General features: G+C 45.1%; 3 long non-coding RNA genes across 3 annotated transcripts; 1 reads left to right on the top strand and 2 right to left on the bottom strand.

The window, feature by feature from the left end:
* Window positions 1–5,140: 5,140 nt before the first annotated feature.
* Window positions 5,141–7,912, bottom strand: LOC308471261. Its single transcript, XR_013982854.1, has 2 exons — window positions 7,412–7,912; window positions 5,141–7,150 (listed from the first exon to the last, which is right to left on the bottom strand). It is a non-coding gene; the product is annotated as an uncharacterized lncRNA (long non-coding RNA).
* A 9,694-nt stretch (window positions 7,913–17,606) lies between these two features.
* LOC308471184 lies at window positions 17,607–57,731 on the bottom strand. The gene is made up of 4 exons (XR_013982763.1): window positions 57,673–57,731; window positions 43,376–43,498; window positions 21,415–21,574; window positions 17,607–18,937 (listed from the first exon to the last, which is right to left on the bottom strand). It is a non-coding gene; the product is annotated as an uncharacterized lncRNA (long non-coding RNA).
* Window positions 57,732–57,808: 77 nt separating this feature from the next.
* Window positions 57,809–69,396, top strand: LOC308471192. The gene is made up of 2 exons (XR_013982773.1): window positions 57,809–57,959; window positions 68,745–69,396. It is a non-coding gene; the product is annotated as an uncharacterized lncRNA (long non-coding RNA).
* The last annotated feature ends 2,693 nt before the right edge of the window (window positions 69,397–72,089 follow it).

Below are 72,089 nucleotides of genomic sequence, written 5' to 3'. Positions count from 1 at the left end.
GTGAGTCCCCTTTGCTGCTTCTGATCTCCCTTGATGTGAAAAGAGATATGTGCCAGGCATAAACAGGAAGTTTAGAAACAGTGAAGCGAGATTAGTAATGTGCCAAATGTTTGTCTGTTTCACTTACATATGTAAAATGGGGAGCTGAATTCCTCTCTGAGAATGCTAAATATTCACCTGTTCTGCTGCACCTGTGTGCATGCTTCCCCTGGTCATCTGCTGCTTGTTTGGGGCCCTTTTTTCTTATAACAAATCTGATCCCAACCAATCAGGAATCATGTTTTGAACCCCACACAGTCAATCAGATCTGGTTATGTGATGATGTCACAAAGCCAGCTGAGAGTGAGGGCACTTCTTTCTGCCCTCATTCTGAATGGGTGAACACATCCTTTTTCACAACACCCCTGCAATAAGTACTAGAAACAGGTGCTTATCTGGAAAAAAAGCTCCCCTCTTTGGGCTCAGTCCCTAGCTGAGAGCTTTCCCTCCCCTCTGTTTTCTCAACACCGCTGAAGATTCAGGAGGTGGCAGGTTCAGTTGATTGTGCTTCCTCCTAAAACCTCTTCCCCTTCCCCGTGCTTTCTATATGCACGGAGGTTATTATTATTATTATTATTATTATTATTATTATTATTATGTGTGGAACATTCAAACATGCAACACTCCCACCCTACAGCCTCCCAAAATCTGCTGCCTGAAATAGTATTATCTGGGGAAAGCTTTACTGCTTGATTTTGCAGATTTTATAAAGTGGCTTTTCAGTTTAAGACGGATTCAGGTATGTCTGGATCCCTTTGCTATGTGCTCTCACGGTGTCCTGCTATGCATGTTCTGATCACTAGATGGAGAGATAACAGTTTCAAAAAGAATGGAGCCACGAGCCTCAGACAAGTCCAGTCCTTTGTGTCTCCTTCCTTGCCGGCTGGAATTTTCTGCTGCTTGTTTTCCCTCTTGTTGTATTTCTTTATCGAGGCATAAATTCCATTCCCAACCCTGAACCTCCGTCAGGGAGGACATGAATTCAAAATGCTTAATTCTATTTAAGTCATCTTTTTTATACAAAGATGCATAGTCTCAAAACGGCATTGTCCTTGCTTCTTATCCATGATAGGGCATATATAGTTGGCCCGGTCGCAATCCCTTAACCGCTTTTCCCAGTGCAGAAAGCACTAAGAGGTCTTTTGAAAAGTGAGGCTAGATCAGTGGTTCCCAATCTTTTTTGGCCATGCACCACCTAAGCATCTCTAAAACCCTGGTTGCCCCCCCCCCCCCGCCGTTACATATAATTCTTATTATTCAAAAAGTGAATTCCTATTCACGTGGAGGAAGTCTGCAAGGCCATTAACTTGGTCTAACTCATTCTCGAATTGCCCCCCTTAAAATCAAATTGCCCCCCTCTGGGGTATGTGCCCCACATTGGGAACCACGGGGCTAGAGGCTAGCTGGAGAGAACTAACTTTGAATGAAATGTATATGCCAGCTTCTCCATTTGATTTGCAGTTATGGGGAATGCAAGCACTGTTTTGGGTGGTATATAGACGTTAATCAGCATTAAAGGTAAAGGTACCCCTGACCATTAGATCCAGTCGCGGACAACTCTAGGGTTGCGTGCTCATCTCGCTCTATAGGCCGAGGGAGCCGGTGTTTGTCCGCAGACAGCTTCTGGGTCATGTGGTCAGCAGGACTAAGCTGCTTCTGGCGAACCAGAGCTCTGGTTCGCCATTTACCTTCCCGCCGAGTGGTACCTATTTATCTACTTGCACTTTGTGCTTTTGAACTGCTAGGTTGGCAGGAGCAGGGACCGAGCAATGGGAGCTCACCTGTCATGGGGATTCGAACCGCCGATCTTCTGATCGGCAAGTCCTAGGCTCTGTGGTTTAGACCACAGTGCCACCCGCGTCCCTAATCAGCATTAAACATACTTTCAAAACATACTTTCAAGCCAGCAGTGCAAATGGGTTACATGGAATCGTGGCTGTTGTAGCTGCATTGGAGATGAAACATGCTAGACTGTTTTAGGTGTTCAGGTGACAGATCCCCTGCTAAGATTTTTAGTGTTCAACTAGAAACCACATGGGATGTTTCCTTCTTGGATACACCAACTGCAAGCAGTGGAGGCACAGGTACAAATCCTTTGATGTTTCCATGTTTGTTCTTGCCAACTGCATAGACCTGTGTCTGTGTGGGCTGCAGAAATTGGCTGTCCGGCCCCCAAAGAGAAGCCATCAGAATGAGGCTGGCTTTAAAGCTTAGTATTGTTTTGAGTTTGGATGGGGTGGTGGTGGCAGGCTGTATGCTGAGACCCTTCTATTTTCTGGATCCAGCAAGTCCCAAAATCTAAGCAGGGATTCAAATTCCTGGAATAGCCAGGCTAGCTTTCTGAAGAGGCAACGGCCTGAGTATGGTCACTAAGGTAACAAAGGAAGCATGATAATAAATGCTGGAAATGTAAAGAAAAAGAAGGAACCTTTTAGCACATGTGGTGGATGTGCCCCAAGGTAAAAGAATTCTGGGAAAGGATTTATAATGAACTGAAAAAAGTGTTGAAAAACACATTTATTAAAAAACCAGAAGCCTTTTTACTTGGTATAGTGGGGGGGGGGGTGAAATCCCCAAAAAGGGTGTTACTTTTTTTCTGTATGCCACAACAGCTGCAAGAATATTGCTAGGAAAGAATTGGAAGAAACAAGATTTACCAACTATAGAAGAATGGCAGATGAAGATGATGGACTATATGGAACTTGCCGAACTGACCGGGAGACTCTGAGACCAGAGAGAAGAGACGGTGGAAGAAGACTGGAAGAAGTTTAAGGAATATTTGAAAAAATATGTTAATATTTAAATCTTAGAATAGCTTTGGAAATGGATTTACGCTGTAAGGTTAGAAGTAGAAGATAGTGTATTTTAAAATAGTATTATTTGTAAGTGATAAAATGCGAAGATTTTTATGGTTTAAGTTGTTGTTGTTGTTTAGTCGTTTAGTCGTGTCCGACTCTTCGTGACCCTATGGACCAGAGCACGCCAGGCACTTCTGTCCTCCACTGCCTCCCGCAGTTTGGACAAACTCATGCTGGTAGCTTCGAGAACACTATCCAACCATCTTGTCCTCTGTTGTCCCCTTCTCCTTGTGCCCTCCATCTTTCCCAACATCAGAGTCTTTTCCAGGGAGTCTTCTCTTCTCATGAGGTGGCCAAAGTATTGGAGCCTCAGCTTCAGGATCTGTCCTTCCAGTGAGCACTCAGGGCTGATTTCCTTCAGAATGGATAGGTTTGATCTTCTTGCAGTCCATGGGACTCTCAAGAGTCTCCTCCAGCACCATAATTCAAAAGCGTCAATTCTTCGGCAATCAGCCTTCTTTATGGTCCAGCTCTCACTTCCATACATCACTACTGGGAAAACCATAGCTTTAACTATACGGACCTTTGTTGGCAAGGTGATGTCTCTACTTTTTAAGATGCTGTCTAGGTTTGTCATTGCTTTTCTCCCAAGAAGCAGGCGTCTTAATTTCGTGGCTGCTGTCACCATCTGCAGTGATCATGGAGCCCAAGAAAGTAAAATCTCTCACTGCCTCCATTTCTTCCCCTTCTAATTGCCAGGAGGTGATGGGACCAGTGACCAAGATCTTTGTTTTTTTGATGTTGAGCTTCAGACCATATTTTGCACTCTCCTCTTTCACCCTCAATAAAAGGTTCTTTAATTCCTCCTCACTTTCTGCCATCAAGGTTGTGTCATCTGCATATCTGAGGTTGTTGATATTTCTTCCGGCAATCTTAATTCCGGCTTGGAATTCATCCAGCCCAGCCTTTCGCATGATGAATTCTGCATATAAGTTAAATAAGCTTGGAGACAATATACAGCCTTGTCGTACTCCTTTCCCAATTTTGAACCAATCAGTTGTTCCATATCCAGTTCATGGTTAAAGTAAGTATGATTAAAAAATGGTTAGAAATTATGATATATGTAAACTGCTAAAGATGAGGTAAAATGAAAAGCAGATAGGGGGGACTTGGGGAAGCCCAACTAACAATGTTTAGAAAAAAATAAGGATAAGACAAGAATGTTTTGTATTGTTTGTTTTTCTGTTTGTGTTGTTTATTTGTGTCATAAAATGAATAAAAAAATCTAGGGGGGAAAGGTAACGAAGGAAGCAGGTCTGTGCCAGAGCATGCTCCCTATCCCTCAACCATCTGACAGTTGGAAAGACTCTCCCCTAACACCCTTACACTCCAAATAATGCTACTATCATAATATCATAATGATAATAACAATAATCATACTAATAATAATAGTAAACCACCATAAGTTTACATTGCAGATACAGTTACCATCAGTACAGGATTCCTAAATTAATCATATAGGTTAATATAAGCCCTTCAGATGTCCACATAGATATCCACACAACATTGATACCTATGTGAAATATGTTTGACTGTAGCCAGGGCAATGAGGTCCCAAGACCATTGCATAATAGAATGTGGGTTTTTATCCTTCCAGGCTCAGAGCAACTATAAGAGGTTGCAAAACACACTTTTTGTCATCCAGCTGTTAATCCCTAGACTACAGGAGTAGTTCAAAAGTACATGAACAGCTGCAAATATCAAGAACTTCTCCAGTATAAAATTGATGCAAGTAACAACTGCAGAGAAAAGGGAATATATCACTGGACAAAGCCACATCATATGCGTTCTCTGCCCAACGCAAAGGATGTTCCAGGTGATCAGAGATACACCATGGGCATAATGAGACCTCATGTCTCCCTTTTCTTTATACCAAATGAAGTCATGACGGGGTTAGGCTGGGTACAGGAAAGAAGCCACCATTCCTGTTAATACTGCAGCTGTATAGTACAGTCCTAAGTATGGGGACAAGTCCTAATTCCTGTGCCTCCACTGTCAGAGGTGGTGAGCCTCTGAATGTCAGTTGCTGGGAATTGTTGGTGCAAAAAAGCAAATATATAAAGGAGAATTCATGGATGCGAAGATCCAAGTACTCTCCCCAGCAGAGAGTTAAATTCACAAAATATGCAGCCATGAAAACTGTGGAAATATAGGCTATTGAGTAAAATTTGCCCTTCCAAGAGAGTTTCAAAATTTCCCTCTTCCCCTGGTATAGGGAAAGACCACATGTCTTTGGTAGGCTAAAAAATGGTTTACTTACCAACTCTCCAAAGGTCAAATTCATTGTATGATTGTGGTTGCATGTGCACAGGCAGTAAAATGTACAAAGGGGTGAAAGTTCCTAAATTATTGGTACAGGAGCACAAGAATGGTTGGAGAGAGCCAGGCAGCTGAGCTGGAGCAACCAGCTCAAATCTCCTCACACATTGAGTTTCTTGGGTGACCTGGAAGGAACAAAGGCTTAAATATTTCTTCCCAAGGTAAGGGGAAGTGACATAGCTAAGCCTGGCAGGACAGAATACTTTGTGGTTTTAACCCTTTCATGCATTAATTAGATTTAAGCGGGTTGGTTATATGAGACTTGTTATCCCACAGGAATCACGAACAGGGAGAGTGCTGTTTCATTCACATTCTGCTTTGTGGGTTTCCCATAGGCACTGTGAGAACAGGAGGCTGGTGGCTTGATCCAGCAGTCTGACTATCCTTCCATTTTTAAGTAAGTCCCATTACATTCATTACGCTCACTGCTAGTAAATGTGCTTAGAGCTGCAGTTCAAATTAAGCCACCTTGTTGTTCAACCAAGTATTATTGCAACATATTCTAAATGATCATGGGAGTGAATGTCTCTTTGGCAGGAGGGAATCCCAGTCTCTAAGTGTGGGTAGGAGTACAGCTGAAGCACTTTTGCCCCTCAACTAAGGATGTTGAATCTGTGGCCCTGGAATCCATGGCAATGGATATATAATTTTTTTAATTATATTTTCTGTTTTGCAATTTAAAATACTCATTTAACCATCCTTAAAATATCCATGACTTCCCTTGTCCTCTTTCCATGGTTCATTTTGCATATCATAAGTACCTGCATATTTTACAAAAACTAAACCATTCAGTATTCCATTATTACATCCATCCAAATTTATTTACACTGTTGAATTTATCTTAATGCCGCCAACGTTTTCAAGCGTACACAACTCCCCCCCCCCCATGTATTCAATAAACATTTTCCAATCTTCTCTAAACGTATGCTCTTCTTGTTCTCTTATTTTATATGTTAAGTCTGCAAGCTGCACGTATTCCATCAGCTTAAGTTGCCATTCTTCTTTAGTTGGGACCTCGCTAATTTTCCATTTTTGTGCCCATGGCAATGGATTCCAAGCTCCTGTGAATCCTCAGTCAGCATGGCCAATGATGGAAGCTGGAGTCCCTTAAAAAATGGATGTGCATCATTTGTCCTAGAGCCATGTCTCTCCCCCCCCCCCCCCATTTTCTATCTGCCTACAGTGGAAGACAAAATTGTCCCTAATGGAAGCAGATATGCCCACACCTTGTCAGATGTGGGGTGGAGGGGAATCAACATACGTTTCTAAAAACAAACCAAGGGAGCTTTCAAGTGCAGGATAAGTTGAAGAACGATAAAAACGAAACACCTTCTCCCCGTGTCGTTTGCAATTACACTGCCATAGCAAGCGATGGAAACTTGGACATGCCGAAATCATGGGAGGTGCCTTGTCATGTAACCTAAGCGGTTTAGGCTGCAATCCTATCTGCACTTACCTGGAAGTAAGCCCCGTGGAAATGAATGGGGCTTACGTCTGAGTAGGCACATATAGGCTTGCACTGTCAGTCTCACTACACCGCTATGAAGCCATGATGATAGTCTATTTTAGAAAGAGGGGATTTAAGATAAAGGCCATCTGGCAACTTGATCTGCTCCACCCCTCATATTCAGGGAAGCCACCAGAGAAGCTAGCCTCCTCCTCCCCAGCTTGTCTAGCCACTCGAGTGATTTTAGAAAAGTTATATTTCTTTCGCCCTGGTTTATTATTCCTGGTAAGGAAATGTCTATTTGAAACTATGGGTGGGGGAGAAAATGGATTCAGTTCACCATTAAAGGCGAACCAAGGCAATTCGCACTGCTCTGAATTTTGCAATGCAGTTCCACAACCAAGTAACATGTACAGAAATGCTTGTACTGGGTAAGGTGTGACGAAAAAGGTGTGACCCCTCTTCTGGCTTCTCTACATTGCTCTTACTTACCATATTTTTCGCTCTATAAGACTCACTAGACCACAAGACGCACCTAGTTTTTGGAGGAGGAAAACAAGAAAAAAAATATTCTGAATCTCAGAAGCCAGAACAGCAAGAGGGATCGCTGCGCAGTGAAAGCAGCAATCCCACTTGCTGTTCTGGCTTCTGGAATAGCTGCACAGCCTGCATTCGCTCCATAAGACGCACACACATTTTCCCTTACTTTTTAGGAGGGGAAAAGTGAGACTTATAGAGCAAAAAATACAGTAAGTGTGATTACTATATATACATTCTATAAATGTCTAAAATTCCTTAATAAATTTTTGTATTATACTTTAGACATACATTCCTTATTATATTACAGCATTACATCTTGTGTTCTAACCAAATGTTTGCAATAAATATTATGAGTTTTGTTTCAGTCCTGTGAGTGTCTTTATTTATGTACAGTTTTCTCTAAGTATATCATACATTTGGACCATTCTTTTTGGAATTTCTCATCGTCCTGCTGTCGGATTCTTCCAGTTAGCCTTGCTATTTCCACATACTCCAACCGCATACTTTCTGTTGCCATTCTTCAATTGTCGGAATATTCTGTTGTTTCCATCTCTGTGTGAGGAGTAGTCTTCCTGCTGTTGTGACATTGTTGTTTAGTCATTTAGTCGTGTCCGACTCTTCGTAACCCAATGGACCAGAGCACGCCAGGCACTCCTGTCTTCCATTGCCTCCCGCAGTTTGGTCAAACTCATGCTGGTAGCTTCGAGAACACTGTACAACCATCTCGTCCTCTGTCATCCCCTTCTCCTTGTGCCCTCAATCTTTCCCAACATCAGGGTGTTTCCAGGGAGTCTTCTCTTCTCATGAGGTGGCCAAAGTATTGGAGCCTCAGCTTCAGGATCTGTCCCTCCAGTGAGCACTCAGGGCTGATTTCCTTCAGAATGGATAGGTTTGATCTTCTTGCAGTCCATGGGACTCTCAAGAGTCTCCTCCAGCACCAGAATTCAAAAGCATCAATTCTTTGGCAATCATCCTTCTTTATGGTCCAGCTCTCACTTCCATACATAGAATCATAGAATCATAGAGTTGGAAGAGACCACAAGGGCCATCGAGTCCAACCCCCTGCCAAGCAGGAAACACCACCAGAGCACTCCTGACATATGGTTGTCAAGCCTCTGCTTAAAGACCTCCAAAGAAGGAGACTCCACCACACTCCTTGGCAGCAAATTCCACTGTCGAACAGCTCTTACTGTCAGGAAGTTCTTCCTAATGTTTAGGTGGAATCTTCTTTCTTGTAGTTTGGATCCATTGCTCCGTGTCCGCTTCTCTGGAGCAGCAGAAAACAACCTTTCTCCCTCCTCTATGTGACATCCTTTTATATATTTGAACATGGCTATCATATCACCCCTTAACCTCCTCTTCTCCAGGCTAAACATGCCCAGCTCCCTTAGCCGTTCCTCATAAGGCATCGTTTCCAGGCCTTTGACCATTTTGGTTGCCCTCCTCTGGACACGTTCCAGTTTGTCAGTGTCCTTCTTGAACTGTGGTGCCCAGAACTGGACACAGTACTCCAGGTGAGGTCTGACCAGAGCAGAATACAGTGGCACTATTACTTCCCTTGATCTAGATGCTATACTCCTATTGATGAGGCCCAGAATTGCATTGGCTTTTTTAGCTGCCACGTCACACTGTTGGCTCATGTCAAGTTTGTGGTCAACCAAGACTCCTAGATCCTTTTCACATGTACTGCTCTCAAGCCAGGTGTCACCCATCTTGTATTTGTGCCTCTCAATTTTTTTGCCCAAGTGCAATACTTTACATTTCTCCCTGTTAAAATCCATCTTGTTTGTTTTTGCCCTGTTCTCTAATCTGTCAAGGTCGTTTTGAAGTGTGATCCTGTCCTCTGGGGTGTTAGCCACCCCTCCCAGTTTGGTGTCATCTGCAAATTTGATCAGGATGCCCTTGAGTCCATCATCCAAGTCGTTGATAAAGATGTTGAATAAGACCGGGCCCAAGACAGAACCCTGTGGCACCCCACTAGTCACTCTTCTCCAGGATGAAGAGGAACCATTGATGAGCACCCTTTGGGTTCGGTCAGTCAGCCAGTTACAAATCCACTGAGTGGTAGCATAGTCAAGACCGCATTTTACCAGCTTCTTTACAAGAATATCATGGGGCACCTTGTCAAATGCCTTGCTGAAATCAAGGTAGGCTACATCCATTGCGTTCCCTTCATCTACCAGGCTTGTAATTCTGTCAAAAAACGAGATCAGGTTAGTCTGACATGACTTATTTTTCAGAAATCCATGCTGACTATTGGTGATCACAGGATTCCTTTCTAGGTGCTCACAGACTGTTTGCTTAATGATCTGCTCCAGAATCTTCCCTGGTATTGATGTCAGACTGACTGGGCGGTAATTATTTGGGTCCTCTCTTTTCCCCTTTTTGAAAATAGGGACAACATTTGCCCTCCTCCAGTCTGCTGGGACTTCACCTGTTCTCCAGGAATTCTCAAAGATGACTGCCAGTGGTTCTGAGATCACATCTGCCAGTTCTTTTAATACTCTTGGATGCAGTTCATCTGGCCCTGGAGACTTGAATACATCTAAACTAGCCAAGTATTCTTGTACTATCTCCTTAGTTATTCTAGGCTGTTTTTCCTCTGCTGAATCATTTGCTCCAAATTCTTCAGGTCGGGCATTGTTTTCTTTATCGGAGAAGACTGAGGCAAAGAAGGCATTGAGGAGTTCAACCCTTTCTGTGTTCCCTGTTTGCATTTCACCATCTTCTCCTCTGAGTGACCCCACTGTTTCTTTGTTCTTCCTTTTGCTACGAACATACCCATAAAAGCCTTTTTTGTTGCTTTTAACCTCTCTAGCAAGCCTGAGTTCATTCTGTGCTTTAGCTTTTCTGACTTTGTGTCTACACGTGCTGGCTATTTGTTTGAATTCCTCTTTGGTGGTTTCCCCCCTTTTCCATTTTTTGTACACATCCTTTTTTAATCTTAACTCAGTTAAAAGTTCTTTAGATAGCCACCCTGGCTTCTTTAGGCACCTTCCATGTTTCCGTCTCATTGGTATTGCCTGAAGTTGTGCTTTTACTATCTCGCTCTTAACAAACTCCCAGCCATCATGAACTCCCTTTCCTTTTAGTATTACTGTCCATGGGATCTCACTCAGCACTTCCCTAAGTTTTATGAAGTCGGCTTTCTTAAAGTCAAGAAAGTGAGTCCTAGTATGCTTGGCTGCTCCTTTCCGCTGTATAGTAAACTTCAGAAGAGCATGATCACTCGCACCTAATGATCCTTCCACTTCTACCCCACTAACCAGGTCATCAACATTGGTTAGGACCAGATCTAAAATGGCTGTTCCTCTTGTTGCTTCTCCCACTTTCTGGACAATGAAGTTGTCTGCAAGGCCAGTGAGGAATCGCTACTGGGAAAACCATAGCTTTAACTATACGGGCCTTTGTTGGCAAGGTGATGTCTCTGCATCTTTTCCAAGTAGCATTTCTCTCAGAAAACTTAAGGGGTTGAGAGGTATGCAGCTGAACACCCATGGGCCACTGGTTGGCACCCCTTCAAAATTGTGCAGCTAGGGCCACAATCTCCCTGTCCCCCATGCTATGCCCCTGGGCCCTGGCCTTCCAGCCACCATGACAGCCCAAATCAGAACTTTGCTTTCTGTCAAATGTCTGCTTGCCGACTCATCCCAGGCTGCCTCCTAAGAGCACGAGGCAAGGGATGCCTTGATTTTAAGCCCCTTTTTGAGTAAATGGTCTTTCCCCTTTGGGGAAGAGGAACTATTCACATGCTCAAAAACATGATACTCTGAAATGTCAGCATTTGCGTGTTCAGACCCAGAAACCTCCCCCCTAAATAAATTCACACATGACCTACCAATCGGGTGTTGTGGCTATCCAATCGTACCCACCCACAACACAGGGTTTGGTTGCCAGGTCTCACGGCAACACGTGCCCTCTTTAAGGGAGGACCCAATTTGTGCATTAAAAAAGAGAAGCAAACTGATATTGAAATGTGGCTAAGTGAACTTTGGAAAAATTAGACAAGGAGAAGAACCTTGGACTAGATGGCCCTTGTGGTCTCTTCCAACTCTATGATTCTATGATTCTATGAACCAAAATTGTCAAAAACCATCCATCCCTAAAACACACACACACACACACACACACACACACACAGGAGTGAAAGATTCCAGCAAATGACTTACTGTTCCCTTTCAGCCAATTTACTCTGTTTACTGCTCACTGTTGATTTCATTATGTTGCTCCCTTGCCTTTGCATCATATTAGAGAGCCTACCCATCTCAGAGGCTGAGAGTGCTCTGCTAAGGCTTGTTAGTTGCTTTTTAACGTCTGATAAGAGATTTCCTTCTCCAAGCACCATTAGGGGAACCCCACATGGTTGTTTACAAAAACCAGGTCCTCCCTTAAAGGAGACCATTAAAGGAATCCAGCGACTCGAAGGTTTGATCAACCCCTGAGAGGGTTGTGCCCATGCCTGAGTCCAGGGGGACATTTGGGTGGCAGAGATGGCCTATTCTTGGCTTTCCGCTTATCCAGGTGTTCATCCTCGGCTGACCTGCATGGCAGGGAGCTAGTCGAACCAGAGCCTATGCAACCACTCACTTTCTGTAACCAGAAAGTTGTGGCCTAAATTCTGCCAAAAACCAAACCAAAATTTGAGTCTTGTCTGAATTTATTTAAGGGGGAGGTTTAAAGGTCTGAACACGCAAATGTTCACCAGAATTAATATACAGTACCCATTTTTTGTCTGCCATGCACAAAACATCATCTTTAGTTGTTTCAGGTGTATTACTGAAGACATACCTTTTTGCCCAGGCTTTTCCTAACCATGAGAATGGACCCTGTTTTTACTGAATTCCTCTTTTCACCTGTTTTTTTACCTGTTTTTATCATGGTGTTTTGCCATTGCTATTATACTCTCTTGTCTTTTTAATGATATTTTTGTATACCGCTTGGATATATTTTTTTTTAAAAGGAAGCAGCTTAGAAACGCTCTCAAATAAAGAAATAATTTTGCCCAATATACCCACCTTTGCAAGCAGTTCCCAATATACATAATGCATTTTTGTTTTGTTTTTCACAAATATATGCATCTTTAGGCCCAATTTCCCCTAACAGATGCTTTTCTTTCTTTCTTTCTTTCTTTTTGGCAGATGCATTTTGGCTAGAGAACTGCATTGCAAAATTCAAAGAAGAGCAAACATCGAGGGTTGGTTATGTGTTTCAGTTCGTGCATTGCTTTGGGAATTGCGAATTAGGTAGGTTCCCATTAAAATGGCAACACACACACACACACACACACACACACACACACCTCTGATGCTCTTCTTCTTCCCTCCCTCATTTAACAAAGGCCTGGAAAGTTTTATGGCCAATAATACTACCTGTAGTTATGCATATGAAGATAATGCCATCCAAATTGCAGGTGCCTGGGTGTGAGCCAGCTGCCTGTAGAGATGAGAAAATGATGTTCCTTTGTGAAGAATCCAGAGCAATTGGCTCGGGCCCTATCTCTGTACATTATTGATATGTTGCTCTCTGTCTCTTTTCCTCTGGCATGAGTTACAATGAGCAATAAAAAAGGGAAAATCGGTTCGCGGCACAGTTATCAATGCCAGTCAACCTGACTAATACAAGAACCTTGCCTATTAACGGACAGAGAGAGCGGTTTTCTTTGCTCCCCATTAGAACTGGCCTCAGAGCACAACAGCTGCCCAGAAGAAGTAAATCTCTTCTCCTACAAATGTGTAGAGGTGTGGTCTAGTGGTTAGACCAGGAGGGCAGGCCACAGATTGTTCTGGTTGCATTCCCAGTTTGAGAAGGCAAGCCTTGTGGGATGTTCTGAACAAGAGGGGTCCATTTCCAGCATTGTTCTTGGGCGGCGGGGGGGGGGGAGCAAAATCTAATTTAGAAAATAAATGTGTCTGTAATTCCTGGGTCTATTTTGTGGTGAGGCTTAGTTGCTTCACATTGTATGGTTTAACCTGTGAAACCCACACATATCTGATGACAGCACATATTTTAGCCCAGGGGTCAGCAAACTTTTTCAGCAGGGGGCCGGTCCACTGTCCCTCAGACCTTGTGGGGGGCCAGAGAACGAACACGGGGGTGGGAGAACGAATGCCACAAATAACCCAGACATGCGTTTTAAATAAAAGCACACATTCTACTCATGTAAAAACATGCTGATTCCTAAACCGTCCATGGGCTGGATTTAGAAGGTGATTGGGCCGGATCTGGCCCCTGGGCCTTAGTTTGCCTACCCGTGTTTTAAACCCTTCAAGCACCCTATTTTCAAAGGATGGTGCCGGATTTATAGATTCACATCCCATTTCTTATTTGATCCCAGAATTTCCCGCTTTTCCTTAAAACGTCCCTATTTTCATTGGATAAATGTTGGATTTATCCAATTTCATCGGATAAATGGAGTTATGCAACCCTCAGGTCAAGGAGATAAACAACTGTAAAACCTTTAGAAGACAACAGAAGGCCACTCTGTATAGGGAAGTTTTTTTAATGTCAATTTTTTTAAATGTTTTTTTAAATATATGTTGGAAGCAACCCAGAGTGACTGGGGCAACCCAGTCAGATGGGTGGGGTATAAATAAAATTTTGGCCTGCCAAGGGGCAGAACTTAGAGGATCAATGTGTGAGGCCAATGAGAGGGATGGGAATTTAACCAATCCCAGTTCAAAATACCATGTTGATTCAATAAATGGCCTGGCTGATACTGAATGGTCAAGTAAAAACATTAGATTGTTGGCAACCCTCCAGCTTCAGAAAAGGCCTGAGCTCTTGTTTGCTTATGTTCTGGGAAGTGGGAAGCCATTCAGAGCTCACCCCTATTGCACATGCAAATGAACCATTGCACACATCCAGCAACACAGGCCGAAGTTTCCTGTCACCTCAAAAATACAGCGGCCTGGTCCAGGCAAGTTAATGCTTCTCTGTGGAAATGTGTGGGGCCACCAGTGGGCTTACAACTGGCTGGATCACAGCGCAGAGGGGCCGGTTGTGGGATCTGGGGCCTGTACACACAGCCATTATTATTTGACTCCTCCTACCTCCATTTCACACATCATGGTAGCCAGATGTTATGGCCCAATCTTCTTCTTCTTCTTTGGCGATCACTCGTAGCTGAGTAACACTGTTTTCCATAAACACAGTTTTAAAAGTGAGTCCATAAGTGACTGTGGAGGCCAATTCTGGATCCACACATCCTTCCACAGTGGGGACATAGGTTTCCAGGCAGGAGTTGATCATGGTGTGGATTTGCCAAGCGTGCCTTCCTCTTAGCACATTTCTCCCTTTTGTCCTGAGTCTTCAAAACCCATGACACCTTTGGTAAAGGCTGTTCTCCAACTGGAGTGCTTGCAGGCCAGTGTTTCCCAGTTGTCAGTGTTTATACTACATTTTTTTAGATTTGCCTTGAGACAGTCTTTGTACCTCTTTTGTTGGCCACCAGCATTACGCTTTCCATTTTTAAGTTCGGATTAGAGTAGTTGCTTTGGAAGACGATAATCAGGCATCCAAACAACATGACCAGTCCAACGAAGTTAATGTTGAAGAATCATTGCTTTGACACTGGTGATCTTTGCTTCTTCCAGGACACTGGCATTAGTTCGCCTGTCTTCCCAAGTGATGTGTAAAAATTTTTGGAGATACTGTTGATGGAATCTTTCGAGGAGTTGGAGATCGTGTTTGTAAGTGGTCCACGTTTCACAAGCATACAGTAAGGTTGGTAGTACAATAGCTTTGTAGGCAAACATTTTGGTTTCCCTGCGAATGTCCCAGTCCTCAAACACTCTGCACTTCAGTTGGGAGAAAGCTGCACTCACAGAGCTCAGGTGAAGCTGGATTTCGGCATCAATGTCTACCCCAATATGGTAGCACTAGCCCAGATGAACAACTTGCAACCTCATCTTGAATCACATGGATTTTCTGCACTTGTCTGGTGCTTTTCAGTAAAACCTACCTACAATTTGTCCACATGCATGTGTGAACTAATTATCTCAGGTTCTATTCCCAGCTTGGGAGCTTCACCTTCCATTCCCAATTTTGGGAGATCTGTGATGTTAGGCGTCTAACTCCCCCGTCTTCTCTTTTCAGTTATTGAGGGGCAGAAGAGATGAGAGTGCTGTGTCTAATAGCAAGAACATCATCTTCTCTGCTTCCAAAGGGCATGGCCGTTTACCTAAACTCATACCTTTCACACCGAAGCTTTCATTGCTTTTTATTTTCTGCTCTATCCATTAATCTCAATAGGATTCTCCTTCCTCCCCCCTCCCCTCTCCCCCACTCTTTGACAAGCTGAACTGCAAAGGTCTCCACCTTTTTATAGCACAATAAAACACATACAATGAATAGGATTACTGTAGATTGGCCAGACATAAAGACTGAAGGAGGCCTGTTGCTTCTTGAGTTGAGGCTGCACAGTCTGATAGCAGCAGAATATTAGGTAGGGGAGCACAGACTTCTCCCCAAAGGACACTGCAGCAGGAACCAGAGCCATCGTCCTATTTTGCAGTACTCTGAAATGGATGCATTTCCAGCTTAGTAAGCTGGGTTTCCATGTGCATACACAACATTGGAGAATCAGAAATCTGCACATCTATACATGAGTTTATTTCCAGTTTGAATATCAGAATCCTGTAAGTCGGGTCCTCCATCATGGCACGTGTTGCGGTGAGATCACCAGAAACTGCCTCCCTGTTGTGGGGCGGGACCATTTGGATGGCCACAACGCTCCATTGGTTGCCCTTCTGTTGCTGGGGCAGAAATTTGGTCAGTTGGGTTGGCTGTTGGCTGCTGAGGGGCTACTTTAGCTGCTGCATGTCGCTGGAGAGTTTCACTTTCTTGCGACGTGCAGCAGATCACCCGTCCTCCTCTCCCTATATTTAGGGTTGTTCTTACGGCCTTGCTATGCCTGTCTAGGGGTTGTCTGTTTTGGAGCAGGGCCCCGGTAGCAATTTTGCCATTTGGCTGATTGGCTGGTGCCACTTGGTTTTTGACTACCGTGTAGCAAATCGTCACAACTTTGTAAGGTTGGCGGTTAGGCATTTGGTTCAATGTTTTGGGGAGGGGAAATGGTTGGCTGTGCCTGCCCCTCCATTGCTGCTGCTAGGGAATTCCATTAAAGGAATCCAGGGGCTCGCCTTGCTTTTGTCCGAACCCTGTCAAGGGGCTAGGGCCACGCCAGAGCCCCTGGGAGCATCTGGGGTGAGTTGTGAGATCGAAGGAGTTCTTGCTCCCATAGGATGCTTTCCCTTACTGACATATGGTGGTGCCCAGTATCAGTCCTGTTCCAGCCACCGTGCAGGTTCAGGTAGTCTGGAACCAATGCCTAAGCAACCACTCACATGCTGTAATCAATAAAGTTGTGCCCAAAATTTAATGCCAAAAACCTTAAACTAAAATCTGTGTCTATTGTGTCTTCATTTGGGGGTGGTTTTGGGGGTCTTCACACGCAATTTGGAAATCACATTTAAAATAATCATTGTAGCTGTGTTTCCAACCAGGAAGAATAGCTCAAAACAGAGCACCTAGGAATCACTCCCTGATAAGTTATCTGACGCCTAAGGTCATATAAATAAACCCTGTTGCTTCCAACACCACACAGTTCTTTTTAACTGTTACCTCTCTCGGAGTCAGGACTTTGGGTAGAATCAGAGTACAGAGACAAATAACTGAGAAGCGAAGAACCAAAGACAGTAGGATAATTTTTTCTACTTCCACACTTTGGGGGAGGTGTTGTCCAAGCAGCTTTTATAATAGTATGACACAATAAAATATAAAAACAACTCACTTTGTATATATTTAAAAGATTCAATGGGAACTATCAAACGGAGTTTCTAAATTCAGTAGCCAGAAAAAAACACATCTGTCCCAATCCACCCAGAGGCAACATGCACACATAACTTGGCTTCCTTTTGTAGAGGAATCATAGACTCATAGAATTGTAGAGTGGATTTTTTACTTTGAATTTCCAAGCAATGCTGATCACGAGGCTGCTAGTTATTCTAAAATAGTTTCCTAATTGATTAAGTTGTTTATGTATGTAACAACAGCAGCTAGGACCTTCATGCACAAAAATGGAAGGAAGAAGAAGTTCCCACCAAAGAAGATTGGAAAAAGTAAAGTGGACTATGTAGAATTGGCAAAGCTAACAGTAAAAAATAAGAAAACCTAATGATGACTGCTTTGTGGAAGAGTAGAAGCCTTTTTCAGATTATTTAAAGAAATACTATAGTATGATGAATTCTCAAGCAGGATTTGAACTATGAGCAACAGAAGGAATTAAGAGATTATTGTATTGTTGTTATGATATAAAAGAAGATAAGGTGCCGCACGGGGGAGAAATAATTTAAAAAAAAACACATGGAAAATGGGGTGGGAAGTTGAAAAAAGAAGAAAAAATGATCATGTATTGGAGTGTATGCATAACAATTTTTAAAATTTAATAAAATATAAATGAAAAAAGAAGTTTCCTAAAATGTGGCATTTAGAAGAATAGCTCTTCTTGGTCTTAAGATTATAAATTGTTTGTGTGAGCATTGGCTGCTTGGCTCTCCAGCCAGAAGACAGAAAACACCATACATTGCTACCATACATTCACAGCTCCTGTACTGTAGACCACAGTGTCACCCTGACAGGTCTTCTTTTCAAAGGCCATTTTAATAGCATACGCTAGTGCTTTACCTTTTATGTACATATTAATAAGGATGGATGGATAGATAGAGAAAATAAAGAAGAAGGCTTTAAATCTTTGCAAGACACATAGCTGGGGCACCTCATTCAAATGTTGTAACAACCGTATTCATTCCTTCATAATTTGTAATTACTTTTTTACAGTGCCAGCCGTAACTCTGTCGATCACGTTCATAATAACATACACAGTGGGCCTTTCCTCAGTGTGGGAATGGAAGGGGATAAAACCTGAAAACAAACAGTTTGTCTTCTGTGATATTAGAGTGTAGTTAAAGCATCTATTTAAACACCCCCAATATCCGTCTGGATAATGAGTCCTTCTAGGCACAGATGCACAGGCCTCACTCGGTCGCTTGCTGGCTCACAGGAGGTTGGATATTGTTAGAATCTTTCAGTGCAGTTTTGTGCTCCCAGCACTGAACAGGGATGGAGAGGGAGAGTAGGAATGGCTTGACCAAAGGAAAAGCCATTTAGGTGGTCACAACTTTTATTGTGTACAGTCTACACAGAGTTTAGCACTGCACAGGGCAGGCAGGCGAGGGAGGCAACGTTCTCGGCGTGAGGACAACCTTCTCCTCCAGACACATTTTGCGGGGCTCACATGCCAGTGGCGGGCACAACTGAGAGCTCCTGTTCTTGTGTCTCCACCCTCTACATCTCCCTTGGAGAAGGCAACCAGAGAAGCATCTTGGGTGATGAATACAGGGCCTGCATTGGTTCACGTGGGGTGAGGCAGCAGTTGGGGTCCTGAGCTTCACAAGGCTTTAAGAGGTCACTACCAGCACTTTGAAATGGGCCCAGAAAGTAATTGACAGCCAATGCAGTCATGCCAGAATTGGCATGTCTGGGGCAGTCAACAGGCTGATTGCTGAATTCTGCAACAGGGTGGGCGGGGGTAAGATGTCAAGGACAATGCTGAAGTCCAGGACTAAATTTACAACCCAGAAATGGGTGAGAATGGAGAGCTTCTTTCACTGGTGCACTCCAAGACCACATCTCCTGGAGATGAAACAGCCAGTCAGTTATCACCAGCAGGAGCAGCCTGTCCAAGAAGAAGAAGAAGAAGAAGAAGAAGAAGAAGAAGAAGAAGAAGAAGAAGAAGAAGAATTTATTATTTATACCCCGCCCATCTGGCTGGGTTTCCCCAGCCACTCTGGGCAGCTACCAACAAAATATTAAAAACACGATAAAACATCAATCATTAAAAACTTCCCTAAACAGTGCTGCCTTCAGATGTCTTCTAAAACTCAGATAGTTGTTTATTTCCTTGACGTCTGATGGGAGGGTGTTCCACAGGGAGGGCGCCACTACTGAGAAGTCCCTCTGCCTGGTTCCCTGTAACCTCACTTCTCGCAATGAGGGAACTGCCAGAAAGCCCTCGGAGCTGGACCTCAGTGTCCAGGCAGAATGATGGGGGTGGAGACGCTCCTTCAGGTATACTGGGCTGAGGCCATTTAGAGCTTTAAAGGTCAGCACCAACACTTTGAATTGTGTCTGGAAACATACTGGGAGCCAATATAGGTCTTTCAGGACCGGTGTTATGTGGTCTTGGTGGCTGCTCCCAGTCACCTGAGGCAAAACAGTGCAGTGCTGCTGCCCCCTTGCTGCCTCACCACCACAGCCTTGCTTCTCAGGGTTGTGTGGCTGCTGCTGTGGCTTCTGGGTTTCAGGGACAGACCCCCATGGGAAAAGTGGTTGCAGAACTCAGAAAACTGAGTTCTGCAGCTATTTCTCTTTGTGAGGAGTGGGAGGTACCCGTGGCAGCACCGAGAAGGGAAGGGACATGGCAGCAGCGGCAGCAGCAAGTTCTCCCACAGAGCCCTGCAAGATCATGCGAGGACTCTGCAAAATCTCGTGAGCTCCCACCAGAACCTGCTTCTTCTTGTTGTTGCTGCTGCTGCTTCCCCGGTGGCAGAAGTGGGATGCCACCCCACTGGGATTCTTCCACCTTCTGTCTGCCTTATGGGCGGGCTGGTCCCGAGCTCCAGGAAAACAACCTCACCTGTGCACAGACAACCACCCATCTGCAGTATAAAACAGGATAATCTCATCCTCATGCATTAAGCACACGTGGGGTGAGGCAATAAGTAAGAGAGGGTCCTGTGATGGCTTGGGACTCGGGCTCAGACTCGGAACCAGAGGAGACTCAGTCTGCACTGGATCCTTTGCCTCAGGCATCATCTGAACCAAGTCTGGGGCCTGATCCTGAAGAGTCCCAGTCTGAACAGGTTCCTCTGCAACAAACACCAGCTGGGCCAAGTCAGGGGCCCGAGCCTGCCCTGGCTCCAGATGCGGGGATTACCTTGTTGCCTGCAGTTGGGCCATCACTTACAGCTGCTCCACTACTGGTTTGGTCAGGGGAGGCTGAGGCGGCCTCTGGGTCTAGTAACCCACCAAGTCTCCCGTGCTGCAGAGACTGAGGTTTGAGAGAAGGAGAGACCTGAGTACTCGCAGGAGGAGTGCTCGCCTTCGGGCAAAACAGGGAGGTGAGTCACCGGGGGATCAGTTCCGGCCATTACCACGATAAAGTTAAAAGGCTGTCGGACCCCGGCCCAGGTTGCGGGAGCAACATTTCTGTATGCTAGATCCTGCCTGAGATCCTGTAGCTGTCCTTGCCTGGTTTCCTGCCTTGTGTCCTGCCTTGGCCCTGTCAGACTGTCTCCCAGCGGAACCTTCGGGTTCTGGACCAGACCTGGACCGTGTTTCACGGGTTACCCCCGGGCCCAGCACAGGTCCTTTGTTTGGTGTACCCAAAGTCTGAGATGGGCTGATTTCTAGGGGCAAAACAATAAAAGGGAGGGTCCATGTGTTTTGTAAACTGCTTAGCAAGATTTGGAAAGTGAGGTAGACACGTTTTCTGAGACACCAGACTGTTCAGAGCGATTGAAACAAAGTGATTATGAAGAGTTCTAAAAAGATCTTTCCAAACTGAGTGAACAAGCAATAAAATGGCAAATGCAATTCGATGTGAAGAAGTGCAGGGCTGTAAATTGCAAACACATGAACTTGCATGGTTGTGCACTGATCTTACATTGTCATTCTAAAGGTATGAGGCTGCACTCCTTGACATACGGCATAAATACGAACTTGGAAGAAACTCAATGGGATCTGAAGGTTAAAGACTTTTTGCAGTCCAAATCTCAAGGAAGGGAGCTGGGCAGCAGAGAAAGATGGCTACCCTCACCTCCTTGAGATTGTGAGATCTGGGGGGCTCACAGTGACTATTAAAAAGTAACTTTTTTAAAGTCTGAAAAGGTTTTATAATGTTCTGTTCTCTTGGCCTAGACAAATGGAAGGCAGTTTTGTCTCTCTTGGCTGCAAACTGGAAGGTCAGAGATGAAATATTATGGGGTGTTTTTTGTGTTGTTGTTTTTTCATTTTTACTCTTTGGGAGACATGTCAAAAGGGCGGAGGAGAACAGGGAGGGCATCGCCCCTTAGAGGGATAAGCCAAAGAACATAATTCCTTGTAAAATGAGTATTTTTGCAAGGCTTCTCGGTCAATGATGTTGGAACGCACCTTTGTTTTTCCACACAGGGGATGGAATCACACCACAGAAAGCAAGTCAGATTCACTTAGCCCCCAGCCCCGCTACTGCAGGACTGAGTGCTTAGATCAGCTGGGTGAAACAAGGAATGCTCTGGATGTGAGGAGAGTTTTCATCAGGCAGCATCTGGAGCTGTTAAGAAGAGAAGAAGAAGAGTTTGGATTTGATATCCCTCTTTATCACCACCCGAAGGAGTCTCAAAGCGGCTAACATTCTCCTTTCCCTTCCTCCCCCACAACAAACACTCTGTGAGGTGAGTGAGGCTGAGAGACTTCAGAGAAGTGTGACTGGCCCAAGGTCACCCAGCAGCTGCATGTGGAGGAGCGGAGACGCGAACCCGGTTCACCAGATTACAAGTCTACTGCTCTTAACCACTACACCACACTCTGCCTCAATATCATGAGCACAATCTTCATGGCACACAGTAAAAAAAGACACCTGAAGGGACCCCTGCAAAGGAAAGAACAGGCAGGAATCTGTTAGGAACAAGAACATAATAACAAGAACATAAGAAAAGCCCATCCCTTCTAGCATCCTGCTTACCAAAGAGGCCAGCCCAGATGCTTCCAGGAAACCAACAAGCAGAGGAGGAGGACAATAGCTTCCTCTTTCTTCTGCTCCCCAATACAGTGTCTGCACCTTGCAGAATGCAGAATTTTGGACTGGGTGCAAAATTCAGCACCCCAGCATATTTATCAAATTTGGCCTATTGAAACTTAACACATCCCATTCCCCACCCCCCCAAAAGTATAGAAATGCATATATACATATGACACCCAAAGCAACACACCAATGATAACATCCATAAAATGTCATAAAATCATCATATAAAACAATCAACACTTTAAACAGAAGTCATAAAGTCAACAGTCTCCCTAGCCCAGCAACTACATAAATTAAAAGCATCTGTGCAGCAAGTGGCTCCATCGTCAGCGAATGCTTTCCTAAACAAAAACAACGGAAAAGACTCTCCCTGGTGAACGCGGAAGAAAAATTGATTAAATGGCAACGTTATAAGATGAACGCACCCATGATCATTTAAAAGGTACCCTCTAAGGGGTAAGAGAAAGTATTCCACAGTGGCTCCAGTTCTAAGTCAACATTTCCATTGAAACCTTGGATGAAGAAGTGGTGAATATGAAGGTGCTCAGTGTAATCAAAATATTTGTCTATGGGCATACATTGCCCTCTCTTGCCCCGTGACTATGTAATCACTAGGCCACATAATCTCATTTACTGTGTGGTCCCCAATTGGCTGGATCTACCCACATGACTGATTCACAAAAAAACTACCCCCTCTCTCAACTGACATTTGTTGCCATCACTGACATAATCCTGTAGTCGGATATTGTTGGCTATATGAGCATCATGTCTTCATCTCAATCACTCTGTGATCCCTAATTGGTCACAAAGATGGTCCCAATATCTGGTCCAGAAGGAAGAAGGAAGAATCAGAAAGCTGCAGAGGGGTCAGCAAACTTTTTCAGCAGGGGGCTGGTCCACTGTCCCTCAGACCTTGTGGGGGGGTGGACTATATTTCTTGGGGGGAAATGAACGAATTCCTATGCCCCACAAATAACCCAGAGATGCATTTTCAATAAAAGCACACATTCTACTCATGTAAAAACACCAGGCAGGCCCCACAAATAACCCAGAGATGCATTTTCAATAAAAGGACACATTCTACTCATGTAAAAATATGCTGATTCCCAGACTGTCCATGGGCCGGATTTAGAAGGTGATTGGGCCGGATCCGGCCCCCGGGCCTTAGTTTGCCTACCCATGTGCTAAGGCATCAACTGATAAGGGAAATAGAACTAAAAACAGATTTATATATATGACATTTTTCACAATTGAGGGGCTTTCCAGGATATATTTCTTATTCTCCATCACCCAGAAAAATCAAGAGCTCCAGCATAAGAATCGAAATAGAAGAATATTTACTGCAGCCTTAGAAGATACTCAAACTTTTGAATGGCTTTAAAAGGCTGTTGGAAGCATGCACTCACACCAGTTTGTGCATAGAAAACTACATTGAGGAAAACAGAGGAAATTTTTTTGTCTGTTCCTTAAGGACCCCCAAGAAACACTATGGGGTTGGATACAATAGTGTGGCTTGGGTGGGGGAATCAAATAGCACAAAAGTCATCTGAAATTCTCAGAGTAGAACAACTGGGCAGTAGAGCGAGTTGCCTGTCGAAGCAGTGAGATATCCTCAGAGGGCTTTTTAGAAGAGGCTGCTAAACCAACTTTTGTTGTTACAAGGCAGTTCAGGCCTGACAGAGGATGTTTAACTTGATGACCCTCAGAGCCCCACCCAGCTCTAAGCTTCTATATTTGTGGCTGGTCTGAGACACCAGGTCTTTACACGCCCATCCCACAGTAGCCGCTAAGTCTGTTGATGTCAGAATGGAAAATTCCATCAGATGAGATCATCTCAACGGGTGCCGCCTCTGGTCCTTAATATGACCCTCATAATTAGTAGACCGAGGTGGATACCTCACAAGCAGCACTGGGTAGAAAAGCTTGGGAGAAGGGATGCATTTTCTGGAGGCCCCAAACAATCGCTCTGTGTTTCTTCTCTGCCTGCATTGCCACACCAAGAGAAGCCCGTGCAAGTGGCTAAGGCAACTGAGCCTCTCTCTCTCTCTCTCTCTTGCCCACTCTCCACCCCTCCTTCAGGAGAATCCTGTGTGTTCACTACTGACAAGATCCTGCTATTGATAGCCCTCATATTTATTTGTTAGTGTGTCTCCCACCCCACTTTTCTATTCAGGCTACCAGAATCCTCCATGGCTGATCAACAAAGTGAGAAGTACTTGTTCTTAGGCCTATTTCCGAACTCAGGTTCCAACAAAATCTTAAAATACAATAGTCTATTAAACATTAAAAGCTTCCCTAAGCAGGGCTGCCTTCTGATGTCTTCTAAAAGTCTGGTAGTTGTTTTTTCCTTTGACATCTGGTGGGAGGGTGTTCCACAGGGCAGGTGCCACCACCGAGAAGGCTCTCTGCCTGGTTCCCTGTAACTTGGCTTCTTGCAGCGAGGGAACCGCCAGAAGGCCTTCAGAGCTGGACTTCAGTGTCCGAGCAGAACAATGTGTGTGGAGACGCTCCTTCAGGTATTCTAGGGCATGAATGTTCAACCCAGATGTACGAAGAGGGCTGATGTGTGCGGACATTGGGTGAGTGGCGATGGGCACATGAATGTGATTAGCAACTAGAGTCACAACAGTTTTTATGCCTTTAACATCCTTTCTGAGTTAAAGGAGATGGCTGACAAGCAGAGCTGATTGCTCTTGTTTTACCTGTGGCAGGAGTGTGTTGTTTTTGCGGGTCAGAATAACCTCCAATTTTTGGGGGGTGGTGTTCATGAATGTTAAATCAGCCACCTCCAAACTGCTGTCCTCCAGATGTTGTTGGACTACAACTCCCAACAACCTCAACCAGTGTGCCCAATCGTCATGGATAATGGGAGTTGTAGTCCAACACCATCTGGGGAGGCAGGTAAGAGAGGGCACCAGCTTAGTTTATACAGCATTTAGCACATATTGGTGAGGCCATCCAGCCATGAAGCTCACCAGGTGAGCTTAAGGCAGTCACTCTTTCTCATTTCTAACCTACTTCAGAGTTGCTGAGATGTAACACTGCTTGTGCCTTAAGGGCTGTTGTAAAGATTATTGACATAATGGATGTGAACGCTTGAAATGCCCTATCTAAATGCTAAGTATTATTAAATATTAAAGATCGAGTATTCCTGGTGCTATTGCAGAAGCCAATACGTGACTGTGGGAAGTTACAGTGTTTTGATAATCACATCAAGCTGTTCAGCTATGGACTAATAAATAATCTGATATTTGGGCGCCACACCCATGTTGCTTGACGTTTGCTCAGAACTCTTCAACCTATTACTCGTCGTCAGGACTTTGGGCAGATCAGCGGCTCGCCATCCAGGGCTAACATAGCACATTAAGCTACTCTGATGTTTAAGTATCCATGTGGTATGTCTGGAAGGGGGAGGTTGTATGGATATACCCATACATTATCCTGGGAAAATGTCCCAGTAGTTTGCACTCAGGAAAGATCTAGGGGACACTTTGGGATGTGACCCAGGATTCCACCAAATTATGTGGGTTACAGATCAGTAAATGGTTGGGCAGCATGTGCTTGGCAGATTAGTGGTGCTGAACCTATAAACCACACTTTTCTTTTCTTTTCTTTTTAAAAAAGATAACATCACAAATATTGGGAATTATCTCTGAATGCTAAGAATGAGCACAACGAAATTCAGCAAATTTCTAAACAAATGATTTGCCCTGTTGTCACTCCCTTCCTGGACTGTACTATGGGGACAAATGGTAGATTGCATGACTGAAAGCTCCCCTGTGACTAAGTATTCATTCACACACACTTGGAAAAGGAGAATGTCAGGGAGAAAACTAGACAAAAAAATCCCTTCTCTTCTATACAGTGGCACCTTGGGTTACAGATGCTTCAGGTTACAGACACTTCAGGTTATAGACTCCGCTAACCCAGAAATAGTACCTCTGGTTAAGAACTTTGCTTCAGGATGAGAACACAAATTGTGCTCCGGTGGTGCGGCAGCAGCAGGAGGCCCCATTAGCTAAAGTGGTGCTTCAGGTTGAGAACAGTTTCAGGTTAAGAACGGACCTCTGGAACGAATTAAGTACTTAACCCGAGGTACCACTGTACCTAGTTCTCTATGTACAACCCCATACACATTATATCAGGAGCATTCAGCCATCCCTAGCATCTATTCTGCAGTGGTACAGTCCATGAGCTGTTTTGCCTAGGGAACCCAGTAAAAAAACATTAGGGGTTATATCCAAATGCTACTGCTACACAGAGCAGAACGACTGAAATCCAGGAACCTTTAGTTGTGCTTATTAATTCAAATGAGTCTATCTTTTCCATTGCATCTCTTCCTAACAATTGTTTAATCTCGTTTCTCTCTGAGGAATCGTTGAAATCACTGCTTCTTGGCATCTTCCAGGGAAAAGAATGACCCAATCCTTAAAAACAAAACACCCTCCTTATAACGACAAATAAGTAGCACATCCTATTGTATTTTACCATTTCTGATACAGACAGGCACCTTTTCCCTTTGTGACATTTCCCTATACTAAAAGACATTTCATTGTTATTCTAAATAATCAGATTATAAAAGTGATTTTTCTGGCGCAACCAGACAAAAACAAGACAACTGTTAAATCCTCTCATCTTCTAGCAACGGTTACACCATCAGTTTGGGAACAGGCTTGTTTCTCGTAGAGATGCGTTGCCAAACCCCCAGTCTAAATCGAGCCGTGTTAAGTAAGGTGAATTCCCATCCAGACCCTTTCAACTGCTACTTATAACGGCGGCTGCTTTTAATAGAGCTGGGCTGTCGCCTGCATTGGGATAGGGTGGGGTGAATGTTTGCACCCTCTTGGAAAGGGGTGGATTTAGCAGCCTTCAGAAGTGTGCAACTTGTCTGAAGGGATCCACATGTTCGTAATACAATGCAGATGTTCCACAGCTGGTTTCCCGCCTGTTGTTGCTTCTCTTCTTCCCCCTCCACCCGCCCAGCCACTTTTTATTTCATTTTCTCTCTCCCTCACGTCCTTGAAACGATCTTTCAAATACGACAAAAAAAAAACTTCCAAGATTCTACACCAGAGCAATATCCAGCTTTTATAGTTCTCTTGTCTCATCCGCTGCCCAAGCCTGCATGTTCTCCCGACAAGGAAGATGCAATTTCCATGCATCGCCAGCTGAAACTGTGGAAGGAAACATGTGCAGCAACAGTTGCCCCAGGCAGATGGCCCAGGGGACAATGGAAAGGCAAGGGGTTCGAGCCAGAGGCTTTGGACTCCCGGACCAATTCCCAGCTTTGCAACACACACCTCTCCATTCTCTCAGGTGGAACCCCTCATCTGCACAGCAGCAGTAAGAAATCCCAAAACAGAAAGGATAAATGGTCTACATTTGAGAGATGGGATACATTCTGTGTGGGGCAGAGGAAACCAACATGGTGCCCTCCAGATATTACAGACTACAGTTCCCATCATTGTCCACTGCCCATGCTGGCTCAGGCTGATGGGAATTTGAGTCCAAAAACATCTGGAGTGAATCACATTGGCTACCCTAGGCATAGGACTTGGGCTGAATTATCTCAGAATTTTCCAGTGTAGATCAAAAGCCTGTTCTTCCCCTGTTCTTTGGAGCCTTTAAAGCATCCTTGGATCTCTCTAGGAACACCACACTTCTCTGAGCTGAATGGCTCTTCCCACATCTATTCATCATGTCATATTCAAGGTTGTGTATATTCTAGGCAATACGTTTCAAAGCCGGGAAACAGCCATACACCATTAAATCTTTCAATGCATCAGGGGACAAGGCAGTCACAGATTCCATTGCCTGTTGCTTCCCAGTTGCTACACACACACACAAACATAGCTCCCCCAACTTGATGTATGGCACACCTGAAGACCCCATCAGTTATTGCAGGCTGCAGAGGAGGGTAAATGACAGGGCTGGGGAGGGGAGGGACAGGAGAGGCCATGGGCACTTTACCTCTTACGGCATTGGAAAATTCAGAGAAGGGGAAGCAAATATGGCACCCTCCAGATTCTGTGGATTGCAGTTCTCATCAGCCCCAGCTGTCATGGCCAAGGATCAGGGATCATGGGAACTGTAGTCTACAACATCTGGAGGGCACTACATTGACCACCCCTGATGCAGAGGGTGCATGAATGTTCTCCAGTTTTAAATCTGGCAGTCTTAACCAGGCGAGAACCTGGTTAGTTTATTTCTATTCAATAGCTACAGAACGCAACATCATGAAAATTCAATTTTTCATGGCACATATCTTTGGGTCAGAAAGTTCTGCTCTGTTCTGGGTTTTTGTTGCTAACAGAAATCCAGTATAAAGTACTGGCTCTTTCCTTTAAAGGTAAAAGTAAAGGGACCCCTGACCATTAAGTCCAGTCGTGGCCGACTCTGGGGTTGCGGTGCTCATCTCGCTTTATTGGCCGAGGGAGCCGGCATACAGCTTCCGGGTCATGTGGCCAGCATGACTAAGCTGCTTCTGGTGAACCAGAGCAGCACACAGAAATGCTGTTTACCTTCCCGCCAGAGCGGTACCTATTTATCTACTTGCACTTTGACGTGCTTTTGAACTGCTAGGTGGACAGGAGCTGGGACCGAGAGCTCACCCCATCGCGGGGATTCGAACTGCCAACCTTCTGATTGGCAAGCCCTAGGCTCAGTGGTTTAGACCACAGCACCACCCTTGTCTTTCCTTTAGATCATAGCATTAATTCTCCTCCTCCTCCTCTTCCTGCCAGTGCCAGTGCCAATTTCATTTCAGTCTTTTTTCTTTTTTTTGTATCTCCTATGAACAGATCTGCTCTATCTGAAGTGCATTTTTACTCCCCCAACTGCCACCCCCAAAAGTATTTCAGAATGGATCCCCTCCATTTTAACTTTTTAGGCTAGGGATGGGGAAGCTATGGCCCTCCACATAGGTCTTGACACCCCTAATCGTTGGCCATGCTGGTTGGGATTGATGGAATTTGTGTCCAACAATATCTGGAGAACCACAGTTTCCCCATCCTTACAATAATGATGTCCATTGCTTTGCCTTCTGTGGGCTCAGTCCTCTTCACTTTACCCAATTGCTTATCCACAACTTTTGGTTCCCTCTTGCAAATCTTCCTAGGTTCATAAACCTTATTTCCTTTAATCCCAAATCCTGCAGATCAAAAGGTCTTACATTTTATTGTTATTAAAAAAAAAACAACCTGCAAAACTAATCAGGGTTATAGCAATTCAAACTGTGTGAAACAAGCTCATTTGTTCAGATATGCATATATATATATTTATCAGGCAGGGGTTCTCTTCCAGGGGAAGAATGTTTTGCTTTTGCTTCATGTGGAATGGTAGAATTACAGAGCACCCAGCAGGAAAAGTGACCTCGGTTGAGAGCTTGAGGAAAAAGCAACTCCCCATTAGTGACCAGACCTATTGGGTTTATGACATATGGCTGGGAAGCTCTGGTTCTCTCCAGCAGATGTCAGAACTGCACAGGCTCCTAGCAGCTGCCATCTCATTCCACGATTAGCAAGGAGACATGGGATGTCCCCCCACCCACCCTCACCCCTCTGGCACAGATCTTTGCGAGAAGTTTTAGCATGGCTGACAGTCTTCTTTCCACCCTGGTGATCTCCGCAAGGAGCTTCACATTTATAGTGAGTGGCCTTGCCCTCGAGGAGGCCGTATATAACTCTTTTTTTGTATGTATGTATTTATGGCTGATTATTTGTGTAGACTGGCTCTGTGTATTGAAGGGGAAACGATATTGCGGTACTTTCACATGCTGGTGAAAATTGCATCTGGTTGCTTGTTATGAGTTTGCATGTTTATAATGCTACTTGGTGTTATTCTAAGTAGTCCCTTTCTGCTCATAAACGTGCGGTTGGATGAGCCTTGAGAAAAGAAAACCCTCGGCGGTGTATATTTTTGCGATTTCCCCTACAGGTCCGGTGTCAAGAGAGCAGATTTCTTGTTTTCCCATCCATGGAGGCAATTGATGGCAGACGCCTTCGCCCTCTTTTTTTTGCAGGCACATTGTGTGTTAGCTCTGGCTGTCCTCCGCCAAACCTCTCTCTGCTTTGCATATGGGGCGGGGAGGGAAAGGTCTGGAGACACTGAGATGATAAAGTGAGCTGTCAATTTTTGCATTTTATTTTAAATGAGAGACAAGAAAGACTTTGCTGCTCCTCTAGGCTGAGCTCATGCCACATGCATGAGCATGGCTCAAAGGAAGAAGGGGAGGAAACTGGATCAGAGCAGTAAGAAGATATATTGCAGAAAGCAATATAAAGGGTCCTAGTTGTTGCTCAGTTTCAGTCCCAGTTAAGAACAGCCTGCTGGATCAGGCCAAAGACCGATCTCATCCAACATCCTGTGGCTAAACAGATGCCTATGGGAAGCCCACAAGCAAGGCTAGAGGCACCCAAAGCACATTTCATTCTAGATATTTTTTTAAGGTGAACATTTATTGAATGCATACTCATAATCATAAAGGACATTATTTTTTCCCCATCAAACTATAACTTGACTTTCCAGCTCTGTGGCTTCTGTGGTTTGACTGCCCAAATGTGAGAGATTTCTATATACCTACCACATCTCTGGAAGTGAGAGCTGGACCATAAAGAAGGCTGATTGCTGAAAAATTGATGCTTTTGAATTATGGTGTTAGAGGAGACTCTTGAGGGTCCCATGGACTGCAAGAAGATCAAACCTCTCCATTCTGAAGGAAATCAGCCCTGAGTGCTCACTGGAAGGACAGATCCTGAAGCTGAGGCTCCCATGCTTTGACCACCTCATGAGAAGAAAAGACTCCCTGGGATGTTGGGAAAGATGGCGGGCACAAAGAGAAGGGGACGACAGAGGACGAGATGGTTGGACAGTGTTCTCGAAGCTACCAGCATGAGTTTGACTAAACTGTGGGAGGCAGTGGAAGACAGGAGTGCCTGGCATGCTCTGGTCCATGGGGTCACGAAGAGCCGGACACGACTAAACGATTAAAGAACAACACCACATCTAAATTTTGTGGGTTATGGTGGGAAGGGTTGAGCGTTGATGGCTGTAAACTTTTTTTTCTAAAGGTCACAACTGTGGACAACCGTGATTCGTCCTCAGGAGGATCCTGGCAGCTGAGGGGGCTGGGCTGCCACTCCATAAAACGAAACCACACACACCCTCTGCACATGCCTATGAGCAGGACCTGAGTGCAATAGCACACTCCCCATTGGGTTTTTAAAAAAATATTTGTGTATTAATTTTTTTCAATTAATTACCAACGAAAAGGTAGTAACATAAACTTGCACTTAAGCTGAAACATAACACAGGCATTTCTTTTGTGGGTGGCAACATGGAAAAATACAAAAGCAGGTATCGTTGGAGAGGTGACCGTTGCCATGAAAGGTAAGTTCAGGTATGTGATTCCCAGCAAATGGTATTCAGAGACATACTCCCTCTGACAGTGGAGGAACAACATTGCCGTCATGGATAGTAGCTGATCCTCCATGAAGTTTATGTCAAGTTGGGTGACCGTGAAGACAAGGCAAGATGGCTGAGGACAGATAAACAAGAGTCTCTTCATTGGCAATGGATAAATCTGCCCAGGAAGGTTTTAAGACTCTGGCTTATGACTTATGTTTCTTGCTGGTCTAGGTCACAGTCTGAATCCCCATCTGATATCCCTTTGCAGGGATGTTGCTGGACTCCAGCTCCCACCATCCTTGGCCATTGACTATGCTTGCTGGAGCTGATGGGAGATGGAGTGCAACCACTTGTGGAGGGTCACAGATTCCCCGTCCTTGGCTTATGGCCTGATTCCTGGTTCAGGGTGCACTGCAGGTTCAAGGATGCTCAGCTGACCTAACATCTCTTGAAGCTTTCAGACAAGTGCTCTTTCCACTCTGTTGCCTTGCCTCAGCTGCCACAGGGCTAGGGATTGGGGAAGAAATTCCATTCTGTTCACATTTAAAAGAAAACGTACCTACATTGCACAATACACTTAGCGAAACACACCCATTCTTTGAAACTGGCACTTCTCCAAATTTTGCAACGCAGTTCTCCAGCCACGTAAGCTGTACAAAAATTAGGGTATATTAGGGCAAAGTGTCATAATTAGTGAAAATGGGCATATATCATAATTAGTGAAAATGGCACACAAAATATATTATATTAATGAGAGACAAATGTTTTGCAAATTTGTGCACATTAAACAGAAACATGGCTGATCTACTGCAAATCACCCAGAAATATCTCACTAGCTACTTTTCTCCTTCCCCTGATCTAGAAAGGTCACCCCTTTTTTCAACACAGGAGTTAAGTTCCCTTGACACAGGAAAGCTAATAGAAATCATGTGTTAAAACATTACTGTAATACACAGAGTTCCTAGGCTGATTTGTGTTTGAGAGCAAGCAGAGCTGAGTCACACCCACACCATACATTTAAAAGATATTAAATGCATATTTAAAACACACAGCTCCCCCCCCCCAAGAATTATGGGAACTGTAGTCTCCTCTCACTGAGCTACAATTCTAGCATCCTTGGTTCTAGCATCCTACAGTTCCCAAGTTTCTTGTGGGGAAGCTTTGTGTTTTAAATGCATGGTGTGGAGAGGACCTTGATGACAAGTAACTGGTACTATAGAGATGTAGAAGAGAAGAAGAAGAGCTTGGATTTGATATCCCGCCTTTCACTCCCTTTAAGGAGTCTCAAAGTGGCTAACATTCTCCTTTCCCTTCCTCCCCCACAACAAACACTCTGTGAGGTGAGTGGGGTTGAAAGACTTCAGAGAAGTGTGACTGGCCCAAGGTCACCCAGCAGCTGCATGTGGAGGAGCGGAGACGCGAACCCGGTTCCCCAGATTACGAGACTACCGCTCTTAACCACTACACCACACTGGCTCTCAGAGTGTAGGACAGGACATTGAAGTGGATGGGGCTTCTGTGTGTCTTTCTAACACAAGCACACACCAATCTCAATGGGTGTTGGACAGCTCCATCTCATCTCTGTTGTCATCCCACCCTGCTATTGACAGACAGATGTCACACCGCTGAGAAGGAGAAGAGGAAGTCGTGGTAACGCCTGCAATGTGGATGGAGGAAGTGGAAGCAGTATTGCAACTGGAGAGGAGGTTGGGGCAGCAACGAAGGGACGACGGTGGCCACCAAGCCTGCTCAGGTTCAAATTCTCACTCACCCATGAAGTCCACTGGGTGACCCTGAGTCATTCATTATTTCTCGGCCTAAGATACTTCACAGGGGTGTTGTGGAGATAAAACGGGGAGTTGCTATGTATGCTATCTTGAGTTCCTTGGTGGGATAAAGGTAAAGGTAAAGAGACCCCTGACCATTAGGTCTAGTCATGACTGACTCTGGGGTTGCGGCGCTCATCTCGCTTTATTGGCCGAGGAAGCCGGCGTACAGCTTCCGGGTCATGTGGCCAGCATGACTAAGCCACTTCTGGCGAACCAGAGCAGCGCACGGAAACGCCGTTTACCTTCCCGCCGGAGCAGTACCTATTTATCTACTTGCACTTTGACATGCTTTCGAACTGCTAGGTTGGCAGGAGCAGAGACCGAACAACGGGAGCTCACCCCGTCACAGGGATTCGAACCGTCGACCTTCTGATTGGCAAGTCCTGGGCTCAGTGGTTTAACCCACAGTGCCACCCGCGTCCCTCCTTAGTTGGATAGAAATGCACTATACAGTGGTACCTCGGAAGTCAAACGGAATCCGTTCCGGAAGTCCGTTCGACTTCCAAAATGTTCGGAAACCAAGGAGCGGCTTCCAATTGGCAGCAGGAAGCTCCTGCAGTCAATTGGAAGCCACGGAAGCCATGTCAGATATTTGGGTTCCAAAGAACATTTGCAAACCGGAACAGTCACTTCTGGGTTTGCAGTATTCGGGAGCCAAAACGTTTGACTCGCAAGGCGTTCGGGATCCAAGATACGCCTGTATAATGTATGAGTTTGTGCATGCAGAATATATTTTCAGCATGCACAGGAATTCTGTTGTTGTTGTTTAGTCGTGTCCAACTCTTCGTGACACCATGGACCAGAGCACGCCAGACACTTCTGTCTTCCACTGCCTCCCGCAGTTTAGTCAAACTCATGCTGGTAGCTTCAAGAACACTGTCCAACCATCTCGTCCTCTGTTGTCCCCTTCTCCTTGTGCCCTCCGTCTTTCCCAACATCAGGGTCTTTTCCAGGGACTCTTCTCTGCTCATGAGGTGGCCAAAGTTTTAGAGCCTCAGCTTCAGGATCTGTCCTTCCAGTGAGCACTCAGGGCTGATTTCCTTCAGAATGGAGAGGTTTGTTCTTCTTGCAGTCCATGGGACTCTCAAGAGTCTCCTCCAGCACCATAATTCAAAAGCATCAATTCTTCGGCGATCAGCCTTCTTTATGGTCCAGCTCTCACTTCCATACATCACTAATGAGAAAACCATAGCTTTAACTATACGGACCTTTGTTGGCAAGGTGATGTCTCTGCTTTTTAAGATGCTGTCTAGGTTTGTCACTCCTTTTCTCCCAAGAAGCAGGCATCTTTTAATTTCGTGCCTACTGTCACCATCTGCAGTGATCATGGAGTCCAAAAAAGTAAAATTTCTGACTTCCGGGGGCGGCGCGAACGGCAATGGCGGTCCTCTTCTGAACGGGAGAGGAGGCTCCGAAGGCAACGGGTCGTCCGCTACGGCGAAGCGGAGACCCACTTTGGAAAACCCCAGGCGGCAAGAGCCTGGGGTCTTGAGGCTCGGTGGGCGCCTAGAGCGACCCTCCAAGTGCAGAAGGAACCCCGTAAGGGGCTCCGGAGCACGGAGGGGGGTTGCGGCGCTGTGAGCTGTTTCACAGCCTGAGGAGCGAAGCCGCGCTGCTACTGTCGGTGAGCGCTGATCCCTTTTCCTGCTAAATTACGGATCCGGACGAAAAAGCAACTAACTTGTGAGTAAAAGACTGAATCACTTGAATTTGAGACTTTAAAAGGGAAACTTAAATTGGCTTGAACTTGGCTGAGAGCGGAGAGACGTGGAAGCAGGAAGTCCGTCTTCCGCAGCCATTGAACTTGAAAAAAAAGCAATCAGCTGGAGGAGTGGAGGCTGAAAGAAAGAGACTCTAAGTTTTACAGATCCAAGCATCTATTGAACTTGCATCTTAAAGTAAAGACTTTAAGTTAAAGATTTGGGATTTTTACTTGCACTTGACTTTCCTCCTTTTATTGGATTACAAATTAGAAGGTGAAACCCAGAGTCAGGAGCTGCCTGAGTACTAAGGGAGCTGTCAGCACTGCAGATTTGGATACTGTATATTGGAACTTGAAACAATTTGAGGGTATTGAGACCTTTTAAATTTGAAACATTCTTTTTGGAGATAAATAAGCACTGTCTGCAACAAAGTGACCATTTATAAACTCTGCTAAACATTTGTATTTGAAGGTTCTTGGACATTAAATTAGACTCTGAAAGACAGATTAAGCTCCCTCTAGAGGATTGGATTATAACAGTGATTTTACATGCACTTTTTACTTTCGATTCCCTTGCTGTATGCTTGCTCTGGGCCTTTCCATTCCCATGGGAACAACTCAGTGTGACCTTGACTGACAGATAACGTTGGAATGAGTGGCACAAGAAAAAGAGGGAGAGCTAAACAAACAACTCTAACAACTCTAACCTCAGCCTCACAGACACGCAGATCATCTGTGCCTACTTTGCCCTCAGAAGTGGAGGGAGAGGGCGAAGCAGAGCAGTTACAACTGGAAGATATGGCCTCAGGAGCATCTGTTTCTGTACTAGACAAAATTTTTGAAAAATTGGAAGCTTTGGACAAGAAAGCAGATGCGCAATCAGCAAAGATTGATAAAAACACAGAATGTCTAAATAAATTAACCACACAAGTGGTACAGAATGCACAAGCAATTGGACAGTTAACGGAGGCCTCAGCAGAAAATCGGAAATTGACTGAGGACACCAGACAAAGATTTGAAAATTTAGAGCAAGAGGTAAGACCACTCACTAAACAAGTCGGGGAACACCAGATTTATCTCTCGATGATAGAACTGCGAAACCGTGAGAACAACTTAAGGATTAGATCACTACAAGAGGCAGAAGAAGGACATCTAACTGAGTTTTTGACCAAAGAATTCTCCAAGTTCTGGAACCTGGAAGAAAAGGACTTTAAAATTGTGTCAGCTTTCAGACTTGGAAGATTTATAAAGAAGGAGAGGCCCAGAGACTGTTTGATAACATTGAGATCAAAGGAGGAAAGGGATAAGATTTTGGGACTACACTTTGTAAAATCACTGGAGGTGTTGGATAGAAGAATTGAAATTTATAAAGATATCCCAAGACTACTGCTTGATCTTAGAGCCGCCTATTCTGAACTTGTTAAACTACTAAGGAGCAACGCAATTCCATTCAGGTGGGAATTTCCCCAAGGAATATCTTTTACCTTTAGAGGGAGAAAGGTCAAAGTGAGAACACTGGAAGAGAGAGATAAATTCTTGTCTACACACGGAGAAGACCTTCAAAAAGGAATTGAACTACCTTCTGGGCCTGAGGCAACGCCAGTACCAACATCAGCATCTGTGGAACCTGAAGACCCTGAGAAGATACCACCCCTTGAAAAATAACCAGATAGTTCAGGATGTCTCTGCAACTGTTGAGCTGGAATATTAATGGTTGTAACATTCCGGAAAAAAGGAAGAAAATATTTCATATATTAAAAAAAGAACAATTGGACATTATTTGTTTACAAGAAACACATGTGACGAGGCTCCACAGAAAAGTGTTAATAAATAAAAGATTGGGCCAGGAATTTGTATCGTCCGACAAAGTTAAGAAGAGAGGTGTGGTGATATATGCAAAAGAGAGCCTGTCACCTAAATTCCTATTTAAAGATGAACATGGAAGAATTTTGGCTATTGAGATACAACATCAAGGTGAGAAACTGCTGATATTAGGAATCTATGCACCTAATGAAGGGAAATCGGAATTTTACAAGAAGTTGCAGGAGACAATGCTGGAATACCTAGATTATAACAACATCATAATGATGGGAGATATGAATGGGGTCGTATCAACTAACATGGACAAGTCACAAAGTCAAAATGTTACAAAAGACGGCAGACTACCTAAAACCTTTTTTGAAATGACTGACAATATGGATTTGATTGACATTTGGAGGACAAAGAACCCGCTAGGAAGAGAGGGAACATTCTTTTCTGAAGCCCAACTGACCTGGACAAGAATCGACCAAATATGGATTTCCAGAGGCCTGGCACCTAAGGTCAGAAAAGTGGAAATCTGCCCAAAGACCTGCTCCGACCATAATGCAGTAAAGATGGATATGACATTATTACCAACTGGATCCTTTAGATGGAAGATGAATGACAATTTGTTTAGAGATCAGGAAATTACCAAGAAGGCCCAAAAAGTTCTGAAGGACTATTTTGAGATAAATATGAATAACATGGTGGAAAAAAGAATAATCTGGGACGCAAGTAAAGCTGTAATGAGGGGATTCTTGATACAACAGAATGCAGTAAAGAAAAGAACACAAAATGAGAAAAAAGATAAGATCTTGGATAAAATAAAAGAATTAGAGAAGAAATTAAGAGTGAATCCGAAGTCACAGCCAACTCTGAGAGAAATTAAACTTTATCAAACACAATATTCCAAATTGATAAATCAGGAAATTGAATGGAAGGTTAAATTAATGAAACAAAAAACGTTTGAGTCGGCGAATAAATGTGGAAAACTGCTAGCTTGGCAGTTGAAGAGAAGACAAAGATTAAATACTGTTACAAATTTAGAGGTTGATGGAAAAAACATCCAGAATCCAGTGGATATTAGAAAGTGTTTCCAGAGATACTTCAAAAAATTATATACCCAAGGGCCGCAAGATGATGTTGAGATTAAACAATTTTTGGTAAAAAACGGACTATCTAAATTGTCACAAGAAAATAGGACAATCCTGAATTCTAAAATAACACGACAAGAGATTGAACAAGCTATCCAGAACATGCAACTTGGCAAATCTCCAGGACCAGATGGGCTGACCTCCAAGTACTATAAGACATTAAAAGACTATTTGATACAACCTTTGATGGAGGTCAGCAATGAAATTATGGAGGGGAAGAGGGCACCGGAGTCGTGGAAAGAAGCGTTTATCACATTAATACCAAAGTCGGAAGCTGAAAAGACACAACTTAAGAACTACCGTCCCATCTCTCTTTTAAATGTGGATTACAAAATATTTGCAGACATTCTGGCAATTAGATTTAAAAAAGTTTTAAATGAAGTAATTCATAAGGACCAGGCCGGCTTTCTCCCAGGAAGACATCTGTTTGCTAACACAAGGAACATTATTGATATCTTGGAACTTTTGCAAACAGACATAAATACAAAAGCAGTCCTAATTTTTATAGACGCGGAGAAGGCCTTTGACAATATCTCCTGGAAATTTATGATGGGAAATTTAAAAGAGATGGGAGTGGGACGGGGTTTTGAGAATGGGATTGGGGCGATATACTCAGAACAGAAAGCTAAACTGATAGTTAATAATGTGGTTACAGAAGAGTTTAAAATTGAAAAAGGGACACGACAAGGTTGCCCTATTTCCCCTTTGTTATTTATTTCGGTTCTGGAGGTGCTATTAAACATGATTAGAGAGGATCGGTTGGTGGAAGGAATTCAGGTCGGTCAGAAACAATATAAATTAAAAGCTTTTGCAGATGACCTGGTTTTGACCCTGCAGAAGCCAGAGCCCAGTACGAAAAGAGTATTACAACTGATTAATGATTTTGGTCGGGTGGCTGGATTTAAATTAAATAAACAGAAAACTAAGGTTTTGGGGAAAAATTTGACGGATACAGAGTCAGAACGGTTTCAGAATGAGATGGAACTTAACGTGGTTAAAAAAGTAAAATACCTAGGGGTAAACATAACAGCAAAAAATCTAAGTCTATTTAAGGACAATTATGAAAAATGCTGGACAGAAATTAAGAGAGACCTAGATAGTTGGTCAAAATTGAAACTTTCTTTGTTAGGCCGAATTGCTGCTATCAAGATGAATGTATTGCCAAGGATGTTGTTTTTATTTCAAACACTTCAGGTCTTGGACAAAACGGGGTGCTTTCAGAAGTGGCAGAGAGACATTTCTAAGTTTGTCTGGCAGGGCAAAAAGCCCAGAATTAAGTTTAAGATATTAACTGATGCAAAACAAAGAGGGGGCTTTGCCCTGCCAGACTTAAAGTTGTATTATGAAGCCGCAGCGTTCTGCTGGCTAAAAGACTGGCTACTTCTTGAGGACACTGATGTGTTGGATCTGGAAGGGTTTAACAATGCTTTTGGATGGCATGCATATTTATGGTATGACAAGGTTAAAGCAAATAAGGCCTTTAAGAACCATATTGTCAGAAAATCATTGTTTAATGTCTGGACAAAATATAAAGACTTGCTGGAAAATAAAACACCAAGGTGGCTTTCACCTTTGGAAGCCAAGGCCCGAAAAAGACCCAATATGGAGGCTAAATGGCCAAAATATTGGGAAATACTAGAAAAGGATGGAGACAATTGGAAATTGCAGAGTTTGGAGAAAATGAAAGACAAAGTGCGAGATTGGTTACATTACGCTCAGATTAAAGAAGTTTTTAAAAATGATAAGAAACTAGGGTTCCAGGTGGAGAAATCGAAATTAGAAACAGAATTGTTAGAACCAAAGATTAAGGTACTTTCAAGGATGTATAACTTGCTGTTGAAATGGAATACACAAGATGAAACGGTTAAATCGGCTATGATAAGGTGGGCACAGGACATTGGGCATAATATCATGTTTGAGGACTGGGAGAGGTTGTGGAGCAATGGATTGAAATTTACTGCATGTAATGCTCTGAAAGAAAATGTAATGAAAATGATTTATAGATGGTATATGACCCCAGTCAAACTTGCCAAAATTTACCACCTGTCTGATAATAAGTGTTGGAAATGCAAAGAGTGTGAGGGAACGTTCTTCCACCTCTGGTGGACTTGCCCTAAAGTGAAGGCGTTCTGGGAAATGATTTATAATGAACTAAAAAAGGTATTTAAATATACCTTCACTAAGAAACCAGAGGCTTTCCTTTTGGGTATTGTCGGCCAAGGGGTGGCAAAGAAGGACCAGACATTCTTTATGTATGCAACAACAGCAGCAAGGATACTTCTCGCAAAACATTGGAAAACTCAAGATCTACCCACACTGGAAGAATGGCAGATACAACTGATAGACTACATGGAACTGGCTGAAATGACCGGCAGAATCCGTGACCTGGGAGAAGAGAGGATTGAGGAGGACTGGAAGAAATTTAAGAACTATTTACAAAAGTATTGTAATTTGAGTGAATGCTAAACAAGATGCTAGATCAAAATAACTGAGCACCACTAAATTTAGAAGTTTTTTAAGAAAATAAGTAAGACTGTGAAATTTAGCTCCTTTTGAGAATTATAAGATTATGAAACATAGAAGGGATATAAGAATTTAAATAAGATGATAAATTGCTGACAAAATGTTATAACGATGAAAATGGGAGCGGGAGATGTGAGGAAGTCCAAAGAAAATGTGAAAATATGTTAAGATCAATGTTACATTGTTTACTATGTTTATCTTTATTGTAAAATTTAATAAATTGCTTTAAAAAAAAAAAACAAAAAAGTAAAATTTCTCACTGCCTCCATTTCTTCCCCTTCTATTTGCCAGGAGGTGATGGGACCAGTGGCCATGATCTTCGTTTTTTTGATGTTGAGCTTCAGTCCATATTTTGCGCTCTCCTCTTTCACCCTCATTAAAAGTACAGGAATTCTATCACATTCCAAATGGTTCTGATGAGGTTGAGCATGCTTTAGGGGATGTGAGGGGAATGTTGCAAGGTAGGAAGTGGCAAAGTTAAGATCTCACCTAACAAATGCCACCTAGAAAATGCCCAGGGTCCATGCCAATCATTTATTTTCCAAAACATTTCTCGATGTGAATTCACACCACTTCTGCTCTGCTGGAGTCTATGGCACTCCTATATCCTTGACACTTGGTCTCTAATTTGATGCTGGAATTTGGGAGGGTTGGGGTTAGCAGGCAGATATAAAGGCATACCATCACGGGTTATATGGGGAATTCCTATAGGATCATATGCTTTAAAGCTGAATGCAGAATAGGAGGTACCACAAAATCCCAGTGAAAACAACCGTCATCTGCAGCATGGCTGTTCTCAAATATTCCAAAACCACGAGTTGAGCCTGCCTCCAAAAATATGTTGAGGTTTTCCAAAATTATATTCTGGAGGGCTTGTTTTCTTTTTTCTTTTTTTAATGTGGCTTCTGGCTTAGGCCTCATTGCAGGCATGTTTTCTCAGACCTTGCTCAAACACCATGAAATATCTTTTAAAAGAATATCACCCAACATCCTTCTGTTTCCAGCCTATGATATGTTACGGAATGACCTGCCTTGCGACCTTCTCCTGCTAGCAGAGCGAAATTCATAGCTGGCTTTTCGTGGACGGTTCCCTTCAAAAATAAAAATTGTGCCTGAGGTTTTATTTCATTACTGACTAGGATCAGGGAGCCTGTGGCCCTACGGATGGTGTTGGGGTTCCAACTCCCATAAGCCCCAGCCAGTACAGTGGTACCTCGGGTTAAGTACTTAATTCGTTCCGGAGGTCCGTTCTTAACCTGAAACTGTTCTTAACCTGAAGAACCACTTTAGCTAATGGGGCCTCCCACTGCCGCCGCGCCACCGGAGCATGATTTCTGTTCTCATCCTGAAGCAAAGTTCTTAACCCGAGGTACTATTTCTGGGTTAGCGGAGTCTGTAACTTGAAGCGCCTGTAACCTGAAGTATGTAACCCGAGGTACTACTGTATAGCCAATCAGGGATGACAGGAATACTAGAACCTTGTTGAGCTGTTTTAAAAAGAATAAGAATAAGTAGCATAATTAGATAGGCCTATTTTGAAAGACTCTTTGGTCCAAGATAATTGTCTGATGTTAATCATAATTATTAGTGTTTTTGTCATACAAGGCAAGCCCATTACATCATTTGTAAGTGCCGGAGGCAAGCAAGGAGGAGCGACGACAGCAGGCTCAATGGAAGGGGGCCAGTTTTCTTGTTTGCGTAAGGTGGCTGGTGTGTCAGAAGATCTATTTTTGCCAGCCAAGTTCAGTTCTATTTCATGGTATCATCTCAGGGTGACTTAGCTATGCATATCCAGGGGTGGGGGCGCTCTGGTGCAGGGGCCTCTCTATCTAGCCCTCCAGACTGTCCCTAGGCAGCCGTAATTCAAACCCTGGTGCTGGTCTGAATGTGTCCTTCAACTTGGACGCCTCTTGCTCTTCTGACTGGAGTACAGAGAGGAGTGTGTGAAGAAATGAGCCTACCATTGCCCAGAGATGGAAAGAAGACAAAGTCCCTACCAGAGAAGAATGGCAAACTAAGCTGTTGGACTATGCCGAATTGGCAAAACTGACCAGAAAACTGACCAGGAACCAAGAAGACCAAAACTTTCATAAAGAATGGGGGGAAATTTCAATTTACTTGAGAGACCACTGTAAGCAGATGAAAACAATAGCAGGATTGCAATAACACATGTAGAGTCATACTTCATGTTACGTTTGCTTCAGGTTGAGCGTTTTCAGGTTGCATCCTGCGGCGACCCAGAAGTACCAGAAAGGGTTACTTCCGGGTTTCGCCACTTGCGCATGCGCAGGTGCGCAAAATGACGCCGCGCGCATGCGCAGAAGCAGCGAATCGCGACCCGCACAGACGCGGGTTGCATTCTGCTCATGTTGCAAACGGGCCTCCGGAACGGATCCCGTTCGCAACCAGAGGTACCACTGTTATATAGAAATTATTATGGACAAAATGGAGAGACATAAAATTTAGACGAGGAAATAATACGCAGTTGAAGAGGTTGATAATAGGACCAATGGAGGGGAAGGTGGGAAGTCTAGAGATTTGGAGAAATCTCTGAATAGGGATATGTATTTAGTATTGTTATAATCTTACACTTGCAAAATCAAATAAAAATTATTTCAAAAAAAGAAAAGAAAAGAAATTAGCCTACCGTACAAAGTTAAATTTACATTCATCGCTCTGTCCACTTTTGCACCCCTGTACAGAGTCTTTTGGTCACGACCCAGCAGAGACCACTCCTTCTTAGAGAAATACGCAGCCAGCTCCTCAAAGGCTACCAGACCCTTATAGGGCTGTATGGTGACTTGTTCCATTACCTTCCAAGGAGGAGATGACCTAAAACGTATCAGCCTGGGGAGAAGCAACAGACAATGGCCAATTCTATCACGTCCAGCTTGTGGTTGTCCCAGAAGCATCTTACCAGCTGAGTTGTAGTATACAGTCTTTCCAGCAGAATACAGCCTCCTTGCAGCGTTCTGATACAGATTAGGCTCTGGCCAAGGGCATGGTCCAAGAGGCCACTTTTTCATCCTGGGTTGCCATACTTTAAAGAGCAAAAAAAGAGGACGCTATGATGGCCATTCAAAGCAAATAAATGCAATTTGTCTCAAATTTTATCCCCTGAAAAAGAGGACATGTCCTGGAAAAAGAGGGCACATGGCAACCCTAACACTAGCCCATGGTACCTAGGAGGTTCCCCAGAAGGGAAAGTGGCCCTTAACCTCTGATGTATGCACACACCCAACATTTTCATTTTGTCACACTCTAACTTGACTGAGACTGTAATCTCAAAGGAAGCTTAAATAAAATCAGTGTGCCTTCTGAATAGAGGATCAGGTTGCAAAAAAGAGATTCTAACATTCAGCTCGTGCTCCTAACTACTGTTTACACAGAGGGCTGGCTTAGCCACACCCCAGGAGTGTTTCTGTGTGTACCTCTTCACTGTCTTTCACATAACTGAATGGATACCATTCACCACTATGTGGAATTGGTATAGCTGTGCTTTAGGGTGCTGTTGCAATCAAAGCAAACGTTGCCTCCCACTCCCAGTGCAGAACGTCCTGGCTTTTGCTGAACTGGATCACACAGGGTAGTCTTATGTGGAGATTCAAGCTGGATTTGCACCAGTCCTTACAATATACAGAAAAGGCACACACACAACCCCTCCCATCGCAACAATGGGGATTGTTGGAGGATGGATGGAAGCTAACAGATTGAGGTTGAATGCTGACAAGACAGAAATACTGTTCTTGGGGGACACGGGGCGGGTGGGTGTGGGGGACTCCCTGGTCCTGAATGGGGTAACTGTGCCCCTGAAGGACCAGGTGCGCAGCCTGGGAGTCATTTTGGACTCACAGCTGTCCATGGAGGCGCAGGTTAATTCTGTGTCCAGGGCGGCTGTGTACCAGCTCTATCTGGTATGCAGGCTGAGACCCTACCTGCCTGCGGACTGTCTTGCCAGAGTGGTGCATGCTCTAGTTATCTCCCGCTTGGACTACTACAAAGCACTTTGTGTGGGGCTACCTTTGAAGGTGACCTGGAAACTGCAAATAATCCAGAATGTGGCAGTTAGACTGGTGACTGGGAGTGGCCACCGGGACCACATAACACCGGTCCTGAGGGATCTGCATTGGCTCCCAGTACGTTTCTGAGCACAATTCAAAGTGCTGGCGCTGACCTTTGAAGCCCTAAACGGCCTCGGTCCTGTATACCTGAAGGAGCGTCTCCACCCCCATCGTTCAGCCCGGACACTGAGATCCAGCGCCAAGGGCCTTCTGGCAGTTCCCTCATTGCGAGAAGTGAGGTTACAGGGAACCAGAGAGAGGGCCTACTCGGTGGTGGTGCCCACCCTGTGGAACACCCTCCCTTCAGATGTGAAGGAAATAAGCAGCTATCTTTAAAAGACATCTGAAGGCAGCCCTGTTCAGGGAAGTTTTTAATATTTAATGCTGTATTGTTTTTAACACTAGATTGGAAGGTGCCCAGAGTGGCTGGGGAAATTCAGACAAATGGGCGGGGTATAAATAATAAATTGTTATTATTATATTATTATTATTATAGCTCTGGTACCTCTTTTCGACCTATATCACAGGCTGTTCAGCTACCCTTGTTGTGCTGGTTTCCAAATAATATCATCTAGGAACACGTTTGCCTAGCATACAGATCTGAATTAATTCAATTCCTAACTAAGGGGTGGTCAGTTAACCTGCAGAGGAGTAACGCATGAGCCACGGATTCAAGCTGCAATGCCGTTCTGGCAAAGCCAATCTCGCAGAATGCCAAAAGGCAATTACATCTCATGGAAGCAATGAATGCTTGCACAAGACCTTAGGTAAGAAATGCTCACAGCAAAAACCCAAGGGCAAGATGGTGGAATAAACGCCAGGGAGGCAAAACAAGCCTACGCCTTGCAAATTCTTGCAGCTGTTTCGAAACCCTGAGTGGGTTTACGGTTCGTTTTTTAAAATACAGTGCAGGGTGAGGGGTGGCAAGCAATCCAGAATATACTTCATTGGTGAGAACCACTTCCTCATTTCTATTAAATCCCCTTCATACCTGCCAACATTCACAGGCAACAAACCCGGAAGATTTTTATATTTGCATAATGAAATATAATGTGTGCATTGACGGGGGTTTCCCTACGGCCTCGTAAATGTAATGGAAGAGAGAAGATCTTTTTTTTGCTCAGGAAATCAGCCCAGTTGGCACGTTCACCTTTTGCACAGCCTTCCGTGTGAGGACATTTCAGGGCCTCGCAATTACCCTACAATGTAGGTTAAGGGGCACAGCCCAGAAACAGCTACAGTGGTTTCCTTACGTTTTCTCTCCAAACACTCATTCAGTGTCTGTAAGCCTAGAACACAAGGAGTGAACATCTACAGATTAAGGTTCAGAAAAACGGCGACCTTGTTACACCATCAGTGCAAAAAGGCAGATCCTTGCCCCAAGGAGCTTGAAATATTTGTTGCACAACGTAGTTATTTCACAAGATTTATGTACTGCTTGATTGTAATAAAGCAGTTTATGGAAAATAAGAGTGCCAACAGTGCAGCAGAGAATAATTAGGGGAGTGGGGAGAGAAAGAGGAAGAGCAAAAGGGTGGTGGTACAGTGGTACCTCGGTTTTCGAACGTAATCCATTCCAGAAGTCCTTTCGAGTTCTGAAACATTTGGAAACTGAAAACAGAAGCCTCAAAACCGAAGCCTCAATACGGAAAACTCGAAACGGAAGCGGCATTTGAGTTCCGAAACGTTCTGCTACGGAGGTGTTCAAAAACCGAGGTACCACTGTAAATAGCATTATTCTGGAACACCATAGGGGAGAAGAGTTTGGATTTGATATCCCGCTTTATCACTACCCTAAGGAGTCTCAAAGCGGCTAACAATCTCCTTTCCCTTCCTCCCCCACAACAAACACTCTGTGAGGTGAGTGAGGCTGAGAGACTTCAGAGAAGTGTGACTAGCCCAAGGTCACCCAGCAGCTGCATGTGGAGGAGCGGGGAAGTGAACCCGGTTCACCAGATTACGAGACTACAGCTCTTAACCACTACACTACACTGGCAGTAGCTACCTATTGTTGGCATCCACCTGTCTCGAGAGACAATGGAGTGTGCCTTCAGGGGTGATGAAGTCAAACCAATTCACAGCACCTGCTGTGGCTGCAGAGACTGCTAACTCGTAACTGCTGCCTCCTGAGTTGCTTTTGCTGCTTTGGCAGCACCACAGTGACCTCTCGGGGACGCAAGCCTGAGCAGTGCGTAGGGAGGCCCTGGGCTGCCCAGATGACAAGATTCCCTCCTCTCGGCCCCACTGATGCGATCCAAAGGAAAGCAGAGCAATACGTGTGGCACCAGCTTGGCTGCCAGAGTTACTGGAAGGAAGCATGCAATACAGGAGCGACCACAAAATAAGTAAATAAAATGGGAAGTGGTGGGGGGTATTTGGTGGGAAATCTGCCAATGGTCCTTTTTCAGGGTGGGGGAAAGCAAAGTCTCAGTTAACTTGCTCTGGATTTCACATGAAGGAGTTATCTGAGAGCTGAACTGCTGCTTTTCCCACCATAAGCAGGTCTTCCAAGCACTCACAGATTCGAGGATATTCCACGGGCAGCTATCTTACAGGATACAGTGGTACCTCAGGTTAAGTACTTAATTCGTTCCGGAGGTCTGTACTTAACCTGAAACCATAGCTGTCATGTGATGGGACGATGAGCTGCTTGTGTGTAAAATCCTAGTCCCTCAGAGTTTGGTCAAGTTTGCAAACCTCTGTCTGTAACGGAGCCCCTTAAACATGGCTCCGTCAGTCGCTGGCAGATTCCGACAGTGGTTGCTTTCGGAATCGCTTCCAACATAAAAGCTCCTTAACGGAAACACGTCTTCTGGACTCTCTGCGTGACAGTTTCCGGCGAGGAGTGGGTGTCCCTACAGGAGGTCCTGAAACCTCCCCACTGTTTTCGCTGGAAGTGTCTCTGAGCCATCCCTCCAGCTCCCTTTCCCTCAGCCCAGCTCCTCTCCCCCTACTGGTTCCCTCTTCAGCTGCTGAGTCTCTCCCAACCTGTGTGAGCCCTTTCACTTCCCTTCCTTCCGATGGCAGTTCCCTGACATCCACCTCCCCTCCAGGGCCCCCTTCATCCCCTCTCGCCCCCTCCTCTACAGGCGGTGAGGAGGCAAAACCCCGGAATGAACTTCCTTCATCTTCCGATGTCCCGAACACTTCTCTCCACCTGTTGCGGTTCCTGGTCTCGAAGTACTCCTCCTCCTCAGAGTCCATCTCCCCTTCCCCTTCCGATTCCGAGAATCCTTCCAACTCATCCTCCTCATCGGTGGTCCCAAAGTATTCCCTCCGGAACCTCTCCACAGGCTGAGGTTTCCTTGGGAACCTTTGATGGAACGTTTCTATCAATACCTCGTCATTGATATCTTCTGCCATTACCCAAGTGTTTTCTGACTCCGGTTCTCCTTCCCACGCTACCAAATACTCCACCTGATCCCCCTTCCATCTGGCGTCGAGGATTTCTGCCACATGGCTGCTGCATTCCCTTTCTTCTATGACCGGTCCCCGAGTGGCCATCCCTTCTCGTCCCCCCTCATACGGTGACAGTAACGACCTGTGAAATACTGGGTGCAGTTTCATGTGGTTGGGTAACCGGAGCCTGAAAGCCACTGGGTTGACCTGTTGAATGACCTCAAAGGGACCCAATCTCCTGGGTCTTAATTTCTTACAACCTCCTTTGAACGGCAACCCTTGGGTTGACAGCCACACCCTATCTCCCACCCTTATGGTTTCACCTTCCCTTCGGTTCTTGTCTGCCTGCCTCTTGTATTCTTCCTTCGCCCTTTCTAAGTTGAGTTGGAGCTGACGATGGATTGCTTCCATTTCTTCTACAAAATGCTCGGCTGCCGGGACACCCCATCTCTCCCCTTCTCCCCCTGGGAAAGCCCTGGGATGACACCCATAATTAGCCAAGAAGGGGCTCATCCCTGTGGACACATTCTCGGCATTGTTGTAGGCAAATTCCGCCAGCGCCAACTTTTCTACCCAGTCATTCTCTCTGTCATTGACATAACACCTCAGGTATTGCTGGAGGACCCCGTTTGCTCTTTCCGCCTGCCCGTTGGTTTCAGGGTGCCGGGCAGTCGAAAAGTTGACCTCCACCTGCAGTAAGCTCATGAGCTTCCTCCAGAACCTGGAAGTAAATTGTTTTCCTCGGTCTGAGACCACCCTCAATGGCACCCCGTGCAACCTAAAAATGTGTTCTACAAATAACTTCGCTGTCTCTTCCGCCGTGACTGCATGCGAGCAGGCTACAAAGTGGCACATCTTTGTTAGTAGGTCTACCACCACCATGATGGCTGTTTTCCCCTTGGACTTCGGCAGATCAGTCATAAAATCTATCGACACTGCCTCCCAAGGTCGTTCTGGGGTTGGTAAGGGTTCTAATAGCCCCGCCGGTGCCCGCCTCTCCCCTTTGGCTCGCTGGCATTGCTCACACCCTCTTACATACTCCCGTACATCTTCCCTCACCTTAGGCCACCAAAATTCCCTGGTGACCAACCACATGGTTTTGTGTTGTCCAAAATGCCCCGCCGTGGGGCTGTCGTGCAACTGCTTGAGTACTCTCCCCCTTAAGTCTCCTTCAGGGATATACAGTGCCCCTTTGTAATACAAAGCTCCATTTCTTTCCTCGAAACCCCCTGGTTCCTCTCCCTCACCCCTAAGACCTCTGAGCTTATTCTGGGCGTATTCATCATTCTCTGTTTCCTCTACCAGTTCTCTTTGTCCCACCAATGCCGCCCCACACACCCAGCGGTCCTCTGGAATGACATGTCTCTCTTCGGGTGCTCCCTCCTCCTCCAAATATTCAGGTTTGCGTGAGAGAGCGTCCGCCCTAATGTTCTCTGGGCCTGGCACGTAACAAATCTCAAAGTTAAATTTGGAGAACTCCTGGGCCCATCTCACTTGTCGTTGGTTGAGCACTCGTGCCGTCCTCCAATACTCTAGGTTCTTGTGGTCAGTGCACACTTGCACCTTATGTTGTGCGCCAATTAGCAGGTGCCTCCACCTCCGGAACGCCTCATGAATGGCTAGTAGTTCTCGGTCATACACCGTGTAGTTCCTCTCGGATTTGTTCAGCTTTCGCGAAAAAAAGGCACACGGTCTCCACTCTGACTCCTCCTTCCCTGGCTGCAGAAGCACCGCCCCAATCGCTCTGTCTGATGCGTCAGTTTCCACTCTCATCGGTTTTTGTAAATCCACATGCAGGAGTTGTTGTTCCGAGGCGAAGGCCCTTTTTAGTTCCTCAAATGCTCGCTCCGCCTCCTCAGTCCAAACGAACTTCTTCTTACTGCTGAGACAGTCCGTAATGGGCGCCGTCAGGTGGGCAAAGTTTCGGATGAACTTACGATAGAAGTTCCCAAATCCTAGGAACCTCTGCACATCCTTCCTTGTTTTGGGTGTTTTCCATTCCAGCACCGCCTGGACCTTGCCGGGATCCATGGCCAATCCCTTGTCTGACAGGCGATACCCCAGGAATTCCACCTCCTTGGTATGAAACTGACACTTCTCCAGTTTCACCCACAGCTGGTTGGCTTGCAGCCTGCTCAACACTTCTCTGACGTCTCTCACATGCTGCTCCTCATTCTCAGAATACACCAACACGTCGTCTAAGAAGGCCACACAATTCTTGTAAAGCAAAGGCCCCAGGACGTGGTTCATAAACGATTGAAAGCACGCGGAGCCTCCTTGTAGGCCGAAGGGCATAACTAAATATTCAAATGCCCCCAAAGGGGTGAACATGGTGGTTTTCCATTCATCCCCCTTCCTTATTCGTATCAGGTTGTACGCCCCCCTTAGGTCCAGTTTAGTAAAAATCTTTCCCTTCCTGACCCTTGTCAAAATGTCGTCAATCCTGGGCATAGGGAAAGCCACTGGTTCTGACACTGCATTTAAGGCCCTGAAGTCACACACAAGCCTCGGCTTGTTCGTGTTTTTTTTATCCACAAAAAACACTGGGCTGCCCCCCACCGCCCTGGACTCTCTGATGAACCCTCTCTTCAGGTTCTTGTCAATGAACTCTCTTAGCTCCTGCATCTCTCTGTCTGACATGGCGTACAGCTTGCCTACAGGGAGCTGTGCCCCAGGGAGTAAATTGATTTGACAGTCAAAGGGTCTATGCGGGGGTAATTGGTCAGCTTCCCTTTCGCTGAAGACGTCGCGGAGATCTGCGTATTGTCGTGGTACCTTCACGTTCTCCGTTACTTCAGTCCCTGCTAGGGTGGCTTGGGCCCCTGCCAAACCCTTTCCCTCTTTGCAGTGTTCTAAGCAATGTGCTGAACCAAAAGAAACCACTCTCTGATGCCAGCCCACCAGCGGATCATGTAACGCTAGCCAGCTCATCCCCAATATAATGGGAGCTCCTCCCAAGGTGGCCACATTAAACGCTATCAGTTCGGTGTGCCTTGCCACCTTCATTATCATTGGGACGGTCTGCAAGCTGACTTCTCCTCCCAACAGCTCCCTGCCATCGATCGTGGTCACCTGCAGGGGGTTGCTTAAAGGGATCGTCTGTATCTGGTGTTCAGCTGCAAACTCTTTGCTCATGAAATTGCAGGAGCTGCCTGAGTCCAACAGCGCCTTTATCTTTAGAGGGTGTCCGTTTGGCAGCTCTAGCGCCACTTCTATCACTAGGGCGGGTTTAGGAGGTTCTGGCGTGGGCACTTTCACTGCTCTTTGGCCTGACTGCTGTGCCCCGACGGTGGCAGCCAGGCGTTGGCTTTTACTTGCTTCGGTATTTCTTCCTCTCTTCCCTCCACAGCTCCTACCATCCCTTGCCATTCCTTCCTCTGGGGGCAGACTCTGGCAAAGTGACCTGGCTGTTGGCAGAGATAGCATTTCCGGGCGCCTTTTCCCTCCTTCTTTCCCCCCTCACTGGGCTTTGAAACTGCGCGCGCGCGCGCTGTTCCGATTTCCATCGGCTCTGCCGGCGGGAAAGTTGGCTCTGGAATGTCTGGAATGCGGAACTCCTTCCAACGTTCCCCCTTCCCTTCCCGCCTCTCCAATGCTCTCGCCTCCTGGCGCGCTCCTATGGTCAGCGCTGATTTGGTCAGCTGGTCCATAGACTCCGCCCTGGGCGCCCGGGAAAGTTCGTCTTTCACAGCCGAAGAAAGCCCTTCTTCAAAAAGCATTTGAATGGGTTCCGCCGATAGATCCCACCCCAATTTATGGATCAACATGGTGAATTCAGTCCAGTACTCACGGACAGATCGGCTCCCCTGTTTGCAAGCCATTAACTGTCTGCGGACCACTCCCTGTTCAATATCGCTGGAAAACATCAGATCCATGGCGCGAAAGAACTTCATCGTGTCCTTTAGGACGTCACTATTCGCTGCCATCAGGGGTCTAACCCAGTCTCTCGCCCCCTTTTCAAGATGCCCAATCACGAAAGCCACTCTTGATTCCTCGTCAGGGAATTCATCAAACTGCAGATTGAGGGCATATTGCATCTCTGTCCGAAAGCCATGATAGTCTTTGGGCTCCCCCCCAAACTTCTGCACCAATCCTGGTACCTTTCTGACGAGCTGGGTGTCTTTCCCCTTTTTGTCTGCATCCTGAGCCCTCCTCTCCTCAAGCCTCGCCGTCTGCAGCGCTAGCTGGACCTCCAACACCCGGTACCTTTCTTCCAGGCTTGGACCCTCTCCAGCTCCTGCTTCTCCGGTTCCGGCTGGGTTGCTCATGATGCCTTCTCCTGCACAAGCTGCTCACGAAGACTGTCGGAATGCTGTGATGGGACGATGAGCTGCTTGTGTGTAAAATCCTAGTCCCTCAGAGTTTGGTCAAGTTTGCAAACCTCTGTCTGTAACGGAGCCCCTTAAACATGGCTCCGTCAGTCGCTGGCAGATTCCGACAGTGGTTGCTTTCGGAATCGCTTCCAACATAAAAGCTCCTTAACGGAAACACGTCTTCTGGACTCTCTGCGTGACAGTTTCCGGCGAGGAGTGGGTGTCCCTACAGGAGGTCCTGAAACCTCCCCACTGTTTTCGCTGGAAGTGTCTCTGAGCCATCCCTCCAGCTCCCTTTCCCTCAGCCCAGCTCCTCTCCCCCTACTGGTTCCCTCTTCAGCTGCTGAGTCTCTCCCAACCTGTGTGAGCCCTTTCACTTCCCTTCCTTCCGATGGCAGTTCCCTGACATGTCAAGCGTCCCTTAATTGGCGGGACAGTCCCTTATCCCAGCGCTGTGTCCCACTGCTGTCCCTTATTGATGATGTCCCTTAAATTTCCCGGGTTTCAAAGGAAGCAGCTCCTCTCCCTCCCTCCCTGCCGGCCAGGGAGGAGGGAGGCTCCAACTGTGTGCTGCTTGGCTGCGTTGCTCACCCAATAAGGAGACTAAGAACGACTGGGGGGTGGAGCTTGCATACCTTGTGCCAATCAAATCGGCCGCGTTGCCTGGGGACTCACCTTTGCTCAGCGCTTCCCAGCAGAGAGGTGACGGTGGTTTTCCTTGCTGCATCCCCTTTGCCGGGTTGCTGCGCTATGGGAACCACCACTTGAGGCTTTGTTTGGCTGCTGGTTGACTAAAATCCCTTATTTTGGCTGCTGATCCCTTATTTTCATATCTGTAAGTTGACAGCTATGCCTGAAACTGTTCTTAACCTGAAGCACCACTTTAGCTAATGGGGCCTCCTGCTGCTGCCGCGCTGCCGGAGCCCGATTTCTCTTCTTATCCTGAAGCAAAGTTCTTAACCTGAAGCACTATTTCTGGGTTAGCGGAGTGTGTAACCTGAAGCGTATGTAACCCGAGGTACCACTGTATATTTCTTGTGCACAGAGAGAAATGGCCTTGGTATGTGTGTGTACCTTATCTGTTCCCCCATTCTCAGCTTCCATAGTTCTAAATAAAGGGATAGTATGGGAGCCGTCCTATACAAACATTCCTGGGAGAAATTCCCATTGAACTCCGTTTATTTAGTTAAGCTTATTTTTTACTGAGTTCATTTGGCTGCACACATTTGCTGGGCAGCTTATAAAACAAGAAGTAGGCGCAATATTAAAATAGGGGTTACTTCTGAGTAGATACATATAGAATTTTACTGGCTATCCATTGATTTAGAAATATAGAAGCATAATGGGGGAGTTCCTAAGGCATCCAGGAAAATACCTGCATTATTTGAAACTTTTGGGAAGCCCAAATAAATCATTAAGGGGTTGCTGTTTTATTCTGACACGTTTACTGAACTGCAAGTCCTTTTCCATACTGAGGAGGTCACTTATGTTTACTGAGTACACAGAACATTTGCATCTTTCCAAGATAAATACAGTTTTAATGTTAGAAACATGCATGGAATTAAGACTCCGCTATCTTTGCCAACACATGCAAATACCTTCACCAACAGTCAGCATGGGGAATCAGTGGAAATGTTTCAGAATAGCAAATGTTATTGTGGAATGATTCCTTACCCACCCACCAGTTTAAAAGGACACACACACAACCCTTCTATCTGTAAGATACTTCCTGAAACATCTTGAAGAATGTGGAATCCTAGCACAGGGAAAATGGGGCTGTAAATGAGGGGTACTACTTGGGGGGGCATAAGGGGCAGTTACCCCACACCCCATTTTAGATTGCATGCAATTATTCCTCTACATCTGCAAGATATAGAAAAGCAACCACCCCCAAAAATACTTTTTTTGTGTGTGTGGCTTAATCTTGGTCATTAGCCTCTCCTTTCACTGATGCTAAGGGAAAAATCAAATACAGTGGTACCTCAGGTTACATATGCTTCTGGTTACATACACTTCAGGTTACAGACTCCGCTAACCCAAAATAGTACCTCGGGTTAAGAACTTTGCTTCAGGATGAGAACAGAAATCGTGCAGCGGCAGCAGGAGGCCACATTAGCTAAAGTGGTGCTTCAGGTTAAGAACATTTTTAGGTTAAGAATGGACCTCCGGAATGAATTAAGTACTTAACCCGAGGTACCACTGTGACTTCTAGAGAAATCTTGCTAATTTAACATGGTCAATCAACTAAACAGGTTTTATAGGGGAAACTTATAACTTTAAAATATATTCAAGGAGGAGATGTACAATGATGTTACAAGGGAAATGCAGGGTCCTCAATGTAATGTTTTGTTTATAATTCAGGGAGCAGCATTTGCAGACGAAAACTGACAAGTTTGCAGGGGTGCTTAACCCTTCTCCCACCTATCAAATCCATACCCTCCAACATTTCTCCAATGAAAATAGGGACATCCCATTCCATAATGATAATTTTACTATTTATACCCCACATCTCTTTCTGGGTTGCCCCAGCCTCTCTAGGCAGCTTCCGAAATATATAAAAACATGATAAAACATTTTTTAAAAACCCTTCCCTATACAGTGGTACCCAAACTTAATCTGTTCCAGGAGTCCGTTCGATTCCCGAACAGTTTGAAAACCAAGGTGCAGCTTCCAATTGGCTGCAGGAGCTTCCTGCACTCAAGCGGAAGCAGTGTCAGATGTTTGGCTTCTGAAAAACATTTGCAAACGAGAACACTTACTTCTGGGTTTGCAGCGTTCAGGAGCCAATTTTTTCGGGAGCCAAGCCGTTCGAGTCCCAACGTACCACTGTACAGGGTTGCTTTCAGGTGGCATGGGGGGTCAGATAACTCCATACCTTCCAGTGAAAATAGGGGCATCCTACCATACCCTCCAAGGGACGCAGGTGGTGCTGTGGGTTAAACCACAGAGCCTAGGGCTTGCCGATCAGAAGGTCGGCGGTTCAAATCCCCATGACGGGGTGAGCTCCCGTTGCTCGGTCCCTGCTCCTGCCAACCTAGCAGTTCAAAAGCACGTCAAAGTGCAAGTAGATAAATAGGTACCACTCCAGTGGGAAGGTAAACAGTGTTTCCGTGCGCTGCTCTGGTTCGCCAGAAGCGGCTTAGTCATGCTGGCCACATGACCCAGAAGCTGTACGCCGGCTCCCTCGGCCAATAAAGCGAGATGAGCGCCGCAACCCCAGAGTCGTCCGCGACTGGACCTAATGGTCAAGGGTCCCTTTACCTTTACCATACCCTCCAGCATTTCTCCAATGAAAATAGGGACATCCTATGGAAAAGCGGGATATTCCAGGATCAAATCAGAAACCAGGACGGCTTCTCTAAATCAGCGATGTCCCTGGAAAATAGGGACACTTGGAGGATCTGCAAATCTCCCCTGTAAATGTTTCGAAACCAGGAAGGGGGACCTGTGGCCTTCCAAATGTTGCTGGACTACAACTCCCATCATCCTTGACTCTTGGCCATGCCGGCTGAGACTGATGGGAGTTGGAGTCCAACAACACAGGGAAGGGCACAGCTTTCCCATCTCTTTTTCAAAAGTTCGGCTCCTCAGTTAAGCTCCGAAAATTGAAGTGAATGCAACTAAGGGTGCAACTAAGGGCATGAACATTGTCATGGAAAGCTAGGAGGATTTTGTAAGGGAACCAAGTCTTGTTTGCTCACTGTAACCAAAGGAGAGACACTTCTGTACGGAGAGAGGAGGTCAAAATGTGAAGGGGGTGGGGGAAACCATTCTTGAGTGTGTACATTTCTGGAAGAGGTGGGGGAATGCTGGGTGGAGGACTAAAAAATGTGCTTCAGATAGAAAACATCTGTTCGCAGGCAGTACCAAAAGTGCAGGGAAGTTGAAATGCAGTTGTAAATTCACTTTCCTGCATCACCATCAATCACTGGTATAGAAGGCTATTTAAAATGGCGTATCTGTCTTTCACACATGCACACCAATAGAGGGAGAAAGGCTTGAAAGCTTTTAAAGTGGCACATATGAAATTGATCCCAGCCTATGTTATATCTGTGGGAATGTTCAGGGATACAGGAGAGGATATATTGTTCGATTATAGCCTTTCCAACTTGTGTTAACAAGTTCACAATTTAGCAGAGTAACATCCCCCTTTTTAAACTTGCAGCGGATGTGTTTGCTCAGGCGCGCTAAAGCCTCTATAATAACTGTTCTGGTATTTCCCCCTTATTTCCTCATAAAAGATAAGACACGACACAGTCTTCTATAAAAGTATTAAAAGGTTTACTCACACATCATTCTGTTCACAATAGGATCCCAGAAGGCAGACTTAGCTTAGAAAAGTAACATACCTAGAAACTATCTCATAAGAAAACAGTCCCTTTGTCCTCACTTGGCTGGAAGCCAAGAGAGCATCTTTGGCTAAGCAGATGTTGCTTCTTCGATGCATATAGTCAAGAGAGAGAGAGAGATGGTTGCCCCGCCCTATGCTTTTGTCATTACCTGCACAGGTGAGGCTACACCCACCTCTAGTCACATGCAGAGGAAGTCTGTCCCAGCCCAGAAGGAAACAGGAAGTTTACCTGCTGTCTGGACAAACATTCCTCCCCATGTGTAAACATGTTCACTCTAGGAATGTTGTACTTGACTGCTCTTGTGTTTCACATCCCACAATATCCATATAGATGATTCAGATTCATTTATTCATACCTACTCATCAGACCATAACAAAACAAAACAAAGTTTATAACAGTGTGAAAGTGGTACAAGGTGGTATCAGTTGGTAGAGCATGAGACTTTAAATCTCAAGGTCGTGAGTTCGAGCCCCACGCTGGGTCATCTAGTCCAACCCCCTGCAATGCGGAAATCTTTTGCCCAATGTGGGGCTCGAACCCACAATTCTGAGCTTGAGAGTCTCATGCTTTACCAGTTGAGCTATTCCAGATGTTGTGTCCAGCTTCAATAATAATAATAATAATAATAATAATAATAATAATAATATATTATTTATACCCCGCCCATCTGGGGGGGTGGCTTCCAATAAAACACTAAAATACAATAACCTATTAAACATTAAAAGCTTCCCTAAACAGGGCTGCCTTCAGGTGTCTTCTAAAAGTCTGGTAGTTGTTTTTCTCTTTGACATCTGGTGGGAGGGCGTTCCACAGGGCAGGTGCCACCACCGAGAAGGCCCTCTTCCTGGTTCCCTGTAACTTGGCTTCTCGCCGCGAGGGAACCACCAGAAGGCCCTCGGCACTATGAGACCCCCCCCCAAAGCCTGTATGTCTCTCTCTCTGCCGCCACCACCATATCAGCTTCTCTCAATCAGACACCAAAGTCACATTGTGTAGGCCTTCCTATCTTACCACAAAGTTTAGGATAGTTCCCTTCATCACACCCTTAAAAATGCCAGCGTTTGCTTTTAAATGATGCAAGCTCCTCACCTTTCTGCTTAAGTAAGTGGCTGGGGCCGCTTGCCTTCATAGCCTCCCCTTCAGTAACATTGTGACATAACATGGTGACATATCCCACCACTTCTTTATGATTCATGGTGAGTCCTGTTGCTAGGATAGCCAGGTCTCCTGCTTTGAAAAGCACAGCCTCCTGTTTTGATGGACTATCAGAGAACAGTTCTCTGAAGGTGTCCTCTGTTGGAGAGCTATTTATCCAGTCCGAGTCTGGTTTAGAGATAAAGAACCATTTTAAAAAGGAGATCGGGATCCCACCAACAGTGAGTAGTACCTGGTGAGCAGAAGGTGCAGGCAGAACTGGTCACTAGGGCTGGGCGATATCTGGTTTTCAACTTCATGATCAGGGCCGGATTTAGGTTTGATGAGGGCCTAAGCTACTGAAGGTAATGGGGTACTTTATATGTGACATTTTAGGGAGCAGGCTAGCAGGCGGGGCCCATTACTTACATCATAGGAGCCTACACAACACAAAACACTCTTTCTGCATGCATGTTTTATTTTATTTGTTTTAGGGTTTTTTGAAATGTACATCCAGTGTTGTTTTTTTCCTTTAAATTTTTTGGGAGCTCCCAGGAGAGTGGGGTCATAAGCTATAGCTTGTTTAGCTTATACGTAAAACCGGCACTGTTCATGACATATCACCAGCTAAACATCCTGATATACTGATATATCACCATGTCTGAAATAAGGATGGAGCTATGCAGATGGAGCTGTGGATTGGCTGGCTTCATTGTGATTTTTGCATAGCACACACACACACACAGAGAGAGAGAGAGAGAGAGAGAGAGAGAGAGAGAAACAGAGACAGATTGATTCGCAATATATTTCCAGGTCAAAAATTATTAAATTAATATCATGATATGGACTTGAAACTGGTTTTGGGTGATATATCGCCCAGCACTCACACACCTCATGATTTGTGATATACAGTGGTACCTCGGGTTACATACACTTCAGGTTACATATGCTTCAGGTTACAGACTCTGCAAACCCAGAAATAGTACCTTGGGTTAAGAACTTTGCTTCAGGGTGAGAACAGAAATCGTGCTCCGGCAGCGCGGCAGCAGCAGGAGGCCCCATTAGCTAAAGTGGTGCTTCAGGTTAAGAACAGTTTCAGGTTAAGAACGGACCTCCGGAACGAATTAAGTACTTAACCCAAGGTACCACTGTATTGCCAGGTCAAAATCTATGAAACCAATATCACAATATGGACTTCAAACCTGTTTTACTGGTCGCTTGGTGTTTTCTTCACTATGCTTTGCATTTATTTAAAAATTATTATACTTATTTTAAAATGTGTGTCCTTCCATATAAATTACCACATGCAAATTGACCTCTTTTTTCGGCAATGTACGCCCTCCTTTTTTTGGCCACAGCCCCTACCTCTTGCTCCTCCTCCTTGCCTGTCCCACTCTGTAGCCATGAAGTCAGAGAACTGACTCCATCTCATGGTCTTAAATAAATGGTTCCCATTTGCGGTTTGCCATGATTGGCATTTGCATCTAATAAATCAAAAAAATTATTTCATTAGATTAAATGACAAAAAATACTGGCCTCCTGCAATTTGTATAATTTAACATGCTTGCTGCCAATTTGCTGAATGTAACCAATTAATTAAGCCTGACCGTTCAGCCTGATCTTGATGTTTCAAGGTAGGTTAGTACACAGAGAAGGAGGTATAAAGAACTTCTGGGAGGTAAGGAGTGTTGTAAGTCAGTGGGAAACCTAAATGTGAGTAGCCAGGGATGCTTAAAATTGTTTCATTTATTACATAACTGTAATGAAGTTTAATTAAATGACCAATACTTGACAGTAATAATCAGTCTGGATCTTGGAAGCCAGGAGCAGGTTTATTTCTTATCAAACAGCTGGATCAAAAACAACTTGCATGATTCCATCCCACCCACCATCCATCTTCTGTCTTATCATACTTCAAGTAAGAGGGCCATGCCTTGCTTTTCTTTTAATGAAAACTGAAAATGGAGGGAAGTGGAAGATCATTGCAAGTGTGAGGACAGCCCACATTCCTCCATGCATGTGTGGAATTTCACGGTTGGGTTAAAACTTTCCTACTCAAGGGAAAAGGGACACGGGTGGCACTGTGGGTTAAACCACAGAGCCTAGGACTTGCCGATCAGAAGGTCGGTGGTTCAAATCCCCGCAACGGGGTGAGCTCCCGTTGCTCGGTCCCTGCTCCTGCCAACCTAGCAGTTCGAAAGCACATCAAAGTGCAAGTAGATAAATAGGTACCGCTCTGGTGGGAAGGTAAACAGCGTTTCTGTGCGTTGCTCTGGTTCGTCAGAAGCGATTTAGTCATGCTGGCCACATGACCCGGAAGCTGTACGCCGGCTCCCTCGGCCAATAAAGCAAGATGAGCACCACAACCCCAGAGTCTGTCACGACTGGACCTAAAAATCAGGGGTCCCTTTACCTTTACCTTTACCCAAGGGAAGTTTCACTCGAATGATGGGGAGATTTAAACTGCTTTTGTCTTTGGCCTTTCAGGTGGGAAACCTTTGAATTTTGGTGGGTACTAAAATGAGGTGCTCTCTGTGGGAATGTTTAGGGAGGCAGGAGAGAATATATTGTTTAATTATATCCTTTCCAACTGCATTAGCAAGTTCTGTAATTTAGCAGAGTAACATTCTCCTTTTTAAACTTATACAGCAGATAGGTTTGTCAGGCTTGTTTAAGCCTCTAAAGTAAGTTTCCTGGTAATTCCCCTTTCATTCCCTCCTAAAAAGAATAGACGCAACACAGTCTTGTATAAAAGTATAAAATAGTTTACTCACTCATTCTGTTCACAGATGGATCCCAGAAGGCAGACTTAAGTTACAAAATATATACACCTGTAATCTATCCCATAAGGAGATAGTTCCTTTGTCCTCTCTTGGCTGGAAGCATCGCGGGCTGATGCTTCTTCTACGAAAGCAAAATGGAGAAGAGAGAGATGTGGTGGCCAGTCCTGTGCTTTTGTTACCTGCACAGGTGAGGTCACGCCCACCTCTGGTCACATGTAGAGGAAGTTTGTCCCAGCACAGGAGGAAACAGAAAGTTTATCTACTGGCTGGACAAACATCCCTCTTCTTGTCTAAGCATGTCCATTCCAGGAATGTTGTATTTGACTGCTCTGTGTTTCATACCCTACACTCTCTACCCTTGTTTAGGTTAATAACTGTCTGTTCATCAAACTTAGAGGTAGGGAACTTCTTTCATCTGAGGGCCACATTCCATTCTGAGCAATGTTCTGGGGGCCACTGGGCAGTGGTGAGTAAAGCCAGAAGGAAAATAGGATGGAGCCATGAACATAAATTTGATCATGTAGCACCAATCCTGGCACAACTGCACTGACTGCCAATTAGTTTCCAGGCCCAATTCAAAGTGCTGGTGTTGACCTATAAAGCCTTACATGGCTCAGGACCACAATACCTCAAGGATTGCCTCTCCCCATATGAACTAACCCAGACTCTGCACTTGTTATCTGAGGGCTTTTTCTATGTCCCCCCATCCCAGAGAGGTTCGGAGGGTGGCAACAAGAGAACTGGCCTTTTCTGTGGTGGCTCCCTGATTGTGGAATGTTCTCCCCAGAGAGGCTCACCTGGTGCTATCACTACATATCTTTAGGCACCAAGCAAAAACATTCATCTTTACCCTTTGGCTGTTTAAATAATCTACGACCTGTGAAAGTGTAGGGGAGAGGACAACTATTATGATGACTACAGCGGTACCTCGGTTTCCAAACGTAATGCGTTCCGGAAGACCCTTCCAAAATGTTTGAAAACCGAAGCATTTACTTCCAGAAGCATTTACTATGGAAAACTCAATACAAAAGCCGTATGGCACTTTCAACTTCTGAAAAGTGTTCGAAAACCGAAGCGGTTACTTCAGGGTTTTTGGCATTTGAAAACCGAAACATTTGACTTCCGAGTCATTCAAAAACCGAGGTATCACTGTATAGTGGTACCTTGGGTTAAGAACTTAATTCGTTCTGGAGGTCTGTTCTTAACCTGAAACTGTTCTTAACCTGAAGCACCACTTTAGCTAATGGGGCCTCCTGCTGCCAACACGCTGCCGGAGCACGATTTCTGTTCTCATCCTGAAGCAAAGTTCTTAACCTGAGGTAATATTTCTGGGTTAGCGGAGTCTGTAACCTGAAGTGTATGTAACTGTAGCATATGTAACCCGAGGTACCACTGTATTTAATTATTAGGCTGTCTGTCAGTCAGCTTTTTATTAAGTTTTCACTGTGTTTTTATCAATGATGTTCTGTAATGTGTTTTTAATGTTGTACACTGCCTTGGGATCTTTTGATAAAGGGTGGTATATAAATTGAAATAATAGAAATAGAAATACGGTAGGCTAGTTTCTACCCACACTCACACACCCTTCTCCATCCTCCATCTAGATGAGGAAGAGGCATGATCTGAGCTCCAGGACCATAGCTGTCAACTTTCAGATTTCAAAATAAGGGATCAGCCGCCTCACCTGTCCCAGGGACAGTCTACGGGATATCTAACAATCCGGGATAGCAACAAGAAGCAGCAGGAAATGCTGCTGGAATACGGGAATTTCCCGCCAAAAAAAGGGAAGGTTGACAGCTATGTCCAGGACACAATCCAGATAAGCAAAAACACATGGCAAGAGTGCAAATCAGGGTTGGTGAGGTGTGTGGCTAGAGGAGAAGGGGTGTGGCTCGGGAGTGCATGTTGTCTGGGGAGAGTCCTGAGGGCCAGACTAAGAGGTAAAGTTCCTAACCAAAGCATTACCTAGGTGGGTTGGTGCCAGCACCCAATTATGTGAGGCAAGGGATGGAGAACACACAGAATGATTATGTCACATCAAATGTTGCCTTATACAGAACCACACCAGGGGTAGGCAACATAAGGCCCTGGGGCCAGATGCAGCCCAATCGCCTTCTCAATCCGGCCCGCAGACGGTCCAGGAATCAGCATGTTTTTACATGAGTAGAATGTGTCCTTTTATTTAAAATGCATTTCTGGGTTATTTGTGGGGCATAGGAATTCTTTCATTTCCCCCCCAAAAATATATTCTGGCCCACCACATGGTCTGAGGGACAGTGGACTGGCCGTCAGCTGAAAAAGGTTGCTGACCCCTGAACCACACTTTACCTGAGAGAACAAATCTGGGAGCAGCGGTGGCTCCATGTTTGTTGGTAACATCTTTAGTTATATCCTTAGATGTCAGAGTTATTTACCATAGCTGTCAACTTTTCCCTTTTCTTGTGAGGAATCCTATTCCGAATAAGGGAGTTTCCCTTAAAAAAAGGGAAACGTTGACAGCTATGTTATTTTCTAGTATTTGATTTATTTTCAAAAAATTCAGGTCGCCTTTGCCAAAGCGGCACACAATATTAAAACCATTCAAATAACAGGCCGTGAAATTAGAAAAACATAATCTAAAACACATTCGTATGCTGAAAAGGAATTAAAGCAATAGCACATAACACAGTAGCACCATAAAACAACATACATGTAAAACAAGAAGCAGATTTATTTATTTTTAAACCCAGCAGCAGTAAATCACCAGCGTAAATACAACTTGAAAGTAGTTTGGAACGAAGAGTTTACAGAGCTTATTTAAAAACCAGGAGCAGGAGCAGGGGACCTGTTGGCCTCAAGGAATTGGACTCCAACTCCCATCAGCCCCAACCAGACTGGCCAATGGTCAGGGATTATGGGAGCTGTAGTCCAACAACAGCCAAAGGGCTTTAGGATGTGCCTGGCTGGCACAATTTGAACAGGTGAAGCCTTTTATAGTATGGAAACACAACTATGGGGAAAGTTTCACTTGTTAACAGTCTGTCTGTCAGACATCTTATTACTTGTGTGTGGACCCTTGTTTACTTTTAAGCCCTATACTTTGACACAGCAGATTGTACCATTCCGAATACTGGTTTTTCATTTTTTATTGAAAGGATCAACTTTTTATGAACTTAAATGTTCATTTGCATGAACGTGAACTCATAGTTTGTTTTGGTAAGGGATGAACTCAAACTAGTTCCTTTTCAACGAACATTTCAAGCAGCGGAGGAAAGCCAAACTGATAACAGGGACATTTCAAGAGCACAAGGAACAACTGTAATTCAGAAATGGTTTCCAATGTGTTTTGATCCCTTTGTTGGGATGAATTGTTCAATGCATCTCCTTCTACTACTTATCCAGGCCTGAGTCTCCAAACATGCCTTTACAAACATGTAATTTAGGAGAAATTTGCAGTAAAACGCTGGTGAATTTTCAGGAGGACTTTTTAAAAAGATTGCCAAGTGACATGGAAACATGGAGAGTGAAAAATTTGGAAAATAAGAAATGGACAGCGGCTAGGTTCTACCGTACTTGCACTGTTGCAAGCAGCATGCCTCTGAATGTCAGTTGCCGGAAATCGCAAGCAGAGAGAGCACTGTTGCATCCCGAGTGCAGGTGGCGCTGTGGTCTAAACCACTGAGCCTCCTGGGCTTGCCAATTGGAAGGTCAGCAGTTTGAATCCCCACAACGGGGTGAGCTCCCGATGCTCTGTCCCAGCTCCTGCCAACCTAGCAGTTTGAAAGCACACCAGTGCAAGTAGATAAAAAGGTACCACTGTGGCGGGAAGGTAAACAGCATTTCCATGTGCTCTGGTTCCCGTCACACCAGAAGCGGTTTAGTCCTGCTGGTCACATGATCCGGAAAGCCATCTGTGGACAAACAGCGCCTCTCTCTGCCTGAAAGCAAGATGAGCGGCACAACTCCATAGTCACCTTTGACTGGACTTAACTGTCCAGGGGTCCTTTACCTTTACCTTTCCCACCCTCTGGTGAAGATATCAGCTTCCCCTTCCCTTCCATCTCTGGACAAACAGCTTTCTTAATATTGGGAGCAAGGGCAGAATGCCGCAGCTGCAGCAACAAAAATAAAGATGGAAGAACCTTCATTAATTGCATAAGAGTGCCTGCAAGAATCTTCAGATGGGCTAGATGACGTGAGACCTGCCTGTGTGCTTCTTGCCCCACAATATATAACACCACCACACTATGAACCCTTTGCCAGCACTAGGAAACCATGTTCTCCAACCTCAGGGCATTGGGAGTCAACCATGGGATTCGGCCCTTATGCGATCGTGTTTCTTTAACCAAAAAAAACCTTCCCATAGCTCATGCCATCCGCTTCTCTGGTCTATTTTACTCAATGAGCCAAGTTTCGCTAAGTTCTGAATGTGTACATCTTTGTGATAGGCCCCTGGAGCTCATTTTACATGAAGGCAACACAGGTTGATGTATTTTTAAATGGCTTGATTTTTATCACCTTGCTTAATGATTTGTCACATTATTTATTAGACGGTGGGATATCCGGAGGGATCCATCGCATTAACGTATAAATAATGTGGCAAATAGTTCAATAGAGCCATAAAAAAGTGATTTCAAAATAAATTGACCTATGTTAAGCTACATGTAAACTAAGGCTGTGAATGATAATGCATGCCATGCCCTTAAGTCTGAAAAATGGGGTCCAGGGAGGAAGGCAGCTAAAAAGTCCTCTAGAGAACAAAGGCTTTGGGCAAGCCACTAGTACTTACACGGGGTGTAGAGAACCCTTAGCCTTACAGATGTTGATCCAATGGGCCAGGGATGGTGGAAATTGTAGATCAGTAACATCTGGAAGGCCAGAGGTTCCCAACGCCTGCACTAAAGCTTTCACTTCCTAACTGTGATAGGGAAATAGTAATACTGGCCAACCTTGCAGGGCTGTTGTCAAGATAAAATCATGAGAACATAAGAGCATCTGCGGAATAACTAACAACAAGATCCACCCTTCTCCTACCTCCTGCTTTTCCAAAATCAGTTTGCTCAAGACTATCCAGTGTTATGTAGATCATCTCATACCTAACCACCTGGGTTGGCCTTTTTTAACCTGACCAAGGTATGGCAACCCAGCCAGTCACCACATCAGTGAAGAAAAAATAAGCATTGTATCAAGATGCTTAATGTAACCAAGTACCTAATAATATTGTTTTATTTCAGTTATTAAGTGTGGAGCTGTGGAAACAGGTCCCTGACAGGTTGTTATAGCCCTTTATTGTTCTACATATCAATTTCAGTTCCCAGTGCTGGGCTGGCACACAAAATGCATTATGCCCTTATTAGTCCATTCGACCAGCTGCCACTGGGCCCTCCCTCGCCTTCCGCCTTCCAGACTCCACCAGCAGCTGAAGAAAGCTGCAGAAGAAGAAGCAGAGAAGCACTTTCTGAGGTTGCTGCTGTTCCTTTGACCAGTCTGTATTCTACACTTCTGTTACCTGCCATTCCATTTTCTCCCTCGGAAAAGAGAGCCACTAAAGTGTAGTGGTGAGAGTGTCTGACTAGGAGCTGGGAGACCAGGGTTCAAATTCCCGCTGGTGGGGAAGGGGTGCTGGCATCCGTGCCGATTCCAGCAAGATCTTGCCGAAATTGCGCAAGATACTGCAGAGCACTTTTATATGCCTGTTGTCTTTGTCCATGGAGTTTTCTTGGCAGGGATACTGGAGTGGCTTGCCAGTTCCTGCTCCAGGTGGATCACATTTGGTCAAAATTCTCCACTATGACCTGTCCGTCTTGGGTGGCCCTGCATGGCATAGCTCATAGCTTCTCTGAGTTATTCAAGCCCCTTCGCCACAACAAGGCAGTGATCCATGATCTGCTTAAAAAGCAGAGACATCACCTTGCCGACAAAGGTCCATATAGTTAAAGCTATGGTTTTCTCAGTAGTGATGTATGGAAGTGAGAGCTGGACCATAAAGAAGGCTGATTGCCGAAGAATTGATGCTTTTGAATTATGGTGCTGGAGGAGACTCTTGAGAGTCCCATGGACTGCAAGAAGATCAAACCTCTCCATTCTGAAGGAAATCAGCCCTGAGTGCTCACTGGAAGGAGAGAAGACTCCCTGGAAAAGACCCTGATGTTGGGAAAGATGGAGGGCACAAGGAGAAGGGGATGACAGAGGACGAGATGGTTGGACAGTGTTCTCGAAGCTACCAAGATGAGTTTGACCAAGCTGCGGGAGGCAGTGGAAGACAGGAGTGCCTGACGTGCTCTGGTCCATGGGCTCGCGAAGAGTCGGACACGACTAAACGACTAAACAATAACAACTGCAGAGCACATGAGATTTAAGCTTGATCTTGCCTGGCACCACTTCTCCACCAGAGACGGAGACGGTGGGGTGCGGGTGGCACAGGCAGCAGCAGCGACAAAGCAGTGAAACGGGACATGGTGAACCTTCCGCTTGACCATGAAGCTCAGTGGGTGACCTTGGGCCAGTCATTGCCTCTCAGCCTAACCTACCTCATAGGGTTGTTGTAGGGATTCCATGAGAAAGGGGGAAGAACCATGTGTACACCTTGTGTTCCTTGGAGAAAAAGGTAAGATATAAATGCAATAAATAAGTAATAGCTAAAGGTGGGCTATACATACAAAAAAACAAGTACATGGATGGAGGAATAGACGCCCTTTCAGGTGTTCATCCCTGCAGACTCCACCCCCAATCTTTGCGCATTAAGGCAGATGGTCTGAAGGGAAATTCTTTGCACAAATTCTTAGAGTCCTCTCTGCAGTCAGGTATCCTGAGCACAGTTCCCGCACACGGGAAGGATACTAAGCCTCTCAGGTGAACAGTCTTTAAATCTCCCTCAGTGCTTCGCAGATGAGTAGGAAATAATTATAATAATTCAGTAGTAATAATAATAATAATAATAATAATAATACTTATACCCTATCCATCTATCCCCAGCCACTCTGGGCGGCTTCCAACAGGATATTAAAAACACAATAAAACACCAAACATTAAAAACTTCCCTAAACAGGGCTGCCTTCAGATGTCTTCTAAAAGTCAGATACAGTGGTACCTCTGGATGTGAACGGGATCCGTTCTGGAGCCTTGTTCGCATCCTGAAGCAAACGCAATCTGTGTCTGTGCGTGCACAGGTTGTGATTCGCCGCTTCTGAGCATGCGCATGACGTCATTTTGAGCATCTGCACATGCACGAGTGGCGAAACCCAGAAGTAACGCGTTCCGTTACTTCCGGGTCGCCACAGAGCATAACCTGAAAATGCTCAAGCTGAAGCGACTTCAACCTGAGGTATGACTGTAGTTGTTTATTTCCTTGACATCTGATGGGAGGGCCTTCCACAGGGCGGGCGCCATTACCGAAAAGGCCCTCTGCCTGGTTCCCTGTAACCTCACTTCTCGCAGTTAGGGAGGGAACCACCAGAAGGCCCTCAGAGCTGGACCTCAGTGTCCGGGTTGAACAATGGGGGTGGAGACACTCTTTCAGGTATACTGGGCCGAGGCCGTTTAGGGCTTTAAAGGTCAGCACCAACACTTTGAATTGTGCTCGGAAACATACTGAGAGCCAATGAAGGTCTTTCAGGACAGGTGTTATATGGTCTCGGCGGCCGCTCCCAGTCACCAGTCTAGCTGCCGCTTTCTGGATTAATTGTAGTTTCTGGGTCACCTTCAAAGGTAGCCCAACATAGAGCGCATTGCAATAGTCCAAGTGGGAGATAACTAGTGTCTGTAACCCGAGGTACCACTGTATTTATTCACACATTGTGTGACATTTTATTCACACATTTTTTTCATCACCTGAACAGGGATCAATAGATGGATGGACCAATAGATTCAGATTACAGTGGTACCTCGGATTACATATGCTTCAGGTTACATATGCTTCAGGTTACAGACTCCGCTAACCCAGAAATATTACCTCAGGTTAAGAACTTTGCTTCAGGATGAGAACAGAAATCGTGCTCCGGCGGCATGGTGGCAGCAGCAGGAGGCCCCATTAGCTAAAGTGGTGCTTCAGGTTAAGAACAGTTTCAGGTTAAGAACGGACCTCCGGAACGATTTAAATACTTAACCCAAGGTACCACTGTACTATAGTATGATTCCTGCTGTTATTTTATTCCTTTTTTAAAAAAAGAAACTAAAAAATGAATGACAATTTCTTCACATCCGAAGTGCTTTCATAAGAAAACAGGAGGGGGGACCCGAGAGCTCTTTAATGCTGACCTTTCATAGGAAGAAGCCATCGAGGAAGATTGAGAAATGACTATTCCAAAGAGGCTCTAGCCATCGCAATGGATATCAGCTCATCCTGCGCCTCCTTCTGCTCATGCCAGATATTTGATCTCCTCCAATGTTGCCAAATGATCTTATCCTCCAGCTGTAAGATGCATCTTGCATCTTTCTTTTTTTTTAGCTTTTACTATGTGCTACAGCTTAATTATTTAACACCACCGGGTTATGCAAGTTGATGCATATGTTTCCAAGGGACAGAGTGGGAGTGATTGATTGGCTGACTGACAGATGGAAATAAACAGCAGAGATGGGGAGGGCAGGGGGAGGAAAGAGGATGCTCCATTTTTATTGCAAGTGTCAAAGGGACAAAGCAGAGAGGAAAGTTAAAAACCGGCTGCCTCGCAGACTCAAAGCCCTCTTGGGTACTCATGCCAATCCACTCACTCCTTCCGCTCACTTGTCATTTGCTCAGAAATCATCCCTGCTCTGAAAATGATCTTACAAAGTCACGGGCCGTCAGAAGACCAAGAGCACGTTGCAGGAACCTATGTGCACGTCTGTCCAATTCTACATTCAGGCTTTGCTTTGCTCAGGTTAAATGTCGAAGACAGAATAAACCTCTGCAGCTCAAAGCAGCGGGGTATTTTTCTTATGGAAGTTGTAGAATCCCTATTATTGCAAGCATGTAAAAAACACCATTTGCATAATAGATAAGCAGCTACCCTGAGGTCCACACGCACACGGGATAAATTAATCCTGCCTCCCTTCAAAAGAAGGAACGAGATATCGTACTTCTCAACTGCCCCAATTAAATTGGGACATCCCATTTTGGGGTGTGAGCTCAAAGTGCAATATTGTGTGGGTCATGTGACTTGTGCAAGAGCATGCCCCAGTTTTTCGCAGTGACATCTTGGAGCGTATAATAATAATAATAATAATAATAATTATTATTAATAATAATAATAATAATAATAATAATAATAAATGAATTTTATTTATACCCCGCCCTTCCCGGCCAGAGCCGGGCTCAGGGCAGCTAACACCAGTAAAATTACAGTAAAAACATAATAAGAAAAACAACAACAACAATTTAAAATACAGGTTAAAATGCAATTTAAAATGCAGCCTCATTTTAAAGTAGCCCATAGATCAAAGCCATAAGGGGAGGGAAACATAAGGGTCAGACTGAGTCCAAACCAAAGGCCAGGCGGAACAGCTCTGTCTTGCAGGCCCTGCGGAAAGATGTCAAGTCCCGCAGGGCCCTAGCCTCTGTATGAGACATATTTTGTGATTCTTATCCTCACCTCTACAAGTTAAGCATAACGATTGTTGGTTGCTCAACTGTCTCAAGCATAGATTGGACAAATGCAAAACTATCACCTTGTGTTGTTGAGCACCCTGTACAACATGGGTCGGCAAACCAAGGACCGCGGGCCGGATCTGGCCCAATTGCCTTCTAGATCCGGCCCGCGGACGGTCCGGGAATCGCCGCATGGATCGCCAGCGCATGCATTCTTTCCCTCTCCCTCACACAGTGGCGCTTTTCTCCCCAGGGATGGAACAATCTTGTCCCACACTGGGCATTGTTGATGGTGGGAGTCGGCTCACCCGCCTGTCCATGTCAGCAGGGCGGCTCTGTGAAAAGGGTGTGTGACGCTGGCTTCTTGCTGCTGCTGCTTTTTCCTCCTGCTCCTCCTCCCTCTCCCTCAGTCTGCCCTTCCTTCCTTCTCCGCGCCCCTTCTCCACGCTGCTTCCTCACGTGCTTTCTTCATCGCCGCCTGCCTGCCTCCTTCATTCCTCCCATGGCATTCAGGTGGGTTGTTGCGGTGGCCATGGCTGCCGCTTGCGGGTTGGCGGGCGGCTCTGTCTTCTTCTCCACGGTGCCTCACGGGAAGCAGCAGCAGCAGCAGCAGGTGGTGGCTAAAAGCTCTGGCGACGCCCCGGTTCCCCTGCCTCCATCCGCTGCTCCTCCGCCGGGGCTGCTGCTTCTGTCTTCACCGGCCAACGCAGCCTCCTACCCCGCCACAGCGCCTGGCTGGCTGGAGAAGCCCAACTGCGGCTATTGGGATGACAACTGGGACAGGTAAAGCGAAGCATCTTCAGGCCTCTTTGCGGGTGGGCGAAAATTGTTCATTATTTTAATTTTTCCCCCAAAATATAGTCTGGCCCCCCACAAGGTCCGAGGGACAGTGGACCGGCCCCCGGCTGAAAAAGTTTTCTGACCCCTGCTGTAAAACATGGTAAGAAGAGGAATGGTGCACAATAAGGCAACACAATACAGCCAACTGACTCTTTTGGAAGAAGTACTGTATAGCGGGTCCTCTAGCACACGGGGAAACAGCAGTCTCTGGGCATAGATGAGTGGTGCAGTTTCGATTGTGGTTTTGTAAATAGAAATCCAAAGGTAATTCACACTGAGAAAACAACGAGCTCAAGCTTGAGACTGCAATCCAGCAGGGCTATTTAGCAAATGTTTGAACGTGCAAACAAAAGAAGAACCTACTGGATCAGGCCCATCTACTGCAGCATCCTGTTCTTTGGCAATTCTTTGTACAGTGGTGCCTCGCAAGACAAAATTAATTCGTTCCCCGAGTTTTGTCGTCTTGCGATTTTTTTCGTCTTGCGAAGCACGGTGTCGGGAAAGTTTTGGAAAAGCTTCAAAAATCACCAAAGTCTTTAAAAATCTCAAAAAAGGCTACCACACTGCGTTCTATGAGTTGCTCCTCGAAGTCAAGTCGCAACTGTATTAACGGTGTTAAGAAAAAGGAAACAAACTTGCAAGACGTTTCCGTCTTGCGAAGCAAGCCCATAGGGGAAATCGTCTTGCGAAGCAGCTCAAAAAACAAAAAACCCTTTCGTCTAGTGAGTTTTTTGTCTTGCGAGGCATTCGTCTTGCGACGTACCACTGTACCAAAAGATTATTATTAACCTATTATATACCAGCCAGTGTGGTGCAGTGGTTAGAACTTGGCAGACCAGGGTTCAGGTCTAACCCGCTGATTTAGACCAGATCACTCCATGCATAATCCAACCTAACCCAGACCTGCTCCAAGTCCTGAACAACACACTTACTCCTGACAGCTTCTGTTCAAAAGTATCCGTGTTGGAGGGAAGATATGGGAGACGTTATCTGCCTGAATAATCTCCTTCTCTTCCCCGTCCATGCCTCAGTGCCTGGTGCTAGGTGTCTGCAAGGTTCAGTCAAGCAAATCGAGCTCAATCACAGCAAACAGCAACCCACTGAAAATTCAAATTGACGCTTGCTCCAATTGAGCACTAAAGAGTGGGTATTCATAGGAAAATCTATGGAGCAAGAAAACCCCACACTCAGACACTCAGCTTTTA

Source organism: Podarcis pityusensis, assembly GCF_964106645.2.
Source record: "Podarcis pityusensis genome assembly, chromosome: 2".
NCBI classification, from domain to species: domain Eukaryota; kingdom Metazoa; phylum Chordata; class Lepidosauria; order Squamata; family Lacertidae; genus Podarcis; species Podarcis pityusensis.
Note: the sequence above shows the minus strand (reverse complement) of the source record. Positions and strands in the feature narration are given on the sequence as shown.